The 72,089-nt window shown below is 40.0% G+C and overlaps 1 long non-coding RNA gene across 2 annotated transcripts; it reads left to right on the top strand.

The window, feature by feature from the left end:
* The first annotated feature begins 40,062 nt into the window (after window positions 1-40,062).
* On the top strand, window positions 40,063-40,976 carry LOC133843009 (uncharacterized). Of its 2 annotated transcripts, XR_009894463.1 has the most exons (3): window positions 40,063-40,197; window positions 40,359-40,549; window positions 40,601-40,976. It is a non-coding gene; the product is annotated as an uncharacterized LOC133843009 (long non-coding RNA). The 2 variants fall into 2 exon arrangements; XR_009894462.1 differs by having other exon boundaries at window positions 40,063-40,549.
* Window positions 40,977-72,089: the final 31,113 nt, after the last annotated feature.

Here is a 72,089-nt window from a genome sequence, read left to right as displayed (position 1 = left end):
AAAATATTTGGAAATTTGCATGCACATACACAATCACACATGCGCTTCTAAAATGTGCAACTTTCATGAAGCTATTTTACTTGACCATGCCCACATATCCCTTTCGCCCACTCTAATATCTTGGTGAGCCACCTAGTCAAGGGGGCATACACAATTTGGCAGACATTCACTAAAATTTTTGGGAAGCCAATATTTGCCTTCAAAGATCACTTGCAATGCCTTCAAATTGTGCAGAACTGTTAAGTAGCAATTGATTAGATTAGCTAAGCAATCTTTGTGAAGCTCGCCTGCCTGACCACGCCCACTTATCAGGTCCACCTTAAGTGATATCTTGGTCCGCCGCCTAGTCAAGCACACACACATGCATTTCACACACATTCATCAAAATTTTTGGCATCGAACTTTTCGCTTTCTCACACATACATACATACATACATATATATGTAGATTACTGGTAATGTCTGGAGTAAGAATCTGATTAGTAGCAATTCATTAGAAGCATGTACGTACACACTCACACATTCACTTCTAAGCACATACATACACACACACCAATATAGGCGAGGATGTAGATACATAGACAGACGCATACATACAAACGAAAGCACAGCTGAGCCAACGCAGTCCTTGTCCAAACATCTAAGACGTGAGCAATTGCTGTCGTCTTCATTGTCGGCCTTCGGCTTTTGCATACGAAGCCTCGCATCGAAGCGCACGATTTGCAGGCAACTTCGGCTGTTGCTTCGTCTGCTGCTTCGTCGTTTTCGTTTCCACGTTCGGCACGCGTTCGTTCGTCGTGGGCCATCGACGACAACGTCACCGCGTGGCTCTCGATCTCTTCCTCCCTCCCGCTATCTATCCTTTTCGATCTGTCACTCCACGACTGTGTGTAGGCATGTGTATGTGTGTGTGTGTGTGTGTGTGCAGCCAGCCCAACTGATGGAAATCCAACTGCAGATGAATCAGCTTCAATATATGCATATGCCTGAGTGTGTCAGTGTCGACTAGGTGAATGTGTGTATGTGTGTGCGTGTGATGATAAATGAGTTTTTATTTTGATTTTATTCACTGTTTAGCTTTGGCATTTTTGCATGTGAACTGCTCTCCCTTCCCTTCCCTCGCCAATATTTGAAATTTGCAAGCGAGCGATTGCTGTCGTCTTCATTTTCGAGACTTTCGTCGCGGCAAAACAAAATGGACATGCGCTAGCGGGTAGCTGCTAACCTATGCGGCAACTTTGCGTTGCCAAACTTCACATGCATACACAAGCCAATTAAAGCGAGCAAGTAGACACATAGACGCATACATACAAACGATCTGCGACTGAACTGAGTGTGTGACGTACGCTGCGCGCTGCGTTCGAGTTGCGTTCGAACGTGTTCGCAGTGTTCACTTGTTTCATCTGCAGACTTGTCAGTTTTTTGGCGCTCGTGGTGGCTTTTGATTGGCTAGCAATAACAAGCACATTATCAACAATTGTTGCTGTAATTACTGCTGTTGCTTTTGTAATAGCCGAATAACAAAGAATATAAATACAACTTTTAAAAATCTAAAGGATTTTCTCTTGCAATCCGCAATCGAACCAAAATATATGGAAATTTTCAAATTTGCACGTGTTCGCCAGGTAACGAAAACCAGGGATCCCCGTTTATAATGATAAGTTATATATTAAAAGTTGCGCATTGAAAATATCTAGCTACTAACGATTTCTGCTGATTTCTGATCGCCTGTTATTTCATCGGCTGAGTTGGCACTTCTGAGCCTTTCACGCCGACTTCAACTGACCAACAACAAGAAATTTAGTCAGTACAACAACAACTACAACAACATCAAAAATTACAACAACTACATTTGGGAAAGAGCAACAATTGTTAAGAAATCTGCCCGATGTCACTTGCAAACCAAAACTTAGAGCAGTTGGATTACCAGGCTAACATAAAGCAGCAGCAAGCAGATGAAGTACAGAAAGTCACTTTCGACAGGTGCCTACATAAGACAGAGAGAGTATTTTCTCCCGCTCTGAGAATCCATAGAACAAAGCTGAGCATCGCTGCTGGCAAGTTGGCTAGTGGACAAGTCGTATGAGTAAGTTCATACCGAATCCAATAGATGGCGCTGCAAATGATTTTTTGTAAATTTGCTTGCTCATGATTTCTGTTCGCCTGGTATTTCATCGGCTGAGTTGGCACTTTTGAGTCTTTCACGTTGACTTCAACTGACCAACAACAACAACAACAAATTTAGTCAGTACAACAACAACTACAACAGCATCAAAAATTACAACAACATCAACTAGATTTGGGAAAGAGCAAGAAATCTGGCCGATGTCGCTAACAGCACTTGGATTACCAGGCTTACATAAAGCAGCAGCAAGCAGTTGAAGTACAGAGAACTATAAGGACTATATGAATGCAATTTGGTCTGTAAATAGATATTTTTATTGCGAAACTTTTGATATACAACTTGCCATTATACGCGCAAAACTCTAGTTGTCCATACCTGGAAAACACATGAAAATTTAAAATTCCAAAAATAAATTTTAGATTTCCTATTACAAGAGAACTATAAGGACTATATGAATGAGTTTTGGTGTTTAGGTAGATATTTTTATTGCGAAACTTTTGATATACAACTTGCCATTATACGCGCAAAACTCTAGTTGTCCATACCTGGAAAACACATGAAAATTTAAAAATTCCAAAAATAAATTTTAGATTTCCTATTACAAGAGAACTATAAGGACTATATGAATGCAATATGGTCAGTAGGTAGAACACGAGAAAATTGAATTTAAGGACTATATGAATGAATTTTGGTCTGTAGGCAACAATTGTCAAGAAATCTGCCCGATGTCGTTTGCAAACCAAAACTTAGAGCAGTTGGATTACCAGGCTAACATAAACCAGCAGCAAGCAGATGAAGTACAGAAAGTCACTTTCGACAAATGCCTACATAAGACATGCCCACTTATCCCTTTCGCCTACTCTAATATCTTTGTGAGCCACCTAGTCAAGGGGCATACACAATTTGACAGACATTCACTTAAATTTTGGCAAGCCAATATTTGCCTTCAAAGATCACTTGCAATGCCTTCAAATTGTGCAGAACTGTTAAGTAGCAATTGATTAGATTAGCTAAGCAATCTTTGTGAAGCTCGCCTGCCTGACCACGCCCACTTATCAGGTCCACCTTAAGTGATATCTTGGTCCGCCACCTAGTCAAGCACACACACATGCATTTCACACACATTCATCCAAATTTTTGGCATCGACTTTTTCGCTTTCGCACACATACATACATACATATGTATGTAGATTACTGGCAATGTCTGGAGGTTTTGTACAACTGTTAAGTAAGAAATGCGTAACTATTGAACTAGCAAGCTGCGAATTCTTTGTGAAGCCCTCCTGCCTGACTACGTCCACTTCTCAGTTTCGCAATAAAAATATCTACCTACTGACCAAATTTCATTCATATAGTCCTTACACTTCTCTTGTAATAGGTAATCGTAGGTAGGTAAAAAATATTTTTGGAATTTTCAAGTTTTCACGTGTTTTCCAGGTATGGACAACTAGAGATTTGCGCGTATAATGACAAGTTGTATATAAAAAATCCTAGATATATCTACCTACTGTCAAAAATTCGTTAACATAATCCCTATAGTTCTTCTGCAATCCGTAATCGAAAGAAGATATTTGGAAATTTGCATGCACATACACACTCACACATGCGCTTCTAAAGTGTGCAACCTTCATGAAGCTATTCTGCTTGACCATGCCCACTTATCCCTTTCGCCCACTCTAATATGTTGGTCCGCCGCCTAGTCAATCACACACACATGCATTTGACACACATTCATTAAAATTTTTGGCATCGACTTTTTCGCATTCGCACACATACATAAATATGTATGTACATATGTATGTAGATTACTGGTTATGTCTAGAGGTTAAGTAAGAAATGCTTAACTATTGAACTAGCAAGCTGCGAATTCTTTGTGAAGCCCTCCTGCCTGCCCACGTCCACTTATCAGGTCCGCCCACACTAATACACACAATTTAACAAACATGCATTCACATTTTTGGCATGCAATTTTACACTCAATCAGTTGCAATGCCTTCGAAAAGTGAACTGATTAGTAGCAATTCATTAGAAGCATGCACATACACACTCACACATTCACTTCTAAGCACATACATACACACATACCAATATAGGCGAGCATGTAGATACATAGACAGACGCATACATACAAACGAAAGCACAGCTGAGCCAACGCAGTCCTTGTCCAAACATTTAAGACGCGAGCAATTGCTGTCGTCTTCATTGTCGGCCTTCGGCTTTTGCATACGAAGCCTCGCATCGAAGCGCACGATTTGCAGGCAACTTCGGCTGTTGCTTCGTCTGCTGCTTCGTCGTTTTCGTTTCCACGTTCGGCACGCGTTCGTTCGTCGTGGGCCATCGACGACAACGTCACCGCGTGGCTCTCGATCTCTTCCTCCCTCCCGCTATCTATCCTTTTCGATCTGTCACTCCACGACTGTGTGTAGGCATGTGTGTGTGTGTGTGTGTGTGTGTGGAGCCAGCCCAACTGATGGAAATCCAACTACAGATGAATCAGCTTCAATATATGCATATGCCTGCGAGTGTCAGTGTCGACTAGGTGAATGTGTGTATGTGTGTGCGTGTGATGATAAATGAGTTTTTATTTTGATTTTATTCACTGTTTAGCTTTGGCATTTTTGCATGTGAACTGCTCTCCCTTCCCTTCCCTCGCCAATATTTGAAATTTGCAAGCGAGCGAATGCTGTCGTCTTCATTTTCGAGACTTTCGTCGCGGCAAAACCAAATGGACATGCGCTAGCGGGTAGCTGCTGACCTATGCGGCAACTTTGCGTTGCCAAACTTCACATGCATACACAAGCCAATCAAAGCGAGCAAGTCACAAGTCAGAAGTTGTCGTCTTCATTTTCGAGACTTTCGTCGCGGCAAAACAAAATGGACATGCGCTAGCGGGTAGCTGCTAACCTATGCGGCAACTTTGCGTTGCCAAACTTCACATGCATACACAAGCCAATTAAAGCGAGCAAGTCACATAGACGCCTACATACAAACGATCTGCGACTGAACTGAGTGTGTGACGTACGCTGCGCGCTGCTTTCGAGTTGCGTTCGAGTTGCGTTCGAGTTGCGTTCGAAGTTTGCACGTGTTCGCCGTGTTCACTTGTTTCATCTGCAGACTTGTCAGTTTTTTGGCGCTCGTGGTAGCTTTTAATTGGCCAGCAATAACAAGCACATTATCAACAATTGTTGCTGTAATTACTTACGTTGCTGTTGCTTTTGTAATAGATGAATACAAAAGAATATAAATACAACTTTTACAATTCTTAAAGGATTTTCAATTGCAATCCGTAATCAAAACCAAATATATGGAAATTTCCAAATTTTCACGTGTTTGCCAGGTAACGAAAACCTGAGATCCACGTTTATAATGATAAGTTAAATATTAAAAGTTGCGCATTAAAATATCTACCTACTGACCAAATTTCATTAACATAGTCCTTATAGTTCTTCTGCAATCCGTAATCGAAGGAAGATATTTGGAAATTTGCATGCACATACACAATCACACATGCGCTCCTAAAATGTGCAACTTTCATGAAGCTATTTTACTTGACCATGCCCACATATCCCTTTCGCCCACTCTAATATCTTGGTGAGCCACCTAGTCAAGGGGGCATACACAATTTGGCAGACATTCACTAAAATTTTTGGCAAGCCAATATTTGCCTTCAAAGATCACTTGCAATGCCTTCAAATTGTGCAGAACTGTTAAGTAGCAATTGATTAGATTAGCTAAGCAATCTTTGTGAAGCTCGCCTGCCTGACCACGCCCACTTATCAGGTCCACCTTAAGTGATATCTTGGTCCGCCGCCTAGTCAAGCACACACACATGCATTTCACACACATTCATCAAAATTTTTGGCATCGAACTTTTCGCTTTCTCACACATACATACATACATACATATATGTAGATTACTGGTAATGTCTGGAGTAAGTATCTGATTAGTAGCAATTCATTAGAAGCATGCACATACACACTCACACATTCACTTCTAAGCACATACATACACACAAACCAATATAGGCGAGATTGTAGATACATAGACAGACGCATACATACAAACGAAAGCACAGCTGAGCCAACGCAGTCCTTGTCCAAACATCTAAGACGTGAGCAATTGCTGTCGTCTTCATTGTCGGCCTTCGGCTTTTGCATACGAAGCCTCGCATCGAAGCGCACGATTTGCAGGCAACTTCGGCTGTTGCTTCGTCTGCTGCTTCGTCGCTTTCGTTTCCACGTTCGGCACGCGTTCGTTCGTCGTAGGCCATCGACGACAACGTCACCGCGTGGCTCTCGATCTCTTCCTCCCTCCCGCTATCTATCCTTTTCGATCTGTCACTCCACGACTATGTGTAGGCATGTTTTGTGTGTGTGTGTATGTGTGTGTGTGTGTGGAGCCAGCCCAACTGATGGAAATCCAACTGCAGATGAATCAGCTTCAATATATGCATATGCCTGAGTGTGTCAGTGTCGACTAGGTGAATGTGTGTATGTGTGTATGTGTGTGCGTGTGATGATAAATGAGTTTTTATTTTGATTTTATTCACTGTTTGGCATTGGTATTTTTGCATTTGAACTGCTCTCCCTTCCCTTCCCTCTACAATATTTCAAATTTGCAAGCGAGCGATTGCTGTCGTCTTCATTTTCGAGACTTTCGTCGCGGCAAAACCAAATGGACATGCGCTAGCTGGTAGCTGCTAACCTATTCGGCAACTTTGTACCTGGAAAACACATGAAAATTTAAAAATTCCAAAAATAAATTTTAGATTTCTTATTACAAGAGAACTATAAGGACTATACATTTGGGAAAGAGCAACAATTGTCAAGAAATCTGCCCGATGTCGCTTGCAAACCAAAACTTAGAGCAGTTGGATTACCAGGCTAACATAAAGCAGCAGCAAGCAGATGAAGTACAGAAAGTCACTTTCGACAGATGCCTACATAAGACAGAGAGAGTATTTTCTCCCGCTCTGAGAATCCATAGAACAAAGCTGAGCATCGCTGCTGGCAAGTTGGCTAGTGGACAAGTCGTATGAGTAAGTTCATACCGACTCCAATAGATGGCGCTGCAAATGATTATTTGTAAATTTGCTTGCTCATGATTTCTGTTCGCCTGGTATTTCATCGGCTGAGTTGGCACTTTTAAGTCTTTCACGTTGACTTCAACTGACCAACAACAACAACAACAAATTTAGTCAGTACAACAACAACTACAACAGCATCAAAAATTACAACAACATCAACTAGATTTGGGAAAGAGCAACTGTCAAGAAATCTGGCCGATGTCGCTAACAGCACTTGGATTACCAGGCTTACTTAAAGCAGCAGCAAGCAGTTGAAGTACAGAGAACTATAAGGACTATATGAATGCAATTTGGTCTGTAAATAGATATTTTTATTGCAGACGCATGAAAATTTAAAAATTCCAAAAATAAATTTTAGACTTCCTATTACAAGAGAACTATAAGGACTATATGAATGAAATGGTCTGTAGGTAGATATTTTTATTGCGAAACTTTTGATATACAACTTGCCATTATACGCGCAAAACTCTAGTTGTCCATACCTGGAAAACACATGAAAATTTAAAAATTCCAAAAATAAATTTTAGATTTCCTATTACAAGAGAACTATAAGGACTATATGAATGAGTTTTGGTCTCTAGGTAGATATTTTTATTGCGAAACTTTTGATATACAACTTGCCATTATACGCGCAAAACTCTAGTTGTCCATACCTGGAAAACACATGAAAATTTAAAAATTCCAAAAATAAATTTTAGATTTCCTATTACAAGAGAACTATAAGGACTATATGAATGCAATATGGTCAGTAGGTAGAACACGAGAAAATTGAATTTAAGGACTATATGAATGAATTTTGGTCTGTAGGCAACAATTGTCAAGAAATCTGCCCGATGTCGTTTGCAAACCAAAACTTAGAGCAGTTGGATTACCAGGCTAACATAAACCAGCAGCAAGCAGATGAAGTACAGAAAGTCACTTTCGACAAATGCCTACATAAGACATGCCCACTTATCCCTTTCGCCCACTCTAATATCTTGGTGAGCCACCTAGTCAAGGGGCATACACAATTTGGCAGACATTCACTTAAATTTTTGGCAAGCCAATATTTGCCTTCAAAGATCACTTGCAATGCCTTCAAATTGTGCAGAACTGTTAAGTAGCAATTGATTAGATTAGCTAAGCAATCTTTGTGAACCACGCCCACTTATCAGGTCCACCTTAAGTGATATCTTGGTCCGCCACCTAGTCAAGCACACACACATGCATTTCACACACATTCATCCAAATTTTTGGCATCGACTTTTCGCTTTCGCACACATACATACATACATATGTATGTAGATTACTGGCAATGTCTGGAGGTTTTGTACAACTGTTAAGTAAGAAATGCGTAACTATTGAACTAGCAAGCTGCGAATTCTTTGTGAAGCCCTCCTGCCTGACTACGTCCACTTCTCAGTTTCGCAATAAAAATATCTACCTACTGACCAAATTTCATTCATATAGTCCTTACACTTCTCTTGTAATAGGTAATCGAAAAAATATTTTTGAATTTTCAAATTTTCACGTGTTTTCCAGGTATGGACAACTAGAGATTTGCGCGTATAATGACAAGTTGTATATCAAAATCCTAGATATATCTACCTACTGTCAAAAATTCGTTAACATAATCCCTATAGTTCTTCTGCAATCCGTAATCGAAAGAAGATATTTGGAAATTTGCATGCACATACACACTCACACATGCGCTTCTAAAGTGTGCAACCTTCATGAAGCTATTCTGCTTGACCATGCCCACTTATCCCTTTCGCCCACTCTAATATGTTGGTCCGCCGCCTAGTCAATCACACACACATGCATTTGACACACATTCATAAAAATTTTTGGCATCGACTTTTTCGCATTCGCACACATACATAAATATGTATGTACATATGTATGTAGATTACTGGTTATGTCTGGAGGTTAAGTAAGAAATGCTTAACTATTGAACTAGCAAGCTGCGAATTCTTTGTGAAGCCCTCCTGCCTGCCCACGTCCACTTATCAGGTCCGCCCACACTAATACACACAATTTAACAAACATGCATTCACATTTTTGGCATGCAATTTTACACTCAATCAGTTGCAATGCCTACGAAAAGTGAACTGATTAGTAGCAATTCATTAGAAGCATGTACGTACACACTCACACATTCACTTCTAAGCACATACATACACACACACCAATATAGGCGAGGATGTAGATACATAGACAGACGCATACATACAAACAAAAGCACAGCTGAGCCAACGCAGTCCTTGTCCAAACATCTAAGACGCGAGCAATTGCTGTCGTCTTCATTGTCGGCCTTCGGCTTTTGCATACGAAGCCTCGCATCGAAGCGCACGATTTGCAGGCAACTTCGGCTGTTGCTTCGTCTGCTGCTTCGTCGCTTTCGTTTCCACGTTCGGCACGCGTTCGTTCGTCGTGGGCCATCGACGACAACGTCACCGCGTGGCTCTCGATCTCTTCATCCCTCCCGCTCTCTATCCTTTTCGATCTGTCACTCCACGACTGTGTGTAGGCATGTGTATGTGTGTGTGTGTGTGTGTGTGGAGCCAGCCCAACTGATGGAATTCCAACTGCAGATGAATCAGCTTCAATATATGCATATGCCTGAGTGTGTCAGTGTCGACTAGGTGAATGTGTGTATGTGTGTGCGTGTGATGATAAATGAGTTTTTATTTTGATTTTATTCACTGTTTAGCTTTGGCATTTTTGCATGTGAACTGCTCTCCCTTCCCTTCCCTCTACAATATTTCAAATTTGCAAGCGAGCGATTGCTGTCGTCTTCATTTTCGAGACTTTCGTCGCGGCAAAACAAAATGGACATGCGCTACCTGGTAGCTGCTAACCTATGCGGCAACTTTGCGTTGCCAAACTTCACATGCATACACAAGCCAATTAAAGCGAGCAAGTCACATAGACGCAACATACAAACGATCTGCGACTGAACTGAGTGTGTGACGTACGCTGCGCGCTGCGTTCGAGTTGCGTTCGAACGTGTTCGCAGTGTTCACTTGTTTCATCTGCAGACTTGTCAGTTTTTTGGCGCTCGTGGTGGCTTTTGATTGGCTAGCAATAACAAGCACATTATCAACAATTGTTGCTGTAATTACTGCTGTTGCTTTTGTAATAGCCGAATAACAAAGAATATAAATACAACTTTTAAAAATCTTAAAGGATTTTCTCTTGCAATCCGCAATCGAACCAAAATATATGGAAATTTTCAAATTTGCACGTGTTCGCCAGGTAACGAAAACCAGGGATCCCCGTTTATAATGATAAGTTATATATTAAAAGTTGCGCATTGAAAATATCTAGCTACTAACGATTTCTGCTGATTTCTGATCGCCTGTTATTTCATCGGCTGAGTTGGCACTTTTGAGTCTTTCACGTTGACTTCAACTGACCAACAACAAGAAATTTAGTCAGTACAACAACAACTACAACAACATCAAAAATTACAACAACTACATTTGGGAAAGAGCAACAATTGTTAAGAAATCTGCCCGATGTCACTTGCAAACCAAAACTTAGAGCAGTTGGATTACCAGGCTAACATAAAGCAGCAGCAAGCAGATGAAGTACAGAAAGTCACTTTCGACAGGTGCCTACATAAGACAGAGAGAGTATTTTCTCCCGCTCTGAGAATCCATAGAACAAAGCTGAGCATCGCTGCTGGCAAGTTGGCTAGTGGACAAGTCGTATGAGTAAGTTCATACCGAATCCAATAGATGGCGCTGCAAATGATTTTTTGTAAATTTGCTTGCTCATGATTTCTGTTCGCCTGGTATTTCATCGGCTGAGTTGGCACTTTTGAGTCTTTCACGTTGACTTCAACTGACCAACAACAACAACAACAAATTTAGTCAGTACAACAACAACTACAACAGCATCAAAAATTACAACAACATCAACTAGATTTGGGAAAGAGCAACTGTCAAGAAATCTGGCCGATGTCGCTAACAGCACTTGGATTACCAGGCTTACATAAAGCAGCAGCAAGCAGTTGAAGTACAGAGAACTATAAGGACTATATGAATGCAATTTGGTCTGTAAATAGATATTTTTATTGCGAAACTTTTGATATACAACTTGCCATTATACGCGCAAAACTCTAGTTGTCCATACCTGGAAAACACATGAAAATTTAAAAATTCCAAAAATAAATTTTAGATTTCCTATTACATGAGAACTATAAGGACTATATGAATGCAATATGGTCAGTAGGTAGAACACGAGAAAATTGAATTTAAGGACTATATGAATGAATTTTGGTCTGTAGGCAACAATTGTCAAGAAATCTGCCCGATGTCGTTTGCAAACCAAAACTTAGAGCAGTTGGATTACCAGGCTAACATAAACCAGCAGCAAGCAGATGAAGTACAGAAAGTCACTTTCGACAAATGCCTACATAAGACATGCCCACTTATCCCTTTCGCCCACTCTAATATCTTGGTGAGCCACCTAGTCAAGGGGCATACACAATTTGGCAGACATTCACTTAAATTTTTGGCAAGCCAATATTTGCCTTCAAAGATCACTTGCAATGCCTTCAAATTGTGCAGAACTGTTAAGTAGCAATTGATTAGATTAGCTAAGCAATCTTTGTGAAGCTCGCCTGCCTGACCACGCCCACTTATCAGGTCCACCTTTAAGTGATATCTTGGTCCGCCGCCTAGTCAAGCACACACACATGCATTTCACACACATTCATCAAAATTTTTGGCATCGAACTTTTCGCTTTCTCACACATACATACATACATACATATATATGTAGATTACTGGTAATTGCTGTCGTCTTCATTGTCGGCCTTCGGCTTTTGCATACGAAGCCTCGCATCGAAGCGCACGATTTGCAGGCAACTTCGGCTGTTGCTTCGTCTGCTGCTTCGTCGCTTTCGTTTCCACGTTCGGCACGCGTTCGTTCGTCGTGGGCCATCGACGACAACGTCACCGCGTGGCTCTCGATCTCTTCCTCCCTCCCGCTATCTATCCTTTTCGATCTGTCACTCCACGACTATGTGTAGGCATGTGTGTGTGTGTGTGTGTGTGTGTGTGTGGAGCCAACCCAACTGATGGAAATCCAACTACAGATGAATCAGCTTCAATATATGCATATGCCTGCGAGTGTCAGTGTCGACTAGGTGAATGTGTGTATGTGTGTGCGTGTGATGATAAATGAGTTTTTATTTTGATTTTATTCACTGTTTAGCTTTGGCATTTTTGCATGTGAACTGCTCTCCCTTCCCTTCCCTCGCCAATTTGAAATTTGCAAGCGAGCGATTGCTGTCGTCTTCATTTTCGAGACTTTCGTCGCGGCAAAACAAAATGGACATGCGCTACCTGGTAGCTGCTAACCTATGCGGCAACTTTGCGTTGCCAAACTTCACATGCATACACAAGCCAATTAAAGCGAGCAAGTCACATAGACGCATACATACAAAACGATCTGCGACTGAACTGAGTGTGTGACGTACGCTGCGCGCTGCTTTCGAGTTGCGTTCGAGTTGCGTTCGAACGTGTTCGCCGTGTTCACTTATTTCATCTGCAGACTTGTCAGTTTTTTGGCGCTCGTGGTAGCTTTTAATTGGCCAGCAATAACAAGCACATTATCAAAAATTGTTGCTGTAATTACTTAAGTTGCTGTTGCTTTTGTAATAGCTGAATAAAAAAGAATATAAATACAACTTTTACAATTCTTAAAAGATTTTCTCTTGCAATCCGTAATCAAAACCAAATATATGAAAGTTTCAAATTTTCACGTGTTCGCCAGGTAACGAAAACCTTATATCCACGTTTATAATGATAAGTTAAATATTAAAAGTTGCGCATTAAAAATATCTACCTACTGACCAAATTTCATTCATATAGTCCTTACACTTCTCTTGTAATAGGTAATTGAAAAATATTTTTGAATTTTCAAATTTTCACGTGTTTTCCAGGTATGGACAACTAGAGATTTGCGCGTATAATGACAAGTTGTATATCAAAAATTCAAGAGATATCTACCTACTGTCAAAAATTCGTTAACATAATCCTTATAGTTCTTCTGCAATCCGTAATCGAAAGAAGATATTTGGAAATTTGCATGCACATACACACTCACACATGCGCTTCTAAAGTGTGCAACCTTCATGAAGCTATTCTGCTTGACCATGCCCACTTATCCCTTTCGCCCACTCTAATATCTTGGTCCGCCGCCTAGTCAAGCACACACACACATGCATTTCACACACATTCATCAAAAATTTTGGCATCAACTTTTTCGCTTTTCGCACACATACATACATACATATGTATGTAGATTACTGGCAATGTCTGGAGGGTTTGTACAACTGTTAAGTAAGAAATGCGTAACTATTGAACTAGCAAGCTGCGAATTCTTTGTGAAGCCCTCCTGCCTGCCCACGTCCACTTATCAGGTCCGCCCACACTAATACACACAATTTAACAAACATGCATTCACATTTTTGGCATGCAATTTTTACACTCAATCAGTTGCAATGCCTTCGAAAAGTGAACTGATTAGTAGCAATTCATTAGAAGCATGCACATACACACTCACACATTCACTTCTAAGCACATACATACACACATACCAATATAGGCGAGAATGTAGATACATAGACAGACGCATACATACGAACAAAAGCACAGCTGAGCCAACGCAGTCCTTGTCCAAACATCTAAGACGCGAGCAATTGCTGTCGTCTTCATTGTCGGTCTTCGGCTTTTGCATACGAAGCTCGCATCGAAGCGCACGATTTGCAGGCAACTTCGGCTGTTGCTTCGTCTGCTGCTTCGTCGCTTTCGTTTCCATCGTTCGGCACGCGTTCGTTCGTCGTGGGCCATCGACGACAACGTCACCGCGTGGCTCTCGATCTCTTCCTCCCTCCCGCTCTCTATCCTTTTCGATCTGTCACTCCACGACTGTGTGTAGGCATGTGTATGTGTGTGTGTGTGTGGAGCCAGCCCAACTGATGGAAATCCAACTACAGATGAATCAGCTTCAATATATGCATATGCCTGCGAGTGTCAGTGTCGACTAGGTGAATGTGTGTATGTGTGTGCGTGTGATGATAAATGAGTTTTATTTTGATTTTATTCACTGGTTGGCTTTTGGTATTTTTGCATTTGAACTGCTCTCCCTTTCCTTCCTCTACAAAATTTCAAATTTGCAAGCGAGCGATTGCTGTCGTCTTCATTTTCGAGACTTTCGTCGCGGCAAAACAAAATGGACATGCGCTAGCGGGTAGCTGCTAACCTATGCGGCAACTTTGCGTTGCCAAACTTCACATGCATACACAAGCCAATTAAAGCGAGCAAGTAGACACATAGACGCATACATACAAACGATCTGCGACTGAACTGAGTGTGCGACGTACGCTGCGGGCTGCGTTCGAGTTGCGTTCGAACGTGTTCGCCGTGTTCACTTATTTCATCTGCAGACTTGTCAGTTTTAGGCGCTCGTGGTAGCTTTTAATTGGCCAGCAATAACAAGCACATTATCAAAAAGTGTTGCTGTAATTACTTAAGTTGCTGTTGCTTTTGTAATAGCTGAATAAAAAGAATATAAATACAACTTTTACAATTTTAAAAGATTTTCTTGCAATCCGTAATCAAAACCAAATATATGGAAATTTCCAAATTTTCACGTGTTCGCCAGGTAACGAAAACCTGAGATCCACGTTTATAATGATAAGTTAAATATTAAAAGTTGCGCATTGAAAATATCTACATACTTACCAAATTTCGTTAACATAGTCCTTATAGTTCTTCTGCAATCCGTAATCGAAAGAAGATATTTGGAAATTTGCATGCACATACACACTCACACATGCGCTTCTAAAATGTGCAACTTTCATGAAGCTATTTTACTTGACCATGCCCACTTATCCCTTTCGCCCACTCTAATATCTTGGTGAGCCACCTAGTCAAGGGGCATACACAATTTGGCAGACATTCACTAAAATTTTTGGCAAGCCAATTTTTGGCTTCAAAGATCACTTGCAATGCCTTCAAATTGTGCAGAACTGTTAAGTAGCAATTGATTAGATTAGCTAGGCAATCTTTGTGAAGCTCGCCTGCCTGACCACGCCCATTTATCAGGTTCACCTCAAGTGATATGTTGGTCCGCCGCCTAGTCAATCACACACACATGCATTTGACACACATTCATCAAAATTTTGGCATCGACTTTTTCGCATTCGCACACATACATAAATATGTATGTACATATGTATGTAGATTACTGGTTATGTCTGGAGGTTAAGTAAGAAATGCTTAACTATTGAACTAGCAAGCTGCGAATTCTTTGTGAAGCCCTCCTGCCTGCCCACGTCCACTTATCAGGTCCGCCCACACTAATACACACACAATTTAACAAACATGCATTCACATTTTTGGCATGCAATTTTTACACTCAATCAGTTGCAATGCCTTCGAAAAGTGAACTGATTAGTAGCAATTCATTAGAAGCATGCACATACACACTCACACATTCACTTCTAAGCACATACATACACACATACCAATATAGGCGAGCATGTAGATACATAGACAGACGCATACATACAAACGAAAGCACAGCTGAGCCAACGCAGTCCTTGTCCAAACATCTAAGACGTGAGCAATTGCTGTCGTCTTCATTGTCGGCCTTCGGCTTTTGCATACGAAGCCTCGCATCGAAGCGCACGATTTGCAGGCAACTTCGGCTGTTGCTTCGTCTGCTGCTTCGTCGTTTTCGTTTCCACGTTCGGCACGCGTTCGTTCGTCGTGGGCCATCGACGACAACGTCACCGCGTGGCTCTCGATCTCTTCCTCCCTCCCGCTATCTATCCTTTTCGATCTGTCACTCCACGACTATGTGTAGGCATGTGTGTGTGTGTGTGTGTGTGTGTGTGTGTGTGTGTGGAGCCAACCCAACTGATGGAAATCCAACTACAGATGAATCAGCTTCAATATATGCATATGCCTGCGAGTGTCAGTGTCGACTAGGTGAATGTGTGTATGTGTGTGCGTGTGATGATAAATGAGTTTTTATTTTGATTTTATTCACTGTTTAGCTTTGGCATTTTTGCATGTGAACTGCTCTCCCTTCCCTTCCTCGCCAATATTTGAAATTTGCAAGCGAGCGATTGCTGTCGTCTTCATTTTCGAGACTTTCGTCGCGGCAAAACAAAATGGACATGCGCTAGCGGGTAGCTGCTAACTAGGGTTGTTGATAATATATCAAAATATCAATATATCGATATTTTTATAAAAATAAATATTTATCGAATATGGCGATTTTTTTTTTATATATTTTTGATATTTGCTAATTGGTCACTTTGATTTGACCTAACTTCCTGTAAAGATGAGCGCGGCAAAAAGTTTTTTCGGAAGTTAAAATCATTCTGCAACCTGCAACATTTGCAGTAAAATTGTCAAAACGAGCGGCAACTCGTCGAAGTTACTATCTCACCTTAAAACAGTATCGGCATGTATTTCGCCGAAATTGTGCCAAGGGTTCACAATTTTGGGGAAATACACACATGCGTGTGTCTGATGTTTTTTGGGGAATTCGTGTATTCCGTGTAAGAGATTTAATAGGCGAAATAAAATCAGGATTATATATGTTTTATGCAGATGCATATGTTGATATACACAAAAGATATAATTATGTATTTATTATACATATATATAATTTTGAGTTAAATTTTGGTTAATGAAAACAAATAAATATATAAAAATTAAATATCAAAAATACTTGATATATCGATATTTTTGGGTGATAAATATTTTTATCAATTTGATATATTTTTGAAAACGATATATCACTGATACGATATTTTTAAATATCATGCAACCCTACTGTTAACCTATGCGGCAACTTTGCGTTGCCAAACTTCACATGCATACACAAGCCAATTAAAGCGAGCAAGTCACATAGACGCATACATACAAAACGATCTGCGACTGAACTGAGTGTGTGACGTATGCTGCGCGCTGCTTTTCGAGTTGCGTTCGAGTTGCGTTCGAACGTGTTCGCCGTGTTCACTTATTTCATCTGCAGACTTGTCAGTTTTTTGGCGCTCGTGGTAGCTTTTAATTGGCCAGCAATAACAAGCACATTATCAAAAATTGTTGCTGTAATTACTTAAGTTGCTGTTGCTTTTGTAATAGCTGAATAAAAAGAATATAAATACAACTTTTACAATTTTAAAAGATTTTCTCTTGCAATCCGTAATCAAAACCAAATATATGAAAATTTCCAAATTTTCACGTGTTCGCCAGGTAACGAAAACCTGAGATCCACGTTTATAATGATAAGTTAAATATTAAAAGTTGCGCATTAAAAATATCTACCTACTGACCAAATTTCATTAACATAGTCCTTATAGTTTTCTTGCAATCCGTAATCGAAAGAAGATATTTGGAAATTTGCATGCACATACACACTCACACATGCGCTTCTAAAGTGTGCAACCTTCATGAATCTATTCTGCTTGACCATGCCCACTTATCCCTTTCGCCCACTCTAATATCTTGGTCCGCCGCCTAGTCAAGCACACACACATGCATTTCACACACATTCATCAAAAATTTTTGGCATCGAACTTTTCGCTTTCTCACACATACATACATACATACATATATGTAGATTACTGGTAATGTCTGGAGTAAGTATCTGATTAGTAACAATTCATTAGAAGCATGTACATACACACTCACACATTCACTTCTAAGCACATACATACACACACACCAATATAGGCGAGGATGTAGATACATAGACAGACGCATACATACAAACAAAAGCACAGCTGAGCCAACGCAGTCCTTGTCCAAACATCTAAGACGCGAGCAATTGCTGTCGTCTTCATTGTCGGCCTTCGGCTTTTGCATACGAAGCCTCGCATCGAAGCGCACGATTTGCAGGCAACTTCGGCTGTTGCTTCGTCTGCTGCTTCGTCGCTTTCGTTTCCACGTTCGGCACGCGTTCGTTCGTCGGGCCATCGACGACAACGTCACCGCATGGCTCTCGATCTCTTCCTCCCTCCCGCTCTCTATCCTTTTCGATCTGTCACTCCACGACTGTGTGTAGGCATGTGTATGTGTGTGTGTGTGTGGAGCCAGCCCAACTGATGGAAATCCAACTGCAGATGAATCAGCTTCAATATATGCATATGCATGAGTGTGTCAGTGTCGACTAGGTGAATGTGTGTATGTGTGTGCGTGTGATGATAAATGAGTTTTTATTTTGATTTTATTCACTGGTTGGCTTTGGTATTTTTGCATTTGAACTGCTCTCCCTTCCCTTCCCTCTACAATATTTCAAATTTGCAAGCGAGCGATTGCTGTCGTCTTCATTTTCGAGACTTTCGTCGCGGCAAAACAAAATGGACATGCGCTAGCGGGTAGCTGCTAACCTATGCGGCAACTTTGCGTTGCCAAACTTCACATGCATACACAAGCCAATTAAAGCGAGCAAGTAGACACATAGACGCATACATACAAAACGATCTGCGACTGAACTGAGTGTGTGACGTACGCCGCGCGCTGCTTTCGAGTTGCGTTCTGAGTTGCGTTCGAGTTGCGTTCGAACGTGTTCGCCGTGTTCACTTATTTTATCTGCAGACTTGTCAGTTTTTTGGCGCTCGTGGTAGCTTTTAATTGGCCAGCAATAACAAGCACATTATCAAAAAGTGTTGCTGTAATTACTTAAGTTGCTGTTGCTTTTGTAATAGCTGAATAAAAAACAATATAAATACAACTTTTACAATTCTTAAAAGATTTTCTCTTGCAATCCGTAATCAAAACCAAATATATGGAAATTTCCAAATTTTCACGTGCTCGCCAGGTAATGAAAACCTGAGATCCATACTTGACCATGCCCACATATCCCTTTCGCCCACTCTAATATCTTGGTGAGCCACCTAGTCAATGGGGCATACACAATTTGGCAGACATTCACTAAAATTTTTGGCAAGCCAATTTTTGGCTTCAAAGATCACTTGCAATGCCTTCAAATTGTGCAGAACTGTTAAGTAGCAATTGATTAGATTAGCTAGGCAATCTTTGTGAAGCTCGCCTGCCTGACCACGCCCACTTATCAAGTCCACCTTAAGTAATATCTTGGTCCGCCGCCTAGTCAATCACACATACATGCATTTCACACACATTCATCAAAATTTTTGGCAACGACTTTTTCGCATTCGCACACATACATACATACATATGTATGTAGATTACTGGCTATGTCTGGAGGTTAAGTAAGAAATGTTTAACTATTGAACTAGCAAGCTGCGATTTCTTTGTGAAGCTCGCCTGCCTGACCACGCCCACTTATCAGGTCCACCTTAAGTGATATGTTGGTCCGCCGCCTAGTCAATCACACACACATGCATTTGACACACATTCATCAAAATTTTTGGCATCGACTTTTTCGCATTCGCACACATACATAAATATGTATGTACATATGTATGTAGATTACTGGTTATGTCTGAGGTTAAGTAAGAAATGCTTAACTATTGAACTAGCAAGCTGCGAATTCTTTTGTGAAGCCCTCCTGCCTGCCCACGTCCACTTATCAGGTCCGCCCACACTACTAATACACACAATTTAACAAACATGCATTCACATTTTTGGCATGCAATTTTACACTCAATCAGTTGCAATGCCTTCGAAAAGTGAACTGATTAGTAGCAATTCATTAGAAGCATGCACATACACACTCACACATTCACTTCTAAGCACATACATACACACACACCAATATAGGCGAGGATGTAGATACATAGACAGACGCATACATACAAACAAAAGCACAGCTGAGCCAACGCAGTCCTTGTCCAAACATCTAAGACGCGAGCAATTGCTGTCGTCTTCATTGTCGGCCTTCGGCTTTTGCATACGAAGCCTCGCATCGAAGCGCACGATTTGCAGGCAACTTCGGCTGTTGCTTCGTCTGCTGCTTCGTCGTTTTCGTTTCACGTTCGGCACGCGTTCGTTCGTCGTGGGCCATCGACGACAACGTCACCGCGTGGCTCTCGATCTCTTCCTCCCTCCCGCTATCTATCCTTTTCGATCTGTCACTCCACGACTGTGTGTAGGCATGTGTGTGTGTGTGTGTGTGTGTGTGTGTGTGGAGCCAGCCCAACTGATGGAAATCCAACTACAGATGAATCAGCTTCAATATATGCATATGCCTGCGAGTGTCAGTGTCGACTAGGTGAATGTGTGTATGTGTGTGCGTGTGATGATAAATGAGTTTTTATTTTGATTTTATTCACTGTTTAGCTTTTGGCATTTTTGCATGTGAACTGCTCTCCCTTCCCTTCCTCGCCAATATTTGAAATTTGCAAGCGAGCGAATGCTGTCGTCTTCATTTTCGAGACTTTCGTCGCGGCAAAACCAAATGGACATGCGCCAGCGGGTAGCTGCTGACTCTATGCGGCAACTTTGCGTTGCCAAACTTCACATGCATACACAAGCCAATCAAAGCGAGCAAGTCACAAGTCAGAAGTTGTCGTCTTCATTTTCGAGACTTTCGTCGCGGCAAAACAAAATGGACATGCGCTAGCGGGTAGCTGTTAACCTATGCGGCAACTTTGCGTTGCCAAACTTCACATGCATACACAAGCCAATTAAAGCGAGCAAGTCACATAGACGCATACATACAAACGATCTGCGACTGAACTGAGTGTGTGACGTACGCCGCGCGCTGCTTTCGAGTTGCGTTCGAGTTGCGTTCGAAGTTTGCACGTGTTCGCCGTGTTCACTTGTTTCATCTGCAGACTTGTCAGTTTTTTGGCGCTCGTGGTAGCTTTTAATTGGCCAGCAATAACAAGCACATTATCAACAATTGTTGCTGTAATTACTTACGTTGCTGTTGCTTTTGTAATAGATGAATACAAAAGAATATAAATACAACTTTTACAATTCTTAAAGGATTTTCAATTGCAATCCGTAATCAAAACCAAATATATGGAAATTTCCAAATTTTCACGTGTTTGCCAGGTAACGAAAACCTGAGATCCACGTTTATAATGATAAGTTAAATATTAAAAGTTGCGCATTAAAAATATCTACCTACTGACCAAATTTCATTAACATAGTCCTTATAGTTCTTCTGCAATCCGTAATCGAAGGAAGATATTTGGAAATTTGCATGCACATACACACTCACACATGCGCTTCTAAAGTGTGCAACCTTCATGAAGCTATTCTGCTTGACCATGCCCACTTATCCCTTTCGCCCACTCTAATATCTTTGTGAGCCACCTAGTCAAGGGGCATACACAATTTGGCAGACATTCACTTAAATTTTTGGCAAGCCAATATTTGCCTTCAAAGATCACTTGCAATGCCTTCAAATTGTGCAGAACTGTTAAGTAGCAATTGATTAGATTAGCTAAGCAATCTTTTGTGAAGCTCGCCTGCCTGACCACGCCCACTTATCAGGTCCACCTTAAGTGATATCTTGGTCCGCCGCCTAGTCAAGCACACACACATGCATTTCACACACATTCATCAAAATTTTTGGCTTTCTCACACATACATACATACATACATATATATGTAGATTACTGGTAATGTCTGGAGTAAGTATCTGATTAGTAGCAATTCATTAGAAGCATGCACATACACACTCACACATTCACTTCTAAGCACATACATACACACATACCAATATAGGCGAGCATGTAGATACATAGACAGACGCATACATACAAACAAAAGCACAGCTCAGCCAACGCAGTCCTTGTCCAAACATCTAAGACGCGAGCAATTGCTGTCGTCTTCATTGTCGGCCTTCGGCTTTTGCATACGAAGCCTCACATCGAAGCGCACGATTTGCAGGCAACTTCGGCTGTTGCTTCGTCTGCTGCTTCGTCGCTTTCGTTTCCACGTTCGGCACGCGTTCGTTCGTCGTGGGCTCTCGATCTCTTCCTCCCTCCCGCTATCTATCCTTTTCGATCTGTCACTCCACGACTATGTGTAGGCATGTGTGTGTGTGTGTGTGTGTGGAGCCAGCCCAACTGATGGAAATCCAACTGCAGATGAATCAGCTTCAATATATGCATATGCCTGAGTGTGTCAGTGTCGACTAGGTGAATGTGTGTATGTGTGTGCGTGTGATGATAAATGAGTTTTTATTTTGATTTTATTCACTGTTTGGCATTGGTATTTTTGCATTTGAACTGCTCTCCCTTCCCTCTACAATATTTCAAATTTGCAAGCGAGCGATTGCTGTCGTCTTCATTTTCGAGACTTTCGTCGCGGCAAAACCAAATGGACATGCGCTAGCTGGTAGCTGCTAACCTATGCGGCAACTTTGTACCTGGAAAACACATGAAAATTTAAAAATTCCAAAAATAAATTTTAGATTTCTTATTACAAGATAACTATAAGGACTATACATTTGGGAAAGAGCAACAATTGTTAAGAAATCTGCCCGATGTCGCTTGCAAACCAAAACTTAGAGCAGTTGGATTACCAGGCTAACATAAAGCAGCAGCAAGCAGATGAAGTACAGAAAGTCACTTTCGACAGATGCCTACATAAGACAGAGAGAGTATTTTCTCCCGCTCTGAGAATCCATAGAACAAAGCTGAGCATCGCTGCTGGCAAGTTGGCTAGTGGACAAGTCGTATGAGTAAGTTCATACCGAATCCAATAGATGGCGCTGCAAATGATTTTTTGTAAATTTGCTTGCTCATGATTTCTGTTCGCCTGGTATTTCATCGGCTGAGTTGGCACTTTTGAGTCTTTCACGTTGACTTCAACTGACCAACAACAACAACAACAAATTTAGTCAGTACAACAACAACTACAACAGCATCAAAAATTACAACAACATCAACTAGATTTGGGAAAGAGCAACTGTCAAGAAATCTGGCCGATGTCGCTAACAGCACTTGGATTACCAGGCTTACTTAAAGCAGCAGCAAGCAGTTGAAGTACAGAGAACTATAAGGACTATATGAATGCAATTTGGTCTGTAAATAGATATTTTTATTGCAGACGCATGAAAATTTAAAAATTCCAAAAATAAATTTTAGACTTCCTATTACAAGAGAACTATAAGGACTATATGAATGAAATGGTCTGTAGGTAGATATTTTTATTGCGAAACTTTTGATATACAACTTGCCATTATACGCGCAAAACTCTAGTTGTCCATACCTGGAAAACACATGAAAATTTAAAAATTCCAAAAATAAATTTTAGATTTCCTATTACAAGAGAACTATAAGGACTATATGAATGAGTTTTGGTCTCTAGGTAGATATTTTTATTGCGAAACTTTTGATATACAACTTGCCATTATACGCGCAAAACTCTAGTTGTCCATACCTGGAAAACACATGAAAATTTAAAAATTCCAAAAATAAATTTTAGATTTCCTATTACAAGAGAACTATAAGGACTATATGAATGCAATATGGTCAGTAGGTAGAACACGAGAAAATTGAATTTAAGGACTATATGAATGAATTTTGGTCTGTAGGCAACAATTGTCAAGAAATCTGCCCGATGTCGTTTGCAAACCAAAACTTAGAGCAGTTGGATTACCAGGCTAACATAAACCAGCAGCAAGCAGATGAAGTACAGAAAGTCACTTTCGACAAATGCCTACATAAGACATGCCCACTTATCCCTTTCGCCCACTCTAATATCTTTGTGAGCCACCTAGTCAAGGGCATACACAATTTGGCAGACATTCACTTAAATTTTTGGCAAGCCAATATTTGCCTTCAAAGATCACTTGCAATGCCTTCAAATTGTGCAGAACTGTTAAGTAGCAATTGATTAGATTAGCTAAGCAATCTTTGTGAACCACGCCCACTTATCAGGTCCACCTTAAGTGATATCTTGGTCCGCCACCTAGTCAAGCACACACACATGCATTTCACACACATTCATCCAAATTTTTGGCATCGACTTTTTCGCTTTCGCACACATACATACATACATATGTATGTAGATTACTGGCAATGTCTGGAGGTTTTGTACAACTGTTAAGTAAGAAATGCGTAACTATTGAACTAGCAAGCTGCGAATTCTTTGTGAAGCCCTCCTGCCTGACTACGTCCACTTCTCAGTTTCGCAATAAAAATATCTACCTACTGACCAAATTTCATTCATATAGTCCTTACACTTCTCTTGTAATAGGTAATCGAAAAAATATTTTTGAATTTTCAAATTTTCACGTGTTTTCCAGGTATGGACAACTAGAGATTTGCGCGTATAATGACAAGTTGTATATCAAAAATCCTAGATATATCTACCTACTGTCAAAAATTCGTTAACATAATCCCTATAGTTCTTCTGCAATCCGTAATCGAAAGAAGATATTTGGAAATTTGCATGCACATACACACTCACACATGCGCTTCTAAAGTGTGCAACCTTCATGAAGCTATTCTGCTTGACCATGCCCACTTATCCCTTTCGCCCACTCTAATATGTTGGTCCGCCGCCTAGTCAATCACACACACATGCATTTGACACACATTCATAAAAATTTTTGGCATCGACTTTTTCGCATTCGCACACATACATAAATATGTATGTACATATGTATGTAGATTACTGGTTATGTCTAGAGCAGGGGTGCTCAAATTCGTCTTATGGCAGTGCGTTTACTAACACAGACACAAGAAAACGTGTACATATGTAGCGGCGCTTTTGTGTTGGGGCGCAGCTGTGCACTGAGAGAAATTACGATTCTCCAATTCATCACTCATTTTTCTAACCCACCAAAAAAATTTAACATAACGCTTACGATGGTCGACCACGAAATAAATCAAAACCCAACCCAGACAGAAGAATAAGTTCCAGTGCATGTGCTCGAGAAAAAAACAAAAACAAAATACATTGCGGTCAGCGAAGCGTGACGACGGAAAGAGATGGAATGGAGAAACAAGCAAAATTGTTTTTGTTTCGCATGCAAATCGAAGCCCATATGCACGGTGCGTATGGGCGCACTAGCCATAAGCACAGAGCATCTACAAAAACAAAAGTGCACTCAGTGTATAGGCGTTGAGCATCCCTGGTCTAGAGGTTAAGTAAGAAATGCTTAACTATTGAACTAGCAAGCTGCGAATTCTTTGTGAAGCCCTCCTGCCTGCCCACGTCCACTTATCAGGTCCGCCCACACTAATACACACAATTTAACAAACATGCATTCACATTTTTGGCATGCAATTTTTTACACTCAATCAGTTGCAATGCCTTCGAAAAGTGAACTGATTAGTAGCAATTCATTAGAAGCATGCACATACACACTCACACATTCACTTCTAAGCACATACATACACACATACCAATATAGGCGAGCATGTAGATACATAGACAGACGCATACATACAAACGAAAGCACAGCTGAGCCAACGCAGTCCTTGTCCAAACATCTAAGACGCGAGCAATTGCTGTCGTCTTCATTGTCGGCCTTCGGCTTTTGCATACGAAGCCTCGCATCGAAGCGCACGATTTGCAGGCAACTTCACTGTTTAGCTTTGGCATTTTTGCATGTGAACTGCTCTCCCTTCCCTTCCCTCGCCAATATTTGAAATTTGCAAGCGAGCGATTGCTGTCGTCTTCATTTTCGAGACTTTCGTCGCGGCAAAACCAAATGGACATGCGCTAGCGGGTAGCTGCTGACCTATGCGGCAACTTTGCGTTGCCAAACTTCACATGCATACACAAGCCAATCAAAGCGAGCAAGTCACAAGTCAGAAGTTGTCGTCTTCATTTTCGAGACTTTCGTCGCGGCAAAACAAAATGGACATGCGCTAGCGGGTAGCTGCTGACCTATGCGGCAACTTTGCGTTGCCAAACTTCACATGCATACACAAGCCAATTAAAGCGAGCAAGTCACATAGACGCATACATACAAACGATCTGCGACTGAACTGAGTGTGTGACGTACGCCGCGCGCTGCTTTCGAGTTGCGTTCGAGTTGCGTTCGAAGTTTGCACGTGTTCGCCGTGTTCACTTGTTTCATCTGCAGACTTGTCAGTTTTTTGGCGCTCGTGGTAGCTTTTAATTCGCCAGCAATAACAAGCACATTATCAACAATTGTTGCTGTAATTACTTACGTTGCTGTTGCTTTTGTAATAGATGAATACAAAAGAATATAAATACAACTTTTACAATTTTAAAGGATTTTCAATTGCAATCCGTAATCAAAACCAAATATATGGAAAATTCCAAATTTTCACGTGTTTGCCAGGTAACGAAAACCTGAGATCCACGTTTATAATGATAAGTTAAATATTAAAAGTTGCGCATTAAAAATATCTACCTACTGACCAAATTTCATTAACATAGTCCTTATAGTTCTTCTGCAATCCGTAATCGAAGGAAGATATTTGGAAATTTGCATGCACATACACAATCACACATGCGCTTCTAAAATGTGCAACTTTCATGAAGCTATTTTACTTGACCATGCCCACATATCCCTTTCGCCCACTCTAATATCTTGGTGAGCCACCTAGTCAAGGGGGCATACACAATTTGGCAGACATTCACTTAAATTTTTGGGAAGCCAATATTTGCCTTCAAAGATCACTTGCAATGCCTTCAAATTGTGCAGAACTGTTAAGTAGCAATTGATTAGATTAGCTAAGCAATCTTTGTGAAGCTCGCCTGCCTGACCACGCCCACTTATCAGGTCCACCTTAAGTGATATCTTGGTCCGCCGCCTAGTCAAGCACACACACATGCATTTCACACACATTCATCAAAATTTTTGGCTTTCTCACACATACATACATACATACATATATATGTAGATTACTGGTAATGTCTGGAGTAAGTATCTGATTAGTAGCAATTCATTAGAAGCATGCACATACACACTCACACATTCACTTCTAAGCACATACATACACACACACCAATATAGGCGAGATTGTAGATACATAGACAGACGCATACATACAAACGAAAGCACAGCTGAGCCAACGCAGTCCTTGTCCAAACATCTAAGACGCGAGCAATTGCTGTCGTCTTCATTGTCGGCCTTCGGCTTTTGCATACGAAGCCTCGCATCGAAGCGCACGATTTGCAGGCAACTTCGGCTGTTGCTTCGTTTGCTGCTTCGTCGTTTTCGTTTCCACGTTCGGCACGCGTTCGTTCGTCGTGGGCTCTCGATCTCTTCCTCCCTCCCGCTCTCTATCCTTTTCGATCTGTCACTCCACGACTGTGTGTAGGCATGTGTATGTGTGTGTGTGTGTGGAGCCAGCCCAACTGATGGAAATCCAACTGCAGATGAATCAGCTTCAATATATGCATATGCCTGAGTGTGTCAGTGTCGACTAGGTGAATGTGTGTATGTGTGTGCGTGTGATGATAAATGAGTTTTTATTTTGATTTTATTCACTGTTTGGCATTGGTATTTTTGCATTTGAACTGCTCTCCCTTCCCTTCCCTCTACAATATTTCAAATTTGCAAGCGAGCGATTGCTGTCGTCTTCATTTTCGAGACTTTCGTCGCGGCAAAACCAAATGGACATGCGCTAGCTGGTAGCTGCTAACCTATGCGGCAACTTTGTACCTGGAAACACATGAAAATTTAAAAATTCCAAAAATAAATTTTAGATTTCTTATTACAAGAGAACTATAAGGACTATACATTTGGGAAAGAGCAACAATTGTCAAGAAATCTGCCCGATGTCGCTTGCAAACCAAAACTTAGAGCAGTTGGATTACCAGGCTAACATAAAGCAGCAGCAAGCAGATGAAGTACAGAAAGTCACTTTCGACAGATGCCTACATAAGACAGAGAGAGTAGTTTCTCCCGCTCTGAGAATCCATAGAACAAAGCTGAGCATCGCTGCTGGCAAGTTGGCTAGTGGACAAGTCGTATGAGTAAGTTCATACCGACTCAATAGATGGCGCTGCAAATGATTTTTGTAAATTTGCTTGCTCATGATTTCTGTTCGCCTGGTATTTCATCGGCTGAGTTGGCACTTTTGAGTCTTTCACGTTGACTTCAACTGACCAACAGCAACAACAACAAATTTAGTCAGTACAACAACAACTACAACAGCATCAAAAATTACAACAACATCAACTAGATTTGGGAAAGAGCAACTGTCAAGAAATCTGGCCGATGTCGCTAACAGCACTTGGATTACCAGGCTTACATAAAGCAGCAGCAAGCAGTTGAAGTACAGAGAACTATAAGGACTATATGAATGCAATTTGGTCTGTAAATAGATATTTTTATTGCAGACGCATGAAAATTTAAAAATTCCAAAAATAAATTTTAGACTTCCTATTACAAGAGAACTATAAGGACTATATGAATGAAATGGTCTGTAGGTAGATATTTTTATTGCGAAACTTTTGATATACAACTTGTCATTATACGCGCAAAACTCTAGTTGTCCATACCTGGAAAACACATGAAAATTTAAAAATTCCAAAAATAAATTTTAAATTTCCTATTACAAGAGAACTATAAGGACTATATGAATGCAATATGGTATACAACTTGCCATTATACGCGCAAAACTATAGTTGTACATACCTGGAAAACACATGAAAATTTAAAAATTCCAAAAATAAATTTTATATTTCCTATTACATGAGAACTATAAGGACTATATGAATGCAATATGGTCAGTAGGTAGAACACGAGAAAATTGAATTTAAGGACTATATGAATGAATTTTGGTCTGTAGGCAACAATTGTCAAGAAATCTGCCCGATGTCGTTTGCAAACCAAAACTTAGAGCAGTTGGATTACCAGGCTAACATAAACCAGCAGCAAGCAGATGAAGTACAGAAAGTCACTTTCGACAAATGCCTACATAAGACATGCCCACTTATCCCTTTCGCCCACTCTAATATCTTGGTGAGCCACCTAGTCAAGGGCATACACAATTTGGCAGACATTCACTTAAATTTTTGGCAAGCCAATATTTGCCTTCAAAGATCACTTGCAATGCCTTCAAATTGTGCAGAACTGTTAAGTAGCAATTGATTAGATTAGCTAAGCAATCTTTGTGAAGCTCGCCTGCCTGACCACGCCCACTTATCAGGTCCACCTTAAGTGATATCTTGGTCCGCCGCCTAGTCAAGCACACACACATGCATTTCACACACATTCATCAAAATTTTTGGCATCGAACTTTTCGCTTTCTCACACATACACACATACATACATATATATGTAGATTACTGGTAATGTCTGGAGTAAGTATCTGATTAGTAGCAATTCATTAGAAGCATGCACATACACACTCACACATTCACTTCTAAGCACATACATACACACATACCAATATAGGCGAGAATGTAGATACATAGACAGACGCATACATACGAACAAAAGCACAGCTGAGCCAACGCAGTCCTTGTCCAAACATCTAAGACGCGAGCAATTGCTGTCGTCTTCATTGTCGGTCTTCGGCTTTTGCATACGAAGCCTCGCATCGAAGCGCACGATTTGCAGGCAACTTCGGCTGTTGCTTCGTTTGCTGCTTCGTCGTTTTCGTTTCCACGTTCGGCACGCGTTCGTTCAACGTCACCGCGTGGCTCTCGATCTCTTCCTCCCTTCCGCTCTCTATCCTTTTCGATCTGTCACTCCACGACTGTGTGTAGGCATGTGTTTGTGTGTGTGTGTGTGTGTGGAGCCAACCCAACTGATGGAAATCCAACTACAGATGAATCAGTTTCAATATATGCATATGCCTGCGAGTGTCAGTGTCGACTAGGTGAATGTGTGTATGTGTGTGCGTGTGATGATAAATGAGTTTTTATTTTGATTTTATTCACTGTTTAGCTTTGGCATTTTTGCATGTGAACTGCTCTCCCTTCCCTTCCCTCTACAATATTTCAAATTTACAAGCGAGCGATTGCTGTCGTCTTCATTTTCGAGACTTTCGTCGCGGCAAAACCAAATGGACATGCGCTAGCGGGTAGCTGCTAACCTATGCGGCAACTTTGCGTTGCCAAACTTCACATGCATACACAAGACAAATAAAGCGAGCAAGTCACATAGACGCATACATACAAACGATCTGCGACTGAACTGAGTGTGTGACGTACGCTGCGCGCTGCTTTCGAGTTGCGTTCGAGTTGCGTTCGAACGTGTTCGCCGTGTTCACTTATTTCATCTGCAGACTTGTCAGTTTTTTGGCGCTCGTGGTAGCTTTTAATTGGCCAGCAATAACAAGCACATTATCAAAAATTGTTGCTGTAATTACTTAAGTTGCTGTTGCTTTTGTAATAGCTGAATAAAAAAGAATATAAATACAACTTTTACAATTCTTAAAAGATTTTCTCTTGCAATCCGTAATCAAAACCAAATATATGAAAATTTCCAAATTTTCACGTGTTCGCCAGGTAACGAAAACCTGAGATCCACGTTTATAATGATAAGTTAAATATTAAAAGTTGCGCATTAAAAATATCTACCTACTGACCAAATTTCATTAACATAGTCCTTATAGTTTTCTTTGCAATCCGTAATCGAAAGAAGATATTTGGAAATTTGCATGCACATACACACTCACACATGCGCTTCTAAAGTGTGCAACCTTCATGAAGCTATTCTGCTTGACCATGCCCACTTATCCCTTTCGCCCACTCTAATATCTTGGTCCGCCGCCTAGTCAAGCACACACATACATACATACATACATATATATGTAGATTACTGGTAATGTCTGGAGTAAGTATCTGATTAGTAGCAATTCATTAGAAGCATGCACATACACACTCACACATTCACTTCTAAGCACATACATACACACACACCAATATAGGCGAGGATGTAGATACATAGACAGACGCATACATACAAACAAAAGCACAGCTGAGCCAACGCAGTCCTTGTCCAAACATCTAAGACGCGAGCAATTGCTGTCGTCTTCATTGTCGGCCTTCGGCTTTTGCATACGAAGCCTCGCATCGAAGCGCACGATTTGCAGGCAACTTCGGCTGTTGCTTCGTCTGCTGCTTCGTCGCTTTCGTTTCCACGTTCGGCACGCGTTCGTTCGTCGTGGGCCATCGACGACAACGTCACCGCATGGCTCTCGATCTCTTCCTCCCTCCCGCTCTCTATCCTTTTCGATCTTTCACTCCACGACTGTGTGTAGGCATGTGTATGTGTGTGTGTGTGGAGCCAGCCCAACTGATGGAAATCTAACTGCAGATGAATCAGCTTCAATATATGCATATGCCTGAGTGTGTCAGTGTCGACTAGGTGAATGTGTGTATGTGTGTGCGTGTGATGATAAATGAGTTTTTATTTTGATTTTATTCACTGTTTGGCATTGGTATTTTTGCATTTGAACTGCTCTCCCTTCCCTTCCCTCTACAATATTTCAAATTTGCAAGCGAGCGATTGCTATCGTCTTCATTTTCGAGACTTTCGTCGCGGCAAAACCAAATGGACATGCGCTAGCTGGTAGCTGCTAACCTATGCGGCAACTTTGTACCTGGAAAACACATGAAAATTTAAAAATTCCAAAAATAAATTTTAGATTTCTTATTACAAGATAACTATAAGGACTATACATTTGGGAAAGAGCAACAATTGTCAAGAAATCTGCCCGATGTCGCTTGCAAACCAAAACTTAGAGCAGTTGGATTACCAGGCTAACATAAAGCAGCAGCAAGCAGATGAAGTACAGAAAGTCACTTTCGACAGATGCCTACATAAGACAGAGAGAGTATTTTCTCCCGCTCTGAGAATCCATAGAACAAAGCTGAGCATCGCTGCTGGCAAGTTGGCTAGTGGACAAGTCGTATGAGTAAGTTCATACCGAATCCAATAGATGGCGCTGCAAATGATTTTTTGTAAATTTGCTTGCTCATGATTTCTGTTCGCCTGGTATTTCATCGGCTGAGTTGGCACTTTTGAGTCTTTCACGTTGACTTCAACTGACCAACAACAACAACAACAAATTTAGTCAGTACAACAACAACTACAACAGCATCAAAAATTACAACAACATCAACTAGATTTGGGAAAGAGCAACTGTCAAGAAATCTGGCCGATGTCGCTAACAGCACTTGGATTACCAGGCTTACATAAAGCAGCAGCAAGCAGTTGAAGTACAGAGAACTATAAGGACTATATAAATGCAATATGGTCAGTAGGTAGAACACGAGAAAATTGAATTTAAGGACTATATGAATGAATTTTGGTCTGTAGGCAACAATTGTTAAGAAATCTGCCCGATGTCGTTTGCAAACCAAAACTTAGAGCAGTTGGATTACCAGGCTAACATAAAGCAGCAGCAAGCAGATGAAGTACAGAAAGTCACTTTCGACAGATGCCTACATAAGACAGAGAGAGTATTTTCTCCCGCTCTGAGAATCCATAGAACAAAGCTGAGCATCGCTGCTGGCAAGTTGGCTAGTGGACAAGTCGTATGAGTAAGTTCATACCGAATCCAATAGATGGCGCTGCAAATGATTTTTTGTAAATTTGCTTGCTCATGATTTCTGTTCGCCTGGTATTTCATCGGCTGAGTTGGCACTTTTGAGTCTTTCACGTTGACTTCAACTGACCAACAGCAACAACAACAAATTTAGTCAGTACAACAACAACTACAACAGCATCAAAAATTACAACAACATCAACTAGATTTGGGAAAGAGCAACTGTCAAGAAATCTGGCCGATGTCGCTAACAGCACTTGGATTACCAGGCTTACTTAAAGCAGCAGCAAGCAGTTGAAGTACAGAGAACTATAAGGACTATATGAATGCAATATGGTCAGTAGGTAGAACACGAGAAAATTGAATTTAAGGACTATATGAATGAATTTTGGTCTGTAGGCAACAATTGTCAAGAAATCTGCCCGATGTCGTTTGCAAACCAAAACTTAGAGCAGTTGGATTACCAGGCTAACATAAACCAGCAGCAAGCAGATGAAGTACAGAAAGTCACTTTCGACAAATGCCTACATAAGACATGCCCACTTATCCCTTTCGCCTACTCTAATATCTTTGTGAGCCACCTAGTCAAGGGGCATACACAATTTGGCAGACATTCACTTAAATTTTTGGCAAGCCAATATTTGCCTTCAAAGATCACTTGCAATGCCTTCAAATTGTGCAGAACTGTTAAGTAGCAATTGATTAGATTAGCTAAGCAATCTTTGTGAAGCTCGCCTGCCTGACCACGCCCACTTATCAGGTCCACCTTAAGTGATATCTTGGTCCGCCGCCTAGTCAAGCACACACACATGTATTTCACACACATTCATCAAAATTTTTGGCATCGAACTTTTCGCTTTCTCACACATACATACATACATACATATATATGTAGATTACTGGTAATGTCTGGAGTAAGAATCTGATTAGTAGCAATTCATTAGAAGCATGTACGTACACACTCACACATTCACTTCTAAGCACATACATACACACACCAATATAGGCGAGGATGTAGATACATAGACAGACGCATACATACAAACAAAAGCACAGCTGAGCCAACGCAGTCCTTGTCCAAACATCTAAGACGCGAGCAATTGCTGTCGTCTTCATTGTCGGCCTTCGGCTTTTGCATACGAAGCCTCGCATCGAAGCGCACGATTTGCAGGCAACTTCGGCTGTTGCTTCGTCTGCTGCTTCGTCGCTTTCGTTTCCACGTTCGGCACGCGTTCGTTCGTCGTGGGCCATCGACGACAACGTCACCGCGTGGCTCTCGATCTCTTCATCCCTCCCGCTCTCTATCCTTTTCGATCTGTCACTCCACGACTGTGTGTAGGCATGTGTATGTGTGTGTGTGTGTGTGTGGAGCCAGCCCAACTGATGGAAATCCAACTGCAGATGAATCAGCTTCAATATATGCATATGCCTGAGTGTGTCAGTGTCGACTAGGTGAATGTGTGTATGTGTGTGCGTGTGATGATAAATGAGTTTTTATTTTGATTTTATTCACTGTTTGGCTTTGGTATTTTTGCATGTGAACTGCTCTCCCTTCCCTTCCGAAAACAATATTTCAAATTTGCAAGCGAGCGATTGCTGTCGTCTTCATTTTCGAGACTTTCGTCGCGGCAAAACAAAATGGACATGCGCTAGCGGGTAGCTGCTAACCTATGCGGCAACTTTGCGTTGCCAAACTTCACATGCATACACAAGCCAATTAAAGCGAGCAAGTAGACACATAGACGCATACATACAAACGATCTGCGACTGAACTGAGTGTGTGACGTACGCTGCGCGCTGCGTTCGAGTTGCGTTCGAGTTGCGTTCGAACGTGTTCGCCGTGTTCACTTATTTCATCTGCAGACTTGTCAGTTTTTTGGCGCTCGTGGTAGCTTTTAATTGGCCAGCAATAACAAGCACATTATCAAAAATTGTTGCTGTAATTACTTAAGTTGCTGTTGCTTTTGTAATAGCTGAATAAAAAAGAATATAAATACAACTTTTACAATTCTTAAAAGATTTTCTCTTGCAATCCGTAATCAAAACCAAATATATGGAAATTTCTAAATTTTCACGTGTTCGCCAGGTAACGAAAACCTTATATCCACGTTTATAATGATAAGTTAAATATTAAAAGTTGCGCATTAAAAATATCTACCTACTGACCAAATTTCATTCATATAGTCCTTACACTTCTCTTGTAATAGGTAATTGAAAAATATTTTTGAATTTTCAAATTTTCACGTGTTTTCCAGGTATGGACAACTAGAGATTTGCGCGTATAATGACAAGTTGTATATCAAAAATTCAAGAGATATCTACATACTGTCAAAAATTCGTTAACATAATCCTTATAGTTCTTCTGCAATCCGTAATCGAAAGAAGATATTTGGAAATTTGCGTGCACATACACACTCACACATGCGCTTCTAAAGTGTGCAACCTTCATGAAGCTATTCTGCTTGACCATGCCCACTTATCCCTTTCGCCCACTCTAATATCTTGGTCCGCCGCCTAGTCAAGCACACACACATGCATTTCACACACATTCATCAAAATTTTTGGCATCAACTTTTTCGCTTTCGCACACATACATACATACATATGTATGTAGATTACTGGCAATGTCTGGAGGGTTTGTACAACTGTTAAGTAAGAAATGCGTAACTATTGAACTAGCAAGCTGCGAATTCTTTGTGAAGCCCTCCTGCCTGCCCACGTCCACTTATCAGTTTCGCAATAAAAATATCTACCTACTGACCAAATTTCATTCATATAGTCCTTAAACTTCTCTTGTAATAGGTAATCGAAAAATATTTTTGGAATTTTCAAATTTTCACGTGTTTTCCAGGTATGGACAACTAGAGATTTGCGCGTATAATGACAAGTTGTATATCAAAAATCCTAAAGATATCTACCTACTGCCAAAAATTCGTTAACATAATCCTTATAGTTCTTCTGCAATCCGTAATCGAAAGAAGATATTTGGAAATTTGCATGCACATACACACTCACACATGCGCTTCTAAAGTGTGCAACCTTCATGAAGCTATTCTGCTTGACCATGCCCACTTATCCCTTTCGCCCACTCTAATATCTTGGTCCGCCGCCTAGTCAAGCACACACACATGCATTTCACACACATTCATCAAAATTTTTGGCATCAACTTTTTCGCTTTCGCACACATACATACATACATATGTATGTAGATTACTGGCAATGTCTGGAGGGTTTGTACAACTGTTAAGTAAGAAATGCGTAACTATTGAACTAGCAAGCTGCGAATTCTTTGTGAAGCCCTCCTGCCTGTCCACGTCCACTTATCAGGTCCGCCCACACTAATACACACAATTTAACAAACATGCATTCACATTTTTGGCATGCAATTTTACTTTCAATCAGTTGCAATGCCTTCGAAAAGTGAACTGATTAGTAGCAATTCATTAGAAGCATGCACATACACACTCACACATTCACTTCTAAGCACATACATACACACATACCAATATAGGCGAGCATGTAGATACATAGACAGACGCATACATACAAACGAAAGCACAGCTGAGCCAACGCAGTCTTTGTCCAAACATCTTCATTGTCGGCCTTCGGCTTTTGCATACGAAGCCTTGCATCGAAGCGCACGATTTGCAGGCAACTTCGGCTGTTGCTTCGTCTGCTGCTTCGTCGTTTTCGTTTCCACGTTCGGCACGCGTTCGTTCGTCGTGGGCCATCGACGACAACGTCACCGCGTGGCTCTCGATCTCTTCCTCCCTCCCGCTCTCTATCCTTTTCGATCTGTCACTCCACGACTGTGTGTAGGCATGTGTTTGTGTGTGTGTGTGTGTGTGTGGAGCCAACCCAACTGATGGAAATCCAACTACAGATGAATCAGCTTCAATATATGCATATGCCTGCGAGTGTCAGTGTCGACTAGGTGAATGTGTGTATGTGTGTGCGTGTGATGATAAATGAGTTTTTATTTTGATTTTATTCACTGTTTAGCTTTGGCATTTTTGCATGTGAACTGCTCTCCCTTCCCTTCCCTCTATAATATTTCAAATTTGCAAGCGAGCGATTGCTGTCGTCTTCATTTTCGAGACTTTCGTCGCGGCAAAACCAAATGGACATGCGCTAGCGGGTAGCTGCTAACCTATGCGGCAACTTTGCGTTGCCAAACTTCACATGCATACACAAGACAAATAAAGCGAGCAAGTCACATAGACGCATACATACAAACGATCTGCGACTGAACTAGAGTTGGGCGCGTGTCGTGTTAATTCTCGTGTCACATCGTGACACGACTCAACACGCGTGTTCGTGTTGCACGCAATCAAATTTCGCGTGTTCGTGCGTGCTCGTGCTGCGCACTCCAACACGACAACACGACAACACGAAGCAAAAAATTTGATTTTTTTTGCCTTATTGGCAATATTGCTCGACTGCACTATTTTTTAGTATATTTCCTCAGCAAGAATTGGCCACACTGTAGACCACATACGATCACATTGTTTCTTTGAGCTGGATGCTAGAAAGATAAAAATGGAGAGGCGCATTCAAATTCAAGAAGCGATTGCCAAAGGGGACGAAAAATACAAATTAATTAACAATTCGAAAGCCAAAAGTCTTATTTGGCAGACGTTTAATTTAATTGAATGCTGTGGTGAGATCCTAAACTTTGTGTGCTGCAAAAAAGTGCAAAGTTGTATTCGCATACACGCCGAAGACCGGAACCGGCGTATTAAATCGTCACAAATGTGCCGTTCAAGCGGACGCACGCCAACCTACTTTGCCGTCTTTTGTGCATAAAAAAAGTTCCGCAAAATGTCATAAATAACCTGGCCATCAAACAGTTGGCTTTCGTGGCTAAGGATTTACAGCCTCTCAGCGTCACCGAAGGTGAGTTAAAATATATGCAATATATGTACACATATACATTTACACACATTCATATGTACAGTGCCGAGTTTATTTGTGTGAATATGAGTGTTAAATTAGTGGTACCCAAGCTCATAACTCGCTGTTTTTGTATCATCGGATCAATGTTTTTTTATTTGTGTGTATTGTGGAAAAGAGCTACTGAGCTTGGGCACCTGTGGATTAAATATTAATTAATATGTATATATATGTAATTACTTTTTATTTTGTTTAGGCGAAGGATTCCAGGAGTATGCTCAAGCCCTTATAAATCTAGGAGCTGCATATGGCGTTCAAAAATATAAGGATGTATCCGTATCGAGAAAACTCTTACTTACTCCGTCATGATAAAGGAATACGAGCGTATACATATGAGCTAAGCACAGCGCTTATAGAACAACAATTAGCCTTCACAACGGATATGTGGACCGACTCGTACACGCAGCGGAGTTTTGTAAGCTTAAGCGCTCATTATATATGTGCTGAATTTAAGTTAAATGTTAAAATATTGGGTGTTAAAGAATTCGAGGCAGAGAAAAACCGGAGCTAATATTTTATTGCATGTAACCGACATTTTAAAACAATTTAACATCGATAATAAGTTGATAAACTCTGTAATTGTCACCGACAACGGAGCAAATGTCGTTTCGGCTTTTAATAATTTTAAGAGACTATCGTGCGCATGCCACAATTTGAATCTTTTAATGACCGATGTCCTCGAAAAGGATCCAATTTATGAAATTAGGCAGCTTATTGATGCGTCGAAGAAATTGGTTAAATATTTCAAGCATTCAGAGTTGAACAATAAATTAAGCAAGTCACTAAAACAAGATGTACAAACTAGATGGAACTCGGTGTATATTATGCTTCAAAGTATATTTGACGTTAAGGATGAAATAAAATATCTTTTAAGTGAAAAAAATCAATCGAATCGAATTGCTGATATTGACTTTGAAATTATAAATCAAGTTCTAGAATTCTTAAAACCTTTTAAAGAATGTTCTGAAAAATTTAGTTCCGAAAAAGAACCCACCATACATATTTATGTTCTTTGGTACAACAAATTAAAATCACACTGTAATCAAAAAATGTTAGATTCATTTGTTATATCTCAACTTAAAACTAATACTCTCTTACAACTTGATAAGCGTCTTAAGCCAACCAACCTGCATTACGTCGGTCTTTTTTTAAACCCGCCGTTTAGGCAGCTTAATTTTTTAACAGAAACGGAAAGAAATGACACTTTTGCTACGATCAAAGGCATATTATCTGAATATTCAATTGAAAATACCAGTCCTGAGAAAAGCACATCGGCTAATGAAGCCCAGGATTTTTGAATTTAGAGATGAAACCAATGCTAAAAGGTTAAATTAGAGCGCAGCGCTGTCGACATTGAAATAGATAACTATTACAAATGCGGCAAAGAAAATGAAAACAATGTTTTAGAGTTTTGGAGAAACGCTAATAACCTTAAGTGTCTTCAAAAACTGGCAAAGCAAATTTTACATATACCAATCAGCTCAGCTACGAGCGAAAGAGTGTTCTCAACGTCTGGCATGGTTCTGTGCGAGCGCAGAACAAGATTGCTCAGCAGCAATTTGATAAACTGGTATTTTTATACAAAAATATGAATTAATTTTAATGTTTTTATGTTAACTTTCGCCATGCGCATTTACCTTTAATGTAATAAAAAGTGAATAAAGTACCATTACTTTTAATAAGAAATTTAGCGCGTCTTTTTATTTATCCGGGCTCCAACAAAGGTTATTGTTAATAAAAGCTCACTGACTCAAAATAATCATTACATTGTAATGTAATATGATACAAAATTGAAATAAATATGAAAAAAAAATTTCGTGTTGTTCGTGCGTGTTTCGTGCGTGTTCGTGTTGGACCAAAATCGACCGTGCGTGTTCGTGTTACACAAAAAAAAATTTTTCGTGTTCGTGTTGTGTCGTGTTGAAAATTTTAGACACGCGCCCATCTCTAGACTGAACTGAGTGTGTGACGTACGCTGCGGGCTGCGTTCGAGTTGCGTTCGAACGTGTTCGCCGTGTTCACTTATTTCATCTGCAGACTTGTCAGTTTTTAGGCGCTCGTGGTAGCTTTTAATTGGCCAGCAATAACAAGCACATTATCAAAAAGTGTTGCTGTAATTACTTAAGTTGCTGTTGCTTTTGTAATAGCTGAATAAAAAAGAATATAAATACAACTTTTACAATTCTTAAAAGATTTTCTCTTGCAATCCGTAATCAAAACCAAATATATGGAAATTTCCAAATTTTCACGTGTTCGCCAGGTAACGAAAACCTGAGATCCACGTTTATAATGATAAGTTAAATATTAAAAGTTGCGCATTGAAAATATCTACCTACTAACCAAATTTCATTAACATAGTCCTTATAGTTTTCTTGCAATCCGTAATCGAAACCAAATATATGCAATTTTTGCAAATTTGCACGTAATGCGTAATAATGGCAAATTGTATATTAAAAGTTGCGAATTGAAAATATCTACATTAGGGCGGGTCAATTTTTTTTTCGCAAAAATCGTCCCCCATAATCGGAATCTGCGAAGAATTCTAAGAAAATTTCACCATGAAACCATGTGTCTAAAATGAATTCCTAGTCCGCGCCGTGAAGCTTAAAGATTGCACTATGAGGTACATAAGGTATTTCGAGGTATTTAAGACATTTTAATGTATTTAAAAAAAAAATACGCATTTTCCAATTATGTTGGAGTCAATTCTGATTCATTTTTTTACAACAAATTTTATAATTTTTTTTTTTAAATTTATTTAACTTATAATTTTTTTTTTAATTCAACAAAAAAAACCAACTAGCCATGTACTGAGCCTCATATAAGAAAGTAGGAGCAATGCGTACGTAACTTTTTAACGAAGTAAGGTATCGGTCTGAAAATTGAAATATATATTCAAAGGCATTTTAAGCAACTAAATAAAAGTGGGCGTGGCATGATAAAAGGCGGAATTTAATTTTATTTTTATTATAAAGTTTATTTGCTTTCCAACAAGTAGGTAATTTTTGCATTTTGTTGACTTGGAATATAATGTCATCTTATTAGAATCTCAAGTCTTTCTTTGACTCGATTTGAGGAACTTTGGAACGACTTTCTAAAGTCAATGACATAACAGCATCTCGATTCTGTGGCATAACTCGTCGTGAGACATGTGTTAACAACTGCACACATCGTTCGGTGCCCTGAATGTGCGATGAAATTGCTGGATCTGGCATTGGTATTTCAGCAGAATTTATGTATTCCAGCAAGTGATCGTGTGGGATGTTTGCAGTAAATGGAGGTTCAAATAAGATGTCGTCATTATCCAAGTCAACTAAATGCATATAATCGGTGCAATCGAAATTAATGCGATTCTTTTATAAGATCTAAGTTTAGTTGGGTCATATAATTTCTCGCGATAATACATAATTTTATTAATTGCTCTTTCGCGAACTGTTTTTCTTTCATCGAAAAGCATTGTTAACAAAATATTTTCTGTATGGGCGAAGAATGCATTGTTTTGGATTGCTTTGTTTACAATTTCTCTTAGATTTTGTGGTAAAAATTGCGTTGATTGAATAAAATTAAATAAAAGTTTACTGCCATATACCACCGAATTAAAATATTTGACATTAAAATACATCGGTATATAAACTTTCATAATGAAATTAGCCAACATTTTTAAATTTGTCGAAGGTAAACTACTTGCGACATAAAGACGTAAAACTCTGCTGGCTTTTGTTAACCAACGAGAATGAACCATTTTTCCGGGTTTCATGCTGGCAAGATGTTCTGGACACAAACCTTCCGATACAGCTTTGGCTATTCGATAGAGATATAAAACATCTGTCGAAAGACTTTTTTCATCTCCATTATCCATTGCAGGAGGCATATTCCCCAATGAAATGGGTTCAAAGTCAGGTATGGCCTAAAACAGAATGTTTGTTTTAATTTGAAAATGCTCTATTAAAACTTGGCTCTTACCGGAAGTTGTTCACAGGTCTCAAGTAACTTCATCAAAGTCCCACTAGCTGTACGTGGTCCACTTGTAGTTGCATTTTCCAAAGCATTGAACAAATGGCGAAATGGAAGTTCGTTAAAATGCAGCAAACAAACAAACCAATGTAATGGTTTATTCAATAAAAGTTCAAATTTTCGAATTATTCCATTTTCAATTCCAGTATTGGTGGGTTCTCCATCACAGCAAACTCCAATCAAGTTACTAAGCGTTAATTTTTTTCCATAAAGAACTCCCATAATTGGATTTGCTTAGTATTGGAATCCTCAGCATTAACTTTTATGTGCCCCAACAGCTTGCCTTGCGGTTCCTTAAGAATCACAATGTGAGACTCCTTTTGTACTCTCGGATGGTATTTTCCATTAACTTCATTCCGTGTCAGAGCGTCATTTTTCCTGCCATCAAAAGAAAAAGCTAGTAAAGCTGAATCATTTTGCTGCATACGTCGAACGGTCTCTTTGCATTTCTTTTTCTCGTGCAACTTTGGATTTATCCATAATAATTGTCTGCCCATTTTCATCAGTAAATCCAATGTCTTTAAATAAGGCTGTAGCCAAACAGGAGGCAACTCTGTCGGAAATGCCGAATCTATCACACATCATTGCGAAATTAAATGCATCGTATCTCTTAGCGTAAGGCTCCCGTTTGTTGAAACTCAGATCTTTTGCTGCTGGCATTGCAAACTCAAATTCACTTTCGATGTTCATATGCGCAGATTCGGGTCTATAAGAAGGATCAGAGCTTTCTGGCAATTGGCTTGACTGTTGATCGACTATATTTAGCACGACTTCGGGAATGGTATTCCTTCTGCTGGTGTGTTGGTCAATCATGAACATTTTCAAGTGGTCAGGAATTAATCCACAGGAGCATGGCATTGTTTTCTTACAACTGCATTTAGCGACATAAAACAAATCATTTAAGCTTTTCTCAAATTCAGTAATTGAATTAGTTCTAGTAATGCTTTTAACTTCACGCTTATATTTTTTTATAAATTTATTAAGCTTTCTAATGATGCTTTTTATATTTATTAATTTAATATTCGTCTTTCTCCAAATTTCAATTATTTTGTCTGCAATCATCGGAGAAAGGCTTGCATAAGAGAGTTGTCTTTTGTTTGCTGTTTATTGCGATCACTCACGTAAAAATAATATTTAAGTACATCCCGAAAAGTTGGCAAATTTAGCTCGGAAAATTCACTAGGTACACCATAATAATTGTTATCTGCTTTGAATTGAAACTTGATGCAGACATCATTATAATACTGTCAATTTCCGAATTGTCAATAGACATCGCTGATGATTCCATAATTTTATATTATTAGCACACGTTTCTTTGTTAACAGTCAAATACTAAGTAAACCAAATGTATTACACAAATTTAGAACAGATAACAATCTTGAACTTTAATTACTGCTAGTCTATGGTATTCAATGGCGTAGATAGCTATTTTCGAAAGAGGGATAACTTACCAATAGGGACTGATGCTCTTGACTGCCCCCACACCTACGGCACTGCCGTTGGTTGACAAGTTTTACCGCAAAAATCATTTAAATAAACTGTTATAAGAGGAACGTAAAAAAGCTTCACGAAAGCTTTAATATTATTATATTTCTAAAGCTTATCTTTAGAAAGCTTTTTAATGTAATAATATATTTCTTTGCAAGCAAATAAACTTTATAATAAAAAATAAAATTAAATTCCGCCTTTTATCATGCCACGCCCACTTTTATTTAGTTGCTTAAAATGCCTTTGAATATATATTTCAATTTTCAGACCGATACCTTACTTCGTTAAAAAGTTACGTACGCAATGCTCCTACTTTCTTATATGAGGCTCAGTACATGGCTAGTTGGTTTTTTTTGTTGAATTAAAAAAAAAATTATAAGTTAAATAAATTTTAAAAAAAAATTATAAAATTTGTTGTAAAAAAATGAATCAGAATTGACTCCAACATAATTGGAAAATGCGTATTTTTTTTAAATACATTAAAATGTCTTAAATACCTCGAAATACCTTATGTACCTCATAGTGCAATCTTTAAGCTTCACGGCGCGGACTAGGAATTCATTTTAGACACATGGTTTCATGGTGAAATTTTCTTAGAATTCTTCGCAGATTCCGATTATGGGAGACGATTTTCACGATTTTTTGGACAGGAACAAATTGACCCGCCCTAATCTACATACTTACCAAATTTCGTTAACATAGTCCTTATAGTTCTTCTGCAATCCGTAATCGAAAGAAGATATTTGGAAATTTGCATGCACATACACACTCACACATGCGCTTCTAAAATGTGCAACTTTCATGAAGCTATTTTACTTGACCATGCCCACTTATCCCTTTCGCCCACTCTAATATCTTGGTGAGCCACCTAGTCAAGGGGGGCATACACAATTTGGCAGACATTCACTAAAATTTTTGGCAAGCCAATTTTTGGCTTCAAAGATCACTTGCAATGCCTTCAAATTGTGCAGAACTGTTAAGTAGCAATTGATTAGATTAGCTAGGCAATCTTTGTGAAGCTCGCCTGCCTGACCACGCCCATTTATCAGGTTCAGCTCAAGTGATATCTTGGTCCGCCGCCTAGTCAATCACACACACATGCATTTCACACACATTCATCAAAATTTTTGGCATCGACTTTTTTCGCATTCGCACACATACATACATACATATGTATGTAGATTACTGGTTATGTCTGGAGGTTAAGTAAGAAATGCTTAACTATTGAACTAGCAAGCTGCGAATTCTTTGTGAAGCCCTCCTGCCTGCCCACGTCCACTTATCAGGTCCGCCCACACTAATACACACAATTTAACAAACATGCATTCACATTTTTGGCATGCAATTTTACACTCAATCAGTTGCAATGCCTTCGAAAAGTGAACTGATTAGTAGCAATTCATTAGAAGCATGCACATACACACTCACACATTCACTTCTAAGCACATACATACACACATACCAATATAGGCGAGCATGTAGATACATAGACAGACGCATACATACAAACGAAAGCACAGCTGAGCCAACGCAGTCCTTGTCCAAACATCTAAGACGCGAGCAATTGCTGTCGTCTTCATTGTCGGCCTTCGGCTTTTGCATACGAAGCCTCGCATCGAAGCGCACGATTTGCAGGCAACTTCGGCTGTTGCTTCGTCTGCTGATTCGTCGTTTTCGTTTCCACGTTCGGCACGCGTTCGTTCGTCGTGGGCCATCGACGACAACGTCACCGCGTGGCTCTCGATCTCTTCCTCCCTCCCGCTATCTATCCTTTTCGATCTGTCACTCCACGACTATGTGTAGGCATGTGTGTGTGTGTGTGTGTGTGTGTGTGGAGCCAACCCAACTGATGGAAATCCAACTACAGATGAATCAGCTTCAATATATGCATATGCCTGCGAGTGTCAGTGTCGACTAGGTGAATGTGTGTATGTGTGTGCGTGTGATGATAAATGAGTTTTTATTTTGATTTTATTCACTGTTTAGCTTTGGCATTTTTGCATGTGAACTGCTCTTCCTTCCCTTCCCTCTACAATATTTCAAATATGCAAGCGAGCGATTGCTGTCGTCTTCATTTTGGAGACTTTCGTCGCGGCAAAACCAAATGGACATGCGCTAGCTGGTAGCTGCTAACCTATGCGGCAACTTTGCATTGCCAAACTTCACATGCATACACAAGCCAATTAAAGCGAGCAAGTAGACACATAGACGCATACATACAAACGATCTGCGACTGAACTGAGTGTGTGACGTACGCTGCGCGCTGCGTTCGAGTTGCGTTCGAACGTGTTCGCAGTGTTCACTTGTTTCATCTGCAGACTTGTCAGTTTTTTGGCGCTCGTTGTGGCTTTTGATTGGCTAGCAATAACAAGCACATTATCAACAATTGTTGCTGTAATTACTTAAGTTGCTGTTGCTTTTGTAATAGCCGAATAACAAAGAATATAAATACAACTTTTACAAATCTTAAAGGATTTTCTCTTGCAATCCGCAATCGAACCAAAATATATGGAAATTTTCAAATTTGCACGTGTTCGCCAGGTAACGAAAACCAGGGATCCCCGTTTATAATGATAAGTTATATATTAAAAGTTGCGCATTGAAAATATCTAGCTACTAACGATTTCTGCTGATTTCTGATCGCCTCTTATTTCATCGGCTGAGTTGGCACTTTTGAGCCTTTCACGCCGACTTCAACTGACCAACAACAAGAAATTTAGTCAGTACAACAACAACTACAACAACATCAAAAATTACAACAACTACATTTGGGAAAGAGCAACAATTGTCAAGAAATCTGCCCGATGTCGCTTGCAAACCAAAACTTAGAGCAGTTGGATTACCAGGCTAACATAAAGCAGCAGCAAGCAGATGAAGTACAGAAATTCACTTTCGACAGATGCCTACATAAGACAGAGAGAGTATTTTCTCCCGCTCTGAGAATCCATAGAACAAAGCTGAGCATCGCTGCTAGCAAGTTGGCTAGTGGACAAGTCGTATGAGTAAGTTCATACCGACTCCAATAGATGGCGCTGCAAATGATTTTTTGTAAATTTGCTTGCTCATGATTTCTGTTCGCCTGGTATTTCATCGGCTGAGTTGGCACTTTTGAGTCTTTCACGTTGACTTCAACTGACCAACAGCAACAACAACAAATTTAGTCAGTACAACAACAACTACAACAGCATCAAAAATTACAACAACATCAACTAGATTTGGGAAAGAGCAACTGTCAAGAAATCTGGCCGATGTCGCTAACAGCACTTGGATTACCAGGCTTACATAAAGCAGCAGCAAGCAGTTGAAGTACAGAGAACTATAAGGACTATATGAATGCAATTTGGTCTGTAAATAGATATTTTTATTGCAGACGCATGAAAATTTAAAATTCCAAAAATAAATTTTAGACTTCCTATTACAAGAGAACTATAAGGACTATATGAATGAAATGGTCTGTAGGTAGATATTTTTATTGCGAAACTTTTGATATACAACTTGCCATTATACGCGCAAAACTCTAGTTGTCCATACCTGGAAAACACATGAAAATTTAAAAATTCCAAAAATAAATTTTAGATTTCCTATTACAAGAGAACTATAAGGACTATATGAATGCAATATGGTCAGTAGGTAGAACACGAGAAAATTGAATTTAAGGACTATATGAATGAATTTTGGTCTGTAGGCAACAATTGTCAAGAAATCTGCCCGATGTCGTTTGCAAACCAAAACTTAGAGCAGTTGGATTACCAGGCTAACATAAAGCAGCAGCAAGCAGATGAAGTACAGAAAGTCACTTTCGACAGATGCCTACATAAGACAGAGAGAGTATTTTCTCCCGCTCTGAGAATCCATAGAACAAAGCTGAGCATCGCTGCTGGCAAGTTGGCTAGTGGACAAGTCGTATGAGTAAGTTCATACCGAATCCAATAGATGGCGCTGCAAATGATTTTTTGTAAATTTGCTTGCTCATGATTTCTGTTCGCCTGGTATTTCATCGGCTGAGTTGGCACTTTTGAGTCTTTCACGTTGACTTCAACTGACCAACAACAACAACAACAAATTTAGTCAGTACAACAACAACTACAACAGCATCAAAAATTACAACAACATCAACTAGATTTGGGAAAGAGCAACTGTCAAGAAATCTGGCCGATGTCGCTAACAGCACTTGGATTACCAGGCTTACTTAAAGCAGCAGCAAGCAGTTGAAGTACAGAGAACTATAAGGACTATATGAATGCAATATGGTCAGTAGGTAGAACACGAGAAAATTGAATTTAAGGACTATATGAATGAATTTTGGTCTGTAGGCAACAATTGTCAAGAAATCTGCCCGATGTCGTTTGCAAACCAAAACTTAGAGCAGTTGGATTACCAGGCTAACATAAACCAGCAGCAAGCAGATGAAGTACAGAAAGTCACTTTCGACAAATGCCTACATAAGACATGCCCACTTATCCCTTTCGCCTACTCTAATATCTTTGTGAGCCACCTAGTCAAGGGGCATACACAATTTGGCAGACATTCACTTAAATTTTTGGCAAGCCAATATTTGCCTTCAAAGATCACTTGCAATGCCTTCAAATTGTGCAGAACTGTTAAGTAGCAATTGATTAGATTAGCTAAGCAATCTTTGTGAAGCTCGCCTGCCTGACCACGCCCACTTATCAGGTCCACCTTAAGTGATATCTTGGTCCGCCGCCTAGTCAAGCACACACACATGTATTTCACACACATTCATCAAAATTTTTGGCATCGAACTTTTCGCTTTCTCACACATACATACATACATACATATATATGTAGATTACTGGTAATGTCTGGAGTAAGAATCTGATTAGTAGCAATTCATTAGAAGCATGTACGTACACACTCACACATTCACTTCTAAGCACATACATACACACACACCAATATAGGCGAGGATGTAGATACATAGACAGACGCATACATACAAACAAAAGCACAGCTGAGCCAACGCAGTCCTTGTCCAAACATCTAAGACGCGAGCAATTGCTGTCGTCTTCATTGTCGGCCTTCGGCTTTTGCATACGAAGCCTCGCATCGAAGCGCACGATTTGCAGGCAACTTCGGCTGTTGCTTCGTCTGCTGCTTCGTCGTTTTCGTTTCCACGTTCGGCACGCGTTCGTTCGTCGTGGGCCATCGACGACAACGTCACCGCGTGGCTCTCGATCTCTTCCTCCCTCCCGCTATCTATCCTTTTCGATCTTTCACTCCACGACTGTGTGTAGGCATGTGTATGTGTGTGTGTGTGGAGCCAGCCCAACTGATGGAAATCTAACTGCAGATGAATCAGCTTCAATATATGCATATGCCTGAGTGTGTCAGTGTCGACTAGGTGAATGTGTGTATGTGTGTGCGTGTGATGATAAATGAGTTTTTATTTTGATTTTATTCACTGTTTGGCATTGGTATTTTTGCATTTGAACTGCTCTCCTTCCTTCCCTCTACAATATTTCAAATATGCAAGCGAGCGATTGCTGTCGTCTTCATTTTGGAGACTTTCGTCGCGGCAAAACCAAATGGACATGCGCTAGCTGGTAGCTGCTAACCTATGCGGCAACTTTGCATTGCCAAACTTCACATGCATACACAAGCCAATTAAAGCGAGCAAGTAGACACATAGACGCATACATACAAACGATCTGCGACTGAACTGAGTGTGTGACGTACGCTGCGCGCTGCGTTCGAGTTGCGTTCGAACGTGTTCGCAGTGTTCACTTGTTTCATCTGCAGACTTGTCAGTTTTTTGGCGCTCGTGGTGGCTTTTGATTGGCTAGCAATAACAAGCACATTATCAACAATTGTTGCTGTAATTACTGCTGTTGCTTTTGTAATAGCCGAATAACAAAGAATATAAATACAACTTTTAAAAATCTTAAAGGATTTTCTCTTGCAATCCGCAATCGAACCAAAATATATGGAAATTTTCAAATTTGCACGTGTTCGCCAGGTAACGAAAACCAGGGATCCCCGTTTATAATGATAAGTTATATATTAAAAGTTGCGCATTGAAAATATCTAGCTACTAACGATTTCTGCTGATTTCTGATCGCCTGTTATTTCATCGGCTGAGTTGGCACTTTTGAGCCTTTCACGCCGACTTCAACTGACCAACAACAAGAAATTTAGTCAGTACAACAACAACTACAACAACATCAAAAATTACAACAACTACATTTGGGAAAGAGCAACAATTGTTAAGAAATCTGCCCGATGTCACTTGCAAACCAAAACTTAGAGCAGTTGGATTACCAGGCTAACATAAAGCAGCAGCAAGCAGATGAAGTACAGAAAGTCACTTTCGACAGATGCCTACATAAGACAGAGAGTATTTTCTCCCGCTCTGAGAATCCATAGAACAAAGCTGAGCATCGCTGCTGGCAAGTTGGCTAGTGGACAAGTCGTATGAGTAAGTTCATACCGAATCCAATAGATGGCGCTGCAAATGATTTTTTGTAAATTTGCTTGCTCATGATTTCTGTTCGCCTGGTATTTCATCGGCTGAGTTGGCACTTTTGAGTCTTTCACGTTGACTTCAACTGACCAACAACAACAACAACAAATTTAGTCAGTACAACAACAACTACAACAGCATCAAAAATTACAACAACATCAACTAGATTTGGGAAAGAGCAACTGTCAAGAAATCTGGCCGATGTCGCTAACAGCACTTGGATTACTAGGCTTACATAAAGCAGCAGCAAGCAGTTGAAGTACAGAGAACTATAAGGACTATATGAATGTAATTTGGTCTGTAAATAGATATTTTATTGCGAAACTTTTGATATACAACTTGCCATTATACGCGCAAAACTATAGTTGTACATACCTGGAAAACACATGAAAATTTAAAAATTCCAAAAATAAATTTTAGATTTCCTATTACATGCGAACTATAAGGACTATATGAATGAATTTTGGTCTCTAGGTAGATAGTTTTATTGCGAAACTTTTGATATACAACTTGCCATTATACGCGCAAAACTCTAGTTGTCCATACCTGGAAAACACATGAAAATTTAAAAATTCCAAAAATAAATTTTATATTTCCTATTACAAGAGAACTATAAGGACTATATGAATGAATTTTGGTCTCTAGGTAGATAGTTTTATTGCGAAACTTTTGATATACAACTTGCCATTATACGCGCAAAACTCTAGTTGTCCATACCTGGAAAACACATGAAAATTTAAAAATTCCAAAAATAAATTTTAGATTTCCTATTACATGAGAACTATAAGGACTATATGAATGCAATATGGTCAGTAGGTAGAACACGAGAAAATTGAATTTAAGGACTATATGAATGAATTTTGGTCTGTAGGCAACAATTGTCAAGAAATCTGCCCGATGTCGTTTGCAAACCAAAACTTAGAGCAGTTGGATTACCAGGCTAACATAAACCAGCAGCAAGCAGATGAAGTACAGAAAGTCACTTTCGACAGATGCCTACATAAGACAGAGAGAGTATTTTCTCCCGCTCTGAGAATCCATAGAACAAAGCTGAGCATCGCTGCTGGCAAGTTGGCTAGTGGACAAGTCGTATGAGTAAGTTCATACCGACTCCAATAGATGGCGCTGCAAATGATTTTTTGTAAATTTGCTTGCTCATGATTTCTGTTCGCCTGGTATTTCATCGGCTGAGTTGGCACTTTTGAGTCTTTCACGTTGACTTCAACTGACCAACAACAACAAATTTAGTCAGTACAACAACAACTACAACAGCATCAAAAATTACAACAACATCAACTAGATTTGGGAAAGAGCAACTGTCAAGAAATCTGGCCGATGTCGCTAACAGCACTTGGATTACCAGGCTTACATAAAGCAGCAGCAAGCAGTTGAAGTACAGAGAACTATAAGGACCATATGAATGCAATTTGGTCTGTAAATAGATATTTTTATTGCGAAACTTTTGATATACAACTTGTCATTATACGCGCAAAACTCTAGTTGTCCATACCTGGAAAACACATGAAAATTTAAAAATTCCAAAAATAAATTTTAGATTTCCTATTACAAGAGAACTATAAGGACTATATGAATGCAATATGGTATACAACTTGCCATTATACGCGCAAAACTATAGTTGTACATACCTGGAAAACACATGAAAATTTAAAAATTCCAAAATAAATTTTATATTTCCTATTACATGAGAACTATAAGGACTATATGAATGAATTTTGGTCTCTAGGTAGATATTTTTATTGCGAAACTTTTGATATACAACTTGCCATTATACGCGCAAAACTCTAGTTGTCCATACCTGGAAAACACATGAAAATTTAAAAATTTCAAAAATAAATTTTAGATTTCCTATTACAAGAGAACTATAAGGACTATATGAATGCAATATGGTCAGTAGGTAGAACACGAGAAAATTGAATTTAAGGACTATATGAATGAATTTTGGTCTGTAGGCAACAATTGTCAAGAAATCTGCCCGATGTCGTTTGCAAACCAAAAACTTAGAGCAGTTGGATTACCAGGCTAACATAAACCAGCAGCAAGCAGATGAAGTACAGAAAGTCACTTTCGACAAATGCCTACATAAGACATGCCCACTTATCCCTTTCGCCTACTCTAATATCTTTGTGAGCCACCTAGTCAAGGGGGATACACAATTTGGCAGACATTCACTTAAATTTTTGGCAAGCCAATATTTGCCTTCAAAGATCACTTGCAATGCCTTCAAATTGTGCAGAACTGTTAAGTAGCAATTGATTAGATTAGCTAAGCAATCTTTGTGAAGCTCGCCTGCCTGACCACGCCCACTTATCAGGTCCACCTTAAGTGATATCTTGGTCCGCCGCCTAGTCAAGCACACACACATGCATTTCACACACATTCATCAAAATTTTTGGCATCGAACTTTTCGCTTTCTCACACATACATACATACATACATATATATGTAGATTACTGGTAATGTCTGGAGTAAGTATCTGATTAGTAGCAATTCATTAGAAGCATGCACATACACACTCACACATTCACTTCTAAGCACATACATACACACATACCAATATAGGCGAGGATGTAGATACATAGACAGACGCATACATACAAACAAAAGCACAGCTGAGCCAACGCAGTCCTTGTCCAAACATCTAAGACGCGAGCAATTGCTGTCGTCTTCATTGTCGGCCTTCGGCTTTTGCATACGAAGCCTCGCATCGAAGCGCACGATTTGCAGGCAACTTCGGCTGTTGCTTCGTCTGCTGCTTCGTCGCTTTCGTTTCCACGTTCGGCACGCGTTCGTTCGTCGTGGGCCATCGACGACAACGTCACCGCGTGGCTCTCGATCTCTTCCTCCCTCCCGCTATCTATCCTTTTCGATCTGTCACTCCACGACTATGTGTAGGCATGTGTGTGTGTGTGTGTGTGTGTGTGGAGCCAACCCAACTGATGGAAATCCAACTACAGATGAATCAGCTTCAATATATGCATATGCCTGCGAGTGTCAGTGTCGACTAGGTGAATGTGTGTATGTGTGTGCGTGTGATGATAAATGAGTTTTTATTTTGATTTTATTCACTGTTTAGCTTTGGCATTTTGCATGTGAACTGCTCTCCCTTCCTTCCCTCGCCAATTTGAAATTTGCATGCGAGCGATTGCTGTCGTCTTCATTTTCGAGACTTTCGTCGCGGCAAAACAAATGGACATGCGCTACCTGGTAGCTGCTAACCTATGCGGCAACTTTGCGTTGCCAAACTTCACATGCATACACAAGCCAATTAAAGCGAGCAAGTCACATAGACGCATACATACAAAACGATCTGCGACTGAACTGAGTGTGTGACGTACGCCGCGCGCTGCGTTCGAGTTGCGTTCGAACGTGTTCGCCGTGTTCACTTATTTCATCTGCAGACTTGTCAGTTTTTTGGCGCTCGTGGTAGCTTTTAATTGGCCAGCAATAACAAGCACATTATCAAAATTGTTGCTGTAATTACTTAAGTTGCTGTTGCTTTTGTAATAGCTGAATAAAAAAGAATATAAATACAACTTTTACAATTCTTAAAAGATTTTCTCTTGCAATCCGTAATCAAAACCAAATATATGAAAGTTTCCAAATTTTCACGTGTTCGCCAGGTAACGAAAACCTTATATCCACGTTTATAATGATAAGTTAAATATTAAAAGTTGCGCATTAAAAAATATCTACCTACTGACCAAATTTCATTCATATAGTCCTTACACTTCTCTTGTAATAGGTAATCGAAAAATATTTTTGGAATTTTCAAATTTACACGTGTTTTCCAGGTATGGACAACTAGAGATTTGCGCGTATAATGACAAGTTGTATATCAAAAATTCAAGAGATATCTACCTACTGTCAAAAATTCGTTAACATAATCCTTATAGTTCTTCTGCAATCCGTAATCGAAAGAAGATATTTGGAAATTTGCGTGCACATACACACTCACACATGCGCTTCTAAAGTGTGCAACCTTCATGAAGCTATTCTGCTTGACCATGCCCACTTATCCCTTTCGCCCACTCTAATATCTTGGTCCGCCGCCTAGTCAAGCACACACACATGCATTTCACACACATTCATCAAAAATTTTTGGCATCAACTTTTTTCGCTTTCGCACACATACATACATACATATGTATGTAGATTACTGGCAATGTCTGGAGGGTTTGTACAACTGTTAAGTAAGAAATGCGTAACTATTGAACTAGCAAGCTGCGAATTCTTTGTGAAGCCCTCCTGCCTGCCCACGTCCACTTATCAGTTTCGCAATAAAAATATCTACCTACTGACCAAATTTCATTCATATAGTCCTTAAACTTCTCTTGTAATAGGTAATCGAAAAATATTTTTGGAATTTTCAAATTTTCACGTGTTTTCCAGGTATGGACAACTAGAGATTTGCGCGTATAATGACAAGTTGTATATCAAAAATCCTAAAGATATCTACCTACTGCCAAAAATTCGTTAACATAATCCTTATAGTTCTTCTGCAATCCGTAATCGAAAGAAGATATTTGGAAATTTGCATGCACATACACACTCACACATGCGCTTCTAAAGTGTGCAACCTTCATGAAGCTATTCTGCTTGACCATGCCCACTTATCCCTTTCGCCCACTCTAATATCTTGGTCCGCCGCCTAGTCAAGCACACACACATGCATTTCACACACATTCATCAAAATTTTTGGCATCAACTTTTTCGCTTTCGCACACATACATACATACATATGTATGTAGATTACTGGCAATGTCTGGAGGGTTTGTACAACTGTTAAGTAAGAAATGCGTAACTATTGAACTAGCAAGCTGCGAATTCTTTGTGAAGCCCTCCTGCCTGCCCACGTCCACTTATCAGGTCCGCCCACACTAATACACACAATTTAACAAACATGCATTCACATTTTTGGCATGCAATTTTACACTCAATCAGTTGCAATGCCTTCGAAAAGTGAACTGATTAGTAGCAATTCATTAGAAGCATGCACATACACACTCACACATTCACTTGTAAGCACATACATACACACATACCAATATAGGCGAGCATGTAGATACATAGACAGACGCATACATACAAACAAAAGCACAGCTGAGCCAACGCAGTCCTTGTCCAAACATCTAAGACGCGAGCAATTGCTGTCGTCTTCATTGTCGGTCTTCGGCTTTTGCATACGAAGCCTCGCATCGAAGCGCACGATTTGCAGGCAACTTCGGCTGTTGCTTCGTCTGCTGCTTCGTCGCTTTCGTTTCCACGTTCGGCACGCGTTCGTTCGTCGTGGGCCATCGACGAAAACGTCACCGCGTGGCTCTCGATCTCTTCCTCCCTCCCGCTCTCTATCCTTTTCGATCTGTCACTCCACGACTGTGTGTAGGCATGTGTATGTGTGTGTGCGTGTGGAGCCAGACCAACTGATGGAAATCCAACTACAGATGAATCAGCTTCAATATATGCATATGCCTGCGAGTGTCAGTGTCGACTAGGTGAATGTGTGTATGTGTGTGCGTGTGATGATAAATGAGTTTTTATTTTGATTTTATTCACTGGTTGGCTTTGGTATTTTTGCATTTGAACTGCTCTCCCTTCCCTTCCCTCTACAATATTTCAAATTTGCAAGCGAGCGATTGCTGTCGTCTTCATTTTCGAGACTTTCGTCGCGGCAAAACAAAATGGACATGCGCTAGCGGGTAGCTGCTAACCTATGCGGCAACTTTGCGTTGCCAAACTTCACATGCATACACAAGCCAATTAAAGCGAGCAAGTAGACACATAGACGCATACATACAAACGATCTGCGACTGAACTGAGTGTGCGACGTACGCTGCGGGCTGCGTTCGAGTTGCGTTCGAACGTGTTCGCCGTGTTCACTTATTTCATCTGCAGACTTGTCAGTTTTTAGGCGCTCGTGGTAGCTTTTAATTGGCCAGCAATAACAAGCACATTATCAAAAGTGTTGCTGTAATTACTTAAGTTGCTGTTGCTTTTGTAATAGCTGAATAAAAAAGAATATAAATACAACTTTTACAATTCTTAAAAGATTTTCTCTTGCAATCCGTAATCAAAACCAAATATATGGAAATTTCCAAATTTTCACGTGTTCGCCAGGTAACGAAAACCTGAGATCCACGTTTATAATGATAAGTTAAATATTAAAAGTTGCGCATTGAAAATATCTACATACTTACCAAATTTCGTTAACATAGTCCTTATAGTTCTTCTGCAATCCGTAATCGAAAGAAGATATTTGGAAATTTGCATGCACATACACACTCACACATGCGCTTCTAAAATGTGCAACTTTCATGAAGCTATTTTACTTGACCATGCCCACATATCCCTTTCGCCCACTCTAATATCTTGGTGAGCCACCTAGTCAAGGGGGCATACACAATTTGGCAGACATTCACTAAAATTTTTGGCAAGCCAATTTTTGGCTTCAAAGATCACTTGCAATGCCTTCAAATTGTGGAGAACTGTTAAGTAGCAATTGATTAGATTAGCTAGGCAATCTTTGTGAAGCTCGCCTGCCTGACCACGCCCATTTATCAGGTTCACCTCAAGTGATATGTTGGTCCGCCGCCTAGTCAATCACACACACATGCATTTGACACACATTCATCAAAATTTTTGGCATCGACTTTTTCGCATTCGCACACATACATAAATATGTATGTACATATGTATGTAGATTACTGGTTATGTCTGGAGGTTAAGTAAGAAATGCTTAACTATTGAACTAGCAAGCTGCGAATTCTTTGTGAAGCCCTCCTGCCTGCCCACGTCCACTTATCAGGTCCGCCCACACTAATACACACAATTTAACAAACATGCATTCACATTTTTGGCATGCAATTGTTTACACTCAATCAGTTGCAATGCCTTCGAAAAGTGAACTGATTAGTAGCAATTCATTAGAAGCATGCACATACACACTCACACATTCACTTCTAAGCACATACATACAATATAGGCGAGCATGTAGATACATAGACAGACGCATACATACAAACGAAAGCACAGCTGAGCCAACGCAGTCCTTGTCCAAACATCTAAGACGTGAGCAATTGCTGTCGTCTTCATTGTCGGCCTTCGGCTTTTGCATACGAAGCCTCGCATCGAAGCGCACGATTTGCAGGCAACTTCGGCTGTTGCTTCGTCTGCTGCTTCGTCGTTTTCGTTTCCACGTTCGGCACGCGTTCGTTCGTCGTGGGCCATCGACGACAACGTCACCGCGTGGCTCTCGATCTCTTCCTCCCTCCCGCTATCTATCCTTTTCGATCTGTCACTCCACGACTATGTGTAGGCATGTGTGTGTGTGTGTGTGTGTGTGTGTGTGGAGCCAACCCAACTGATGGAAATCCAACTACAGATGAATCAGCTTCAATATATGCATATGCCTGCGAGTGTCAGTGTCGACTAGGTGAATGTGTGTATGTGTGTGCGTGTGATGATAAATGAGTTTTTATTTTGATTTTATTCACTGTTTAGCTTTGGCATTTTGCATGTGAACTGCTCTCCTTCCCTTCCCTCGCCAATAATTGAAATTTGCAAGCGAGCGATTGCTGTCGTCTTCATTTTCGAGACTTTCGTCGCGGCAAAACAAAATGGACATGCGCTAGCGGGTAGCTGCTAACTAGGGTTGTTGATAATATATCAAAATATCAATATATCGATATTTTTTTATAAAAATAAATATTTATCGAATATCGCGATTTTTTATATATTTTTGATATTTGCTAATTGGTCACTTTGATTTGACCTAACTTCCTGTAAAGATGAGCGCGGCAAAAAGTTTTTTTTCGGAAGTTAAAAATCATTCTGCAACCTGCAACATTTGCAGTAAAATTGTCAAAACGAGCGGCAACTCGTCGAAGTTACTATCTCACCTTAAAAACAGGCATCGGCATGTGTGTATTTCGCCGAAATTGTGCCAAGGGTTCACAATTTCGGGGAAATACACACATGCGTGTGTCTGATGTTTTTTTGGGGAATTCGTGTATTCCGTGTAAGAGATTTAATAGGCGAAATAAAATCAGGATTATATATGTTTTATGCAGATGCATATGTTGATATACACAAAAGATATAATTATGTATTTATTATACATATATATAATTTTGGAGTTAAATTTTGGTTAATGAAAAACAAATAAATATATAAAAATTAAATATCAAAAATACTTGATATATCGATATTTTTGGGTGATAAATATTTTTATCAATTTGATATATTTTTGAAAAACGATATATCACTGATACGATATTTTTAAATATCATGCAACCCTACTGCTAACCTATGCGGCAACTTTGCGTTGCCAAACTTCACATGCATACACAAGCCAATTAAAGCGAGCAAGTCACATAGACGCATACATACAAACGATCTGCGACTGAACTGAGTGTGTGACGTACGCTGCGCGCTGCTTTCGAGTTGCGTTCGAGTTGCGTTCGAACGTGTTCGCCGTGTTCACTTATTTCATCTGCAGACTTGTCAGTTTTTTGGCGCTCGTGGTAGCTTTTAATTGGCCAGCAATAACAAGCACATTATCAAAAATTGTTGCTGTAATTACTTAAGTTGCTGTTGCTTTTGTAATAGCTGAATAAAAAAGAATATAAATACAACTTTTACAATTCTTAAAAGATTTTCTCTTGCAATCCTTAATCAAAACCAAATATATGAAAATTTCCAAATTTTCACGTGTTCGCCAGGTAACGAAAACCTGAGATCCACGTTTATAATGATAAGTTAAATATTAAAAGTTGCGCATTAAAAATATCTACCTACTGACCAAATTTCATTAACATAGTCCTTATAGTTTTCTTGCAATCCGTAATCGAAAGAAGATATTTGGAAATTTGCATGCACATACACACTCACACATGCGCTTCTAAAGTGTGCAACCTTCATGAAGCTATTCTGCTTGACCATGCCCACTTATCCCTTTCGCCCACTCTAATATCTTGGTCCGCCGCCTAGTCAAGCACACACACATGCATTTCACACACATTCATCAAAATTTTTGGCATCGAACTTTTCGCTTTCTCACACATACATACATACATACATATATGTAGATTACTGGTAATGTCTGGAGTAAGTATCTGATTAGTAACAATTCATTAGAAGCATGTACATACACACTCACACATTCACTTCTAAGCACATACATACACACACACCAATATAGGCGAGGATGTAGATACATAGACAGACGCATACATACAAACAAAAGCACAGCTGAGCCAACGCAGTCCTTGTCCAAACATCTAAGACGCGAGCAATTGCTGTCGTCTTCATTGTCGGCCTTCGGCTTTTGCATACGAAGCCTCGCATCGAAGCGCACGATTTGCAGGCAACTTCGGCAGTTGCTTCGTCTGCTGCTTCGTCGTTTTCGTTTCCACGTTCGGCACGCGTTCGTTCGTCGTGGGCCATCGACGACAACGTCACCGCATGGCTCTCGATCTCTTCCTCCCTCCCGCTATCTATCCTTTTCGATCTGTCACTCCACGACTGTGTGTAGGCATGTGTATGTGTGTGTGTGTGTGAAGCCAGCCCAACTGATGGAAATCCAACTGCAGATGAATCAGCTTCAATATATGCATATGCCTGAGTGTGTCAGTGTCGACTAGGTGAATGTGTGTATGTGTGTGCGTGTGATGATAAATGAGTTTTTATTTTGATTTTATTCACTTGGCTTTGGTATTTTTGCATGTGAACTGCTCTCCCTTCCCTTCCCTCGCCAATATTTGAAATTTGCAAGCGAGTGATTGCTGTCGTCTTAATTTTTGAGACTTTCTTCGCGGCAAAACCAAATGGACATGCGCTAGCTGGTAGCTGCTTACCTATGCGGCAACTTTGCGCTGCCAAACTTCACATGCATACACAAGCCAATTAAAGCGAGCAAGTCACAAGTCAGAAGTTGTCGTCTTCATTTTCGAGACTTTCGTCGCGGCAAAACAAAATTGACATGCGCTAGCTGGTAGCTGCTAACCTATGCGGCAACTTTGCGTCGCCAAACTTCACATGCATACACAAGCCAATTAAAGCGAGCAAGTAGACACATAGACGCATACATACAAACGATCTGCGACTGAACTGAGTGTGTGACGTACGCTGCGCGCTGCTTTCGAGTTGCGTTCGAGTTGCGTTCGAACGTGTTCGCCGTGTTCACTTATTTTATCTGCAGACTTGTCAGTTTTTTGGCGCTCGTGGTAGCTTTTAATTGGCCAGCAATAACAAGCACATTATCAAAAAGTGTTGCTGTAATTACTTAAGTTGCTGTTGCTTTTGTAATAGCTGAATAAAAAACAATATAAATACAACTTTTACAATTCTTAAAAGATTTTCTCTTGCAATCCGTAATCAAAACCAAATATATGGAAATTTCCAAATTTTCACGTGCTCGCCAGGTAATGAAAACCTGAGATCCATACTTGACCATGGCCACATATCCCTTTCGCCCACTCTAATATCTTGGTGAGCCAAGGGGCATACACAATTTGGCAGACATTCAATAAAATTTTTGGCAAGCCAATTTTTGGCTTCAAAGATCACTTGCAATGCCTTCAAATTGTGCAGAACTGTTAAGTAGCAATTGATTAGATTAGCTAGGCAATCTTTGTGAAGCTCGCCTGCCTGACCACGCCCACTTATCAAGTCCACCTTAAGTAATATCTTGGTCCGCCGCCTAGTCAATCACACATACATGCATTTCACACACATTCATCAAAATTTTTAGCAACGACTTTTCGCATTCGCACACATACATACATACATATGTATGTAGATTACTGGCTATGTCTGGAGGTTAAGTAAGAAATGTTTAACTATTGAACTAGCAAGCTGCGATTTCTTTGTGAAGCTCGCCTGCCTGACCACGCCCACTTATCAGGTCCACCTTAAGTGATATGTTGGTCCGCCGCCTAGTCAATCACACACACATGCATTTGACACACATTCATCAAAATTTTTGGCATCGACTTTTTCGCATTCGCACACATACATAAATATGTATGTACATATGTATGTAGATTACTGGTTATGTCTGGAGGTTAAGTAAGAAATGCTTAACTATTGAACTAGCAAGCTGCGAATTCTTTGTGAAGCCCTCCTGCCTGCCCACGTCCACTTATCAGGTCCACCTTAAGTGATATGTTGGTCCGCCGCCTAGTCAATCACACACACATGCATTTCACACACATTCATCCAAATTTTTGGCATCGACTTTTTCGCTTTCGCACACATACATACATACATATGTATGTAGATTACTGGCAATGTCTGGATGTTTTGTACAACTGTTAAGTAAGAAATGCGTAACTATTGAACTAGCAAGCTGCGAATTCTTTGTGAAGCCCTCCTGCCTGACTACGTCCACTTATCAGTTTCGCAATAAAAATATCTACCTACTGACCAAATTTCATTCATATAGTCCTTACACTTCTCTTGTAATAGGTAATCGAAAAATATTTTTGGAATTTTCAAATTTTCACGTGTTTTCCAGGTATGGACAACTAGAGATTTGCGCGTATAATGACAAGTTGTATATCAAAAATCCTAGAGATATCTACCTACTGTCAAAAATTCGTTAACATAATCCTTATAGTTCTTCTGCAATCCGTAATCAAAAGAAGATATTTGGAAATTTGCATGCACATACACACTCACACATGCGCTGCTAAAATGTGCAACCTTCATGAAGCTATTCTACTTGACCATGCCCACTTATCCCTTTCGCCCACTCTAATATCTTGGTCCGCCGCCTAGTCAAGCACACACACATGCATTTCACACACATTCATCAAAATTTTTGGCATCGACTTTTTCGCTTTCGCACACATCCATACATACATATGTATGTAGATTACTGGCAATGTCTGGAGGTTTTGTACAACTGTTAAGTAAGAAATGCGTAACTATTGAACTAGCAAGCTGCGAATTCTTTGTGAAGCCCTCCTGCCTGCCCACGTCCACTTATCAGGTCCGACCACACTAATACACACAATTTAACAAACATGCATTCACATTTTTGGCATGCAATTTTTACACTCAATCAGTTGCAATGCCTTCGAAAAGTGAACTGATTAGTAGCAATTCATTAGAAGCATGCACATACACACTCACACATTCACTTCTAAGCACATACATACACACACACCAATATAGGCGAGCATGTAGATACATAGACAGACGCATACATACAAACGAAAGCACAGCTGAGCCAACGCAGTCCTTGTCCAAACATCTAAGACGCGAGCAATTGCTGTCGTCTTCATTGTCGGCCTTCGGCTTTTGCATACGAAGCCTCGCATCGAAGCGCACGATTTGCAGGCAACTTCGGCTGTTGCTTCGTCTGCTGCTTCGTCGTTTTCGTTTCCACGTTCGGCACGCGTTCGTTCGTCGTGGGCCATCGACGACAACGTCACCGCGTGGCTCTCGATCTCTTCCTCCCTCCCGCTCTCTCTCCTTTACGATCTGTCACTCCACGACTATGTGTAGGCATGTGTTTGTGTGTTTGTGTGTGTGTGTGTGTGTGTGTGTGGAGCCAACCCAACTGATGGAAATCCAACTGCAGATGAATCAGCTTCAATATATGCATATGCCTGAGTGTGTCAGTGTCGACTAGGTGAATGTGTGTATGTGTGTGCGTGTGATGATAAATGAGTTTTTATTTTGATTTTATTCACTGTTTGGCATTGGTATTTTTGCATTTGAACTGCTCTCCCTTCCCTTCCCTCTACAATATTTCAAATTTGCAAGCGAGCGATTGCTGTCGTCTTCATTTTCGAGACTTTCGTCGCGGCAAAACCAAATGGACATGCGCTAGCTGGTAGCTGCTAACCTATGCGGCAACTTTGTACCTGGAAAACACATGAAAATTTAAAAATTCCAAAAATAAATTTTAGATTTCTTATTACAAGATAACTATAAGGACTATACATTTGGGAAAGAGCAACAATTGTCAAGAAATCTGCCCGATGTCGCTTGCAAACCAAAACTTAGAGCAGTTGGATTACCAGGCTAACATAAAGCAGCAGCAAGCAGATGAAGTACAGAAAGTCACTTTCGACAGATGCCTACATAAGACAGAGAGAGTATTTTCTCCCGCTCTGAGAATCCATAGAACAAAGCTGAGCATCGCTGCTGGCAAGTTGGCTAGTGGACAAGTCGTATGAGTAAGTTCATACCGAATCCAATAGATGGCGCTGCAAATGATTTTTTGTAAATTTGCTTGCTCATGATTTCTGTTCGCCTGGTATTTCATCGGCTGAGTTGGCACTTTTGAGTCTTTCACGTTGACTTCAACTGACCAACAACAACAACAACAAATTTAGTCAGTACAACAACAACTACAACAGCATCAAAAATTACAACAACATCAACTAGATTTGGGAAAGAGCAACTGTCAAGAAATCTGGCCGATGTCGCTAACAGCACTTGGATTACCAGGCTTACATAAAGCAGCAGCAAGCAGTTGAAGTACAGAGAACTATAAGGACTATATGAATGCAATTTGGTCTGTAAATAGATATTTTTATTGCGAAACTTTTGATATACAACTTGTCATTATACGCGCAAAACTCTAGTTGTCCATACCTGGAAAACACGGGAAAATTTAAAAATTCCAAAAATAAATTTTAGATTTCCTATTCCAAGAGAACTATAAGGACTATATGAATGCAATATGGTATACAACTTGCCATTATACGCGCAAAACTATAGTTGTACATACCTGGAAAACACATGAAAATTTAAAAATTCCAAAAATAAATTTTATATTTCCTATTACATGAGAACTATAAGGACTATATGAATGAATTTTGGTCTCTAGGTAGATATTTTTATTGCGAAACTTTTGATATACAACTTGCCATTATTCGCGCAAAACTATAGTTGTACATACCTGGAAAACACATTAAAATTTAAAAATTCCAAAAATAAATTTTATATTTCCTATTACAAGAGAACTATAAGGACTATATGAATGAATTTTGGTCTCTAGGTAGATAGTTTTATTGCGAAACTTTTGATATACAACTTGCCATTATACGCGCAAAACTCTAGTTGTCCATACCTGGAAAACACATAAAAATTTAAAAATTCCAAAAATAAATTTTAGATTTCCTATTACATGAGAACTATAAGGACTATATGAATGCAATATGGTCAGTAGGTAGAACACGAGAAAATTGAATTTAAGGACTATATGAATGAATTTTTGGTCTGTAGGCAACAATTGTCAAGAAATCTGCCCGATGTCGTTTGCAAACCAAAACTTAGAGCAGTTGGATTACCAGGCTAACATAAACCAGCAGCAAGCAGATGAAGTACAGAAAGTCACTTTCGACAGATGCCTACATAAGACAGAGAGTATTTTCTCCCGCTCTGAGAATCCATAGAACAAAGCTGAGCATCGCTGCTGGCAAGTTGGCTAGTGGACAAGTCGTATGAGTAAGTTCATACCGAATCCAATAGATGGCGCTGCAAATGTTTTTTTGTAAATTTGCTTGCTCATGATTTCTGTTCGCCTGGTATTTCATCGGCTGAGTTGGCACTTTTGAGTCTTTCACATTGACTTCAACTGACCAACAACAACAACAACAAATTTAGTCAGTACAACAACAACTACAACAGCATCAAAAATTACAACAACATCAACTAGATTTGGGAAAGAGCAACTGTCAAGAAATCTGGCCGATGTCGCTTGCAATCCAAAACTAACAGCACTTGGATTACCTGGCTTACATAAAGCAGCAGCAAGCAGTTGAAGTACAGAAAGTCACTTTCGACAAATGCCTACATAAGACATGCCCACTTATCCCTTTCGCCCACTCTAATATCTTGGTGTGCCGCCTAGTCAAGGGGCATACACAATTTGGCAGACATTCACTAAAATTTTGGCAAGCCAATTTTTGCCTTCAAAGATCACTTGCAATGCCTTCAAATTGTGCAGAACTGTTAAGTAGCAATTGATTAGATTAGCTAAGCAATCTTTGTGAAGCTCGCCTGCCTGACCACGCCCACTTATCAGGTCCACCTTAAGTGATATCTTGGTCCGCCGCCTAGTCAAGCACACATACATACATACATATGTATGTAGATTACTGACAATGGCTGGAGGTTAAGTAAGAAATGCTTAACTATTGAACTAGCAAGCTGCGAATTTTTTGTGAAGCTCTCCTGCCTGTCCACGTCCACTTATCAGTTTCGCAATAAAAATATCTACCTACTGACCAAATTTCATTCATATAGTCCTTACACTTCTCTTGTAATAGGTACCCGAAAAAATATTTTTAAAATTTTCAAATTTCTACGTGTTCTCCAGGTATGGACAACTAGAGTTTTGCGCGTATAATGGCAACTTGTATATCGAAAGTTTCGCAATAAAAAATATCTACCTTCTAATCAAATTTCATCAACATAGTCCTTGTAGTTCTTTTGCAATCCGTAATCAAGAGAAGATATTTGGAAATTTGCATTCACATACACACTCACTCATGCGCTGCTAAAATGTGCAACCTTCATGAAGCTATTCTACTTGACCATGCCCACTTATCCCTTTCGCCACTTTAAAATCGTGGTGAGCCACCTAGTCAAATGGGCGTACACACTTTGGAAGACATTCACTAAAATTTTTGGCCTTCAAAGATCACTTGCAATGCCTTCAAATTGTGCAGAACTGTTAAGTAGCAATTGATTAGATTAGCTAGGCAATCTTTGTGAAGCTCGCCTGCCTGACCACGCCCATTTATCAGGTCTACCTCAAGTGATATCTTGGTCCGCCGCCTAGTCAAGCACACACACATGCATTTCACACACATTTATCCAAATTTTTGGCATCGACTTTTTCGCATTCGCACACATACATAAATTTGTATGTACATATGTATGTAGATTACTGGTAATGTCTGGAGGTTAAGTAAGAAATGTTTAACTATTGAACTAGCAAGCTGCGAATTCTTTGTGAAGCTCGTCTGCCTGACCACGCCCACTTATCAGGTCCACCTTAAGTGATATGTTGGTCCGCCGCCTAGTCAATCACACACACATGCATTTCACACACATTCATCAAAATTTTTGGCATCGACTTTTCGCTTTCGCACACATACATACATACATATGTATGTAGATTACTGGCAATGTCTGGAGGTTTTGTACAACTGTTAAGTAAGAAATGCTTAACTATTAAACTAGCAAGCTGCGAATTCTTTGTGAAGCCCTCCTGCCTGCCCACGTCCACTTATCAGGTCCGCCCACACTAATACACACAATTTAACAAACATGCATTCACATTTTTGGCATGCAATTTTTACACTTAATCAGTTGCAATGCCTTCGAAAAGTGAACTGATTAGTAGCAATTCATTAGAAGCATGCACATACACACTCACACATTCACTTCTAAGCACATACATACACACATACCAATATAGGCGAGCATGTAGATACATAGACAGACGCATACATACAAACGAAAGCACAGCTGAGCTAACGCAGTCCTTGTCCAAACATCTAAGACGCGAGCAATTGCTGTCATCTTCATTGTCGGCCTTCGGCTTTTGCATACGAAGCCTCGCATCGAAGCGCACGATTTGCAGGCAACTTCGGCTGTTGTTCGTCGTTTTCGTGTCCACGTTCGGCACGCGTTCGTTCGTCGTGGGCCATCGACGACAACGTCACCGCGTGGCTCTCGATCTCTTCCTCCCTCCCGCTCTCTATCCTTTTCGATCTGTCATTCCACGACTATGTGTAGGCATGTGTTTGTGTGTGTGTGTGTGTGTGTGGAGCCAACCCAACTGATGGAAATCCAACCGCAGATGAATCAGCTTCAATATATGCATATGCCTGCGAGTGTCAGTGTCGACTAGGTGAATGTGTGTATGTGTGTGCGTGTGATGATAAATGAGTTTTTATTTTGATTTTATTCACTGTTTGGCTTTGGTATTTTTGCATGTGAACTGCTCTCCCTTCCCTTCCCTCTCCAATATTTGAAATTTGAAAGCGAGCGATTGCTGTCGTCTTCATTTTCGAGACTTTCTTCGCGGCAAAACCAAATGGACATGCGCTAGCGGGTAGCTGCTAACCTATGCTTTGCGCATTGAAAATATTTACATACTTACCAAATTTCGTTAACATAGTCCTTATAGTTCTTCTGCAATCCGTAATCGAAACAAGATATTTGGAAATTTGCATGCACATACACACTCACACATGCGCTTCTAAAATGTGCAACTTTCATGAAGCTATTTTACTTGACCATGCCCACTTATCCCTTTCGCCCACTCTAATATCTTGGTGAGCCACCTAGTCATTCACTAAAATTTTTGGCAAGCCAATTTTTGGCTTCAAAGATCACTTGCAATGCCTTCAAATTGTGCAGAACTGTTAAGTAGCAATTGATTAGATTAGCTAGGCAATCTTTGTGAAGCTCGCCTGCCTGACCACGCCCATTTATCAGGTCCACCTCAAGTGATATCTTGGTCCGCCGCCTAGTCAAGCACACACACATGCATTTCACACACATTCATCCAAATTTTTGGCATCGACTTTTTCGCTTTCGCACACATACATACATACATATGTATGTAGATTACTGACAATGGCTGGAGGTTAAGTAAGAAATGCTTAACTATTGAACTAGCAAGCTGCGAATTCTTTGTGAAGCTCGCCTGCCTGACCACGCCCACTTATCAGGTCCACCTTAAGTGATATCTTGGTCCGCCGCCTAGTCAAGCACACACACATGCATTTCACACACATTTATCCAAATTTTTGGCATCGACTTTTTCGCATTCGCACACATACATAAATTTGTATGTACATATGTATGTAGATTACTGGTAATGTCTGGAGGTTAAGTAAGAAATGTTTAACTATTGAACTAGCAAGCTGCGAATTCTTTGTGAAGCTCGTCTGCCTGACCACGCCCACTTATCAGGTCCACCTTAAGTGATATGTTGGTCCGCCGCCTAGTCAATCACACACACATGCATTTCACACACATTCATCAAAATTTTTGGCATCGACTTTTTCGCTTTCGCACACATACATACATACATATGTATGTAGATTACTGGCAATGTCTGGAGGTTTTGTACAACTGTTAAGTAAGAAATGCTTAACTATTAAACTAGCAAGCTGCGAATTCTTTGTGAAGCCCTCCTGCCTGCCCACGTCCACTTATCAGGTCCGCCCACACTAATACACACAATTTAACAAACATGCATTCACATTTTTGGCATGCAATTTTACACTTAATCAGTTGCAATGCCTTCGAAAAGTGAACTGATTAGTAGCAATTCATTAGAAGCATGCACATACACACTCACACATTCACTTCTAAGCACATACATACACACATACCAATATAGGCGAGCATGTAGATACATAGACAGACGCATACATACAAACGAAAGCACAGCTGAGCCAACGCAGTCCTTGTCCAAACATCTAAGACGCGAGCAATTGCTGTCGTCTTCATTGTCGGCCTTCGGCTTTTGCATACGAAGCCTTGCATCGAAGCGCACGATTTGCAGGCAACTTCGGCTGTTGCTTCGTCTGCTGCTTCGTCGCTTTCGTTTCCACGTTTTCACCGCGTGGCTCTCGATCTCTTCCTCCCTCCCGCTCTCTATCCTTTTCGATCTGTCACTCCACGACTGTGTTTAGGCATGTGTATGTGTGTGTGTGTGTGTGTGTGTGTGTGTGTGTGTGTGTATGTGGAGCCAGCCCAACTGATGGAAATCCAACTGCAGATGAATCAGCTTCAATATATGCATATGCCTGCGTGTGTCAGTGTCGACTAGGTGAATGTGTGTATGTGTGTGCGTGTGATGATAAATGAGTTTTATTTTGATTTTATTCACTGTTTAGCTTTGGCATTTTTGCGTGTGAACTGCTCTTCCATCCCTTCCCTCTCCAATATTTGAAATTTGCAAGCGAGCGATTGTTGTCGTCTTCATTTTCGAGACTTTCGTCGCGGCAAAACCAAATGGACATGCGCTAGCTGGTAGCTGCTAACCTATGCGGCAACTTTGCGTTGCCAAACTTCACATGCATACACAAGCCAATTAAAGCGAGCAAGTAGACACATAGACGCATACATACAAACGATCTGCGACTGAACTGAGTGTATGACGTACGCTGCGGTCTGCGTTCGAGTTGCGTTCGAACGTGTTCGCCGTGTTCACTTGTTTCATCTGCAGGCTTGTCAGTTTTTTGGCGCTCGTGGTAGCTTTTGATTGGCCAGCAATAGCAAGCACATTATTAACAATTGTTGCTGTAATTACTTAAGTTGCTTTTGCTTTTGTAATAGCCCAATAAAAAGAATATAAATACAACTTTTACAATTCTTAAAGGATTTTCTCTTGCGTATAAAGGCAAGTTGTATATCGCAATAAACATATCTACCTACTGACCAAATTTCATTCATATAGTCCTTATAGTTCTCTTGTAATAGGTGATCGAAAAAATATTTTTGGAATTTTCATATTTCTACGTGTTCTCCAGGTATGGACAACTAGAGTTTTGCGCGTATAATGGCAAGTTGTATATGAAAAGTTTCGCAATAAAAATATCTAACATTGTATATCGAAAGTTGTATATCGAAAGTTTCGCAATAAAAATATCTACCTACTGACTAAATTTCATTCATATAGTCCTTATAGTTCTCTTGTAATAGGTAATCGAAAATATATTTTTGGAATTTCCAAATTTTCACGTGTTCTCCAGGTATGGACAACTAGAGTTTTGCGCGTATAATGGCAAGTTGTATATGCAAAGTTTCGCAATAAAAATATCTAACATTGAAAATATCTACCTACTGACTAAATCAGGTCCGCCCACACTAATACACACAATTTTCTGATATTTTGCCAATTTTTCTACACCTACCCCTTGAAAAAATTGCAATTGCATTTTTTGGTATTATCGTTCAAATCTTTGAATGCCAATCGATAGTCCTGTTTGTTGTGATTAAAAAAAATGCGTATCCTTGCTAGATCCTTAAGGATTTGGGAGAGCTATGGCTAAAAAACGAATGTGATTTTTCGAAAACAAGCTATATCCCCGCCATATCCTTGCGCACTTTCAAAGGACATATATTGCCAGGATCGCAAGGACGAACTCTATCGATCGGCATCAAAAAAGTATGGGGTCATGTAAGGATCCAACACTTGTAATTTTTCAGTCCGAGGGCCGAAGAAAATCGCCCGAAATCGCAAATTCCAGGATATCTAGAGAACCGCAAGGACGATTGGGATGAAATTTGGCAGGATAAAAGTCCTTGCCAAGAAACTTCGATTCGATCAAATTTTCACGTGTTCTCCAGGTATGGACAACTAGAGTTTTGCGCATAAATTGGCAAGATGTATATCAAAAGTTTCGCAATAAAAATATCTGACATTGAAAATATCTACCTACTAACCAAATCAGGTCCGCCCACACTAATACACACAATTTTCTGATATTTTGCCAATTTTTCTACACCTACCCCTTGAAAAAATTGCAAGTGCTTTTTTTGGTAGTATCCTTAAAATCTTTGAATGCCAATCGATATTCCTGTTTGTTGTGATTACAAAATGTGCATCCTTGCTAGATCCTTAAGGATTTGGCAGAGCTATGGCTAAAAAACGAATGTGATTTTTCGAAAACAAGCTATATCCCGGCCATATCCTTGAGCATTTTCAAAGGACATATATTACCAGGATCACAAGGACGAACTCTATCGATCGGCATCAAAAAAGTATGGGGTCATGTAAGGATCCAACACTTGTAATTTTTCTGTCCGGGGGCCGAAGAAAATCGCCCGAAATCGCAAATTCCAGGATATCTAGAGAACCGCAAGGACGATTGGGATGAAATTTGGCAAGATAATAGTCCTTGCCAAGAAACTTCGATTGACACTAGTCCTGCAAGGATCGGACAGGATATGGCCGAGATATAAGCTATTTTCTCTGAACAAAAAAGTCCTTGTAACTTTGTTCCTTACAGGACATTCGTCCTTTTTGGTATATCAATCGGTTTGTATTTAAAAGAGCTATCCTTCTGCCAAAGGACATCCCGATCGTCCTTCAAATAGCCGAGATACGGCGGATTTTCTGATATTTTGCCAATTTTTCTACACCTACCCCTTGAAAAATTGCAACTTCATTTTTTGGTATTATCGTTAAAATTTTTGAATGCCAATCGATAGTCCTGTTTGTTGTGATTACACAAATGTGCATCCTTGCTAGATCCTGAAGGATTTGGCAGAGCTATGGCTAAAAAACGAATGTGATTTTTCGAAAACAAGCTATATCCCGGCCATATCCTTGAGCATTTTCAAAGGACATATATTGCCAGGATCGCAAGGACGAACTCTATCGATCGGCATCAAAAAAGTATGGGGTCATGTAAGGGTCCAACATTTGTAATTTTTCAGTCCGGGGGCCGAAGAAAATCGCCCGAAATCGCAAATTCCAGGACATCTAGAGAAGCGATTGTTGTGGTCTTCATTTTCGAGACTTTCGTCGCGGGAAAACCAAATGGACATGCGCTAGCGGGTAGCTGCTAACCTATGCGGCAACTTTGCGTTGCCAAACTTCACATGCATACACAAGCCAATTAAAGCGAGCAAGTCACATAGCCGCATACATACAAACGAACTGCTACTGAACTGAGTGTGTGACGTACGCTGCGCGCTGCTTTCGAGTTGCGTTCGAGTTGCGTTCGAACGTGTTCGCCGTGTTCACTTATTTCATCTGCAGACTTGTCAGTTTTTTGGCGCTCGTGGTAGCTTTTAATTGGCCAGCAATAACAAGCACATTATCAAAATTGTTGCTGTAATTACTTAAGTTGCTGTTGCTTTTGTTATAGCTGAATAAAAAAGAATATAAATACAACTTTTACAATTCTTAAAAGATTTTCTCTTGCAATCCGTAATCAAAACCAAATATATGGAAATTTCCAAATTTTCACGTGTTTGCCAGGTAACGAAAACCTGAGATCCACGTTTATAATGATAAGTTAAATATTAAAAGTTGCGCATTGAAATCTATCTACCTATCCTATCTATACCTATCTATCTATCTACCTACTGACCAAATTTCATTAACATAGTCCTTATAGTTTTCTTGCAATCCGTAATCGAAACAAAATATATGCAATTTTTGCAAATTTGCACGTAATGCGTAATAATGGCAAATTGTATATTAAAAGTTGTGGATTGAAAATATCTACATACTTACCAAATTTCGTTAACATAGTCCTTATAGTTCTTCTGCAATCCGTAATCGAAAAAAGATATTTGGAAATTTGCATGCACATACACACTCACACATGCGCTTCTAAAATGTGCAACTTTCATGAAGCTATTTTACTTGACCATGCCCACTTATCCCTTTCGCCCACTCTAATATCTTGGTGAGCCACCTAGTCAAGGGGGCATACACAATTTGGCAGACATTCACTAAAATTTTTGGCAAGCCAATTTTTGCCTTCAAAGATCACTTGCAATGCCTTCAAATTGTGCAGAACTGTTAAGTAG

Source organism: Drosophila sulfurigaster, chromosome 3 (genome assembly GCF_023558435.1).
Source record: "Drosophila sulfurigaster albostrigata strain 15112-1811.04 chromosome 3, ASM2355843v2, whole genome shotgun sequence".
In the NCBI taxonomy this organism is placed as follows: domain Eukaryota; kingdom Metazoa; phylum Arthropoda; class Insecta; order Diptera; family Drosophilidae; genus Drosophila; species Drosophila sulfurigaster.
Note: the sequence above shows the minus strand (reverse complement) of the source record. Positions and strands in the feature narration are given on the sequence as shown.